Source organism: Elephas maximus, chromosome 3 (genome assembly GCF_024166365.1).
Source record: "Elephas maximus indicus isolate mEleMax1 chromosome 3, mEleMax1 primary haplotype, whole genome shotgun sequence".
NCBI classification, from domain to species: domain Eukaryota; kingdom Metazoa; phylum Chordata; class Mammalia; order Proboscidea; family Elephantidae; genus Elephas; species Elephas maximus.
Genome location: NC_064821.1, coordinates 27351038 through 27423126, shown reverse-complemented (window position 1 = coordinate 27423126; position 72089 = coordinate 27351038). Strand labels below are relative to the sequence as shown.

The 72089-nt window shown below is 40.1% G+C and overlaps 2 protein-coding genes and 1 long non-coding RNA gene across 3 annotated transcripts; all 3 read left to right on the top strand.

Annotated features, from left to right (window-relative positions):
• Nucleotides 1-25194: 25194 nt before the first annotated feature.
• Nucleotides 25195-40956, top strand: LOC126072124 (uncharacterized). Its single transcript, XR_007516460.1, has 4 exons — nucleotides 25195-25447; nucleotides 26831-26970; nucleotides 36938-37148; nucleotides 40493-40956. It is a non-coding gene; the product is annotated as an uncharacterized LOC126072124 (long non-coding RNA).
• On the top strand, nucleotides 31059-32340 carry LOC126072117 (olfactory receptor 18-like). The gene has a single exon (XM_049876802.1). The coding sequence runs from the start codon at nucleotides 31352-31354 to the stop codon at nucleotides 32279-32281; it is 930 nt and encodes a 309-aa protein (XP_049732759.1). The 5' UTR covers nucleotides 31059-31351; the 3' UTR covers nucleotides 32282-32340.
• A 14115-nt stretch (nucleotides 40957-55071) lies between the features above and the next one.
• On the top strand, nucleotides 55072-56609 carry LOC126072119 (olfactory receptor 18-like). The gene has a single exon (XM_049876805.1). The coding sequence runs from the start codon at nucleotides 55717-55719 to the stop codon at nucleotides 56293-56295; it is 579 nt and encodes a 192-aa protein (XP_049732762.1). The 5' UTR covers nucleotides 55072-55716; the 3' UTR covers nucleotides 56296-56609.
• Nucleotides 56610-72089: the final 15480 nt, after the last annotated feature.

Genomic DNA, 72089 nt, shown 5'->3' with positions numbered 1-72089 from the left:
ACCAAACAATTTCCTTTAGTATTTCTTGTAGCTTTGGTTTTGGTTTTTGCAAATTCTCTAAGCTTGTGTTTATCTGTAAATATCTTAATTTCGCCTTCATATTTCAGAGAGAGTTTTGCTGGATATATGATCCTTGGCTGGCAGTTTTTCTCCTTCAGTGCTCTGGATATGTCATCCCATTGCCTTCTTGCCTGCATGGTTTCTGCTGAGTAGTCTGAACTTATTGATTCTCCCTTGAAGGAGACCTTTCTTTTATCCCTGGCTGCTTTTAAAATTGTCTCTTTATCTTTGGTTTTGGCAAGTTTGATGATAATATGTCTTGGTGTTTTTCTTTTTGGATCAGTCTTAAATGGGGTTCGATGAGCATCTTGGATAGATATCCTTTCGTCTTTCATGATGTCAGGGAAGTTTTCTGTCAGCAGATCTTCAACTATTCTCTCTGTGTTTTCTGTCCTCCCTCCCTGTTCTGGGACTCCAATCACACGCAAGTTATCCTTCTTGATAGAGTCCCACACGATTCTTAGGGTTTCTTCATTTTTTTTAATTCTTTTATCTGATTTTTTTTCAGCTATGTTGGTGTTAATTCCCTGGTCCTCAAGATTTCCCACTCTGCATTCTAATTGCTCGAGTCTGCTCCTCTGACTTCCTATTGCGTTGTCTAATTCTGTAATTTTATTGTTAACCTTTTGGATTTCTGAATGCTGTCTCTCTATGGATTCTTGCAACTTATTAATTTTTCCACTATGTTCTTGAATTACCTTTTTGAGTTCTTCAACTGTTTTATCAGTGTGTTCCTTGGGTTTTCTGCAGTTTGCCTTATTTCATTTCTGAGGTCATCCCTGATGTCTTGAAGCATTCTGTAAATTAGTTTTTTATATTCTGTATCTGATAATTCCAGGATTGTATCTTCATTTGGGAAAGATTTTGATTCTTTTTCTGGGGGGTTGTAGAAGCATTCATGGTCTGCTTCTTTATGTGGTTTGATATCGACTGCTATCTCCCAGCCATCACTAAGATATTGTAGTGATTTATTCTATATTTGCTCACTGAGTCTTATCTTGTTTTGTTTTCTTTCACTATACGTGGATGGGCTACTAGATTGTGCTGTCTTGTTTGTTGTAGCCCTTGACTTACTTATGACCTATTACCAGTTGTTTTGGGCTGTTGCCAGATATATATGCCTGAGTCTATTCACTCTTCTTGAGTAGAATCTGATTTTGGGTCATCAACTGTATGCTGCACCCTAACACCTATCCACCTCGAGAAGTAGTGGTGATAGTTGTGTGCACCAGATTCTATTAGCAGCTGGGGTTCACACTCCAGGGGGGGCAGGATGCTGACAGGCTTCCCCCAAGTGTCAGTGAGGTAGGTGTGTCTCTATTCCTAAAGCACCTTGGTGGGAGGGCTCTGCAGCTGTACCTTAGGCCTCCAATGCAAGTACCTCTACAGATTGGTAGGTGTCACCCTCCTTAGACCCCTAAGGCAAGAGGCTAGGTGGTCTGGGGGGAGCTTCAGCCCTCAGTTCCCTGTTGTGGGTCAGTGAGGGCTCTGTTGAATAAGCAGAGATATCAGACCTGGGAAACTTGTTTCTCCAGTAAATCTGCTAAAGAAAAATGCAGTCAGCTCCCTATCAGAAATGCGTTTGCATTATAATAGCCACCTTGTTCCCTGTAGGGATGAAAGCCCGAGATATGCATCATATATGCTTGGCTGGAGCTGGTTCTGAATTTTTAGTCCAATTAGGGAAGGATTTTTGGTCCGTGGGTTTTTTGTGGTTGCTTCTCTCAGGCTGGAAAAATGGAGCCCGAGCCGTTCTCCCTCTGGCTCAGGAAATTCCAATGTTAATGAAGCCGCCTGGGAAGGGGAGGGGCGGGTTCAGAAAAGGAGGAGAGAGTAGCACCCCAGAATATAGCCAAAGTTGCTTATCTTGCTTGGGATGACTATTTTATCTGAGATTGCCAAGGGGCGTGTCGCCTATGTGTGCTGGCTGTGTAGAGATTGCCCCCGAGGGTCTGGCCCGCTGAAGCCGTGGTCAGATCCTTCGCTGCCAGCCCAAAGCCCAGCGTCAAGGTTCCCCTGCTGGCACGCTGCACTCCCGGCTCCAGAATCAGTTGCTGCCTCCCGGGGACTTCTCCTCCCACCAGCCGTGTTGCCGTCCTGCCTACGTGGACCGGCTGGCCCCCTCCCAGGGTCAGTTCAGGGGGGTAGGTCTGTGCCCGTGTTTGCACCTTGACAGGATGCCGTGCTAAGCTTCCCTGTGCCCAGCCCAAAGCCCAGCGCCAAGGTTCCCCGGCTGGGATGCTGTACTCCCGGCTCCAAAACCGGTCACTGCCTCCCGGGGACTTCTCCCACCAGCCGTGTCACCACGCCGCCCGTACAGACTGGCTGGACCCCCTTCTGGGGTCAGTTCTGGGGGGTAGGGCTGCGCCCCGTGTTTGCGCCGTCACAAGATGTTGTGTTCAGCTCCCCTGCGCCCAGTCCTAAGCCCGGCGCCAAGGTGACCTGACTGGGACGCTGGCTCCAGGCTCCGAAAACAGTTGCTGCTTCCCCATAGTTGTTTGTTCTCCATCTCTGTCACTCAGGTCAACTCTTTAAATCTGTGTTTGTTGCTCAGGGTTTGTAGATTGTCATGTATGTGATCGGTTCACTTGTTTTTCTGAGTCTTTGTTGCAAGAGGGATCCGAGGTAGCGTCTACCTAGTCAGCCATCTTGGCCCCCCTCCTCTGTCTTTGTTTTTAGTGTGTGTGATTATGATATGCTTTTGTGATTTTCTCTTGGGGTCTGTCGTATATGTGGTTTGTTGAGCTTCTTGGGTGTTCAGCTGTGATAGTAGGGAAGTTTTCTGTCATCGATTCTTCAATGATCTCTGTGTTTTCCGTTTTCTCCCCCTGTTCTGGAACTCTGATCACTTGCAAAGTTTTGATTTTGATTGTATCCGACATAATTTTCTGAGTTTCTTCATTTTTCTTTGCTTTTTTTTTCTGATTTTCTTCAAACAATGTGGCATCCAAGTATTTGTCTTATATTTCCCTGATCATGTCCTCCATTGTTCCTAACCCGCTTCTCTGATGTTCTATGTCGTTGTCCATTTCTGAACACTCATTGTTTATCTCTTGGATTTGTAATTGTTGTTTTTGTATGATTTCTAGTTGAGAATTATTTGACAATTTGTTCTTGTATTATTTTCCCGAATTCTTCCATTTTTTGGTCTATTTTCCATGAATTTTTCTGCCTTTTCATGAATATATCTATTTTTTCTCATTTTTGTCTGCTTTTTGCTTCAACTCTTAGACACCTATGAATATAGAGATTTGAATTCCCTATCAGGTAGTTCCAGTACCTTTTCTTCTACTGAAAAATTATCTGGTGATTTATTTTGGATGTCTACTGGAACCATCCTGTCCTTTTTTTTTTTTTTTTATGTGTTTTGTTATTTTCTGCTGTCATCGGAACATCCAGTAGTTATTTTATTTGTTATTGATTGCAGATTTGTTAGTTTTGCCCTGCTTTTTCTTTTTTTTTATTTGGTTACGTCTGAGGAGGAAGGCTATGTGTTATTTGTTTTGCTCATGTGTGGGCATGATATTTTTCATGTCCTTGTCCAATGGGCATGGCCAGTTGCTCAGCTATAGTGCAACAGGGCAGGTCTAGCTGAAGGGGAGTATCTGGGAAGGGTTGTTTGTGGAACATACTGGGACCAACAAGATGGGCTGGAGCTCAGTGCAGGGCAGGCTCTGGTAGTCTGTGCCTGTGTTGATCACAGGTGCGATGTTCAGCACATGGTGAAAATAGGCTGGATGGGGGGCGAGGGTGTGATGTGTGGAACTAGGTTAGGTAGGGGAAAGAAGAGATACTGTAGCCAAAAAAGAAAAAAAGTGCTGAGGTAGACTTGCATTGGTGCGGAGAGAGGAGAAACTGAGACATGAAGAAAAAAATAAATGGAAAACAGAGAAAAAAAAATGTCTCCAGGGATCCCACCAACTTGGTGGAGCAGATCGGGAAAGAAGTACCCCAGCAGAGTGGCATTTCACAGCCTTTCAAGAAGAAACAAAGATGGCACATGGAGTCAGGTGTTTGAGAGACAGGAGAGGCCGGAGGTGAGAGGCAGTGAAGAAACCAGAAGAAGCTGAAAAAAGCAACAGGAGCAACAAAGAAATGGCACTGATGGAGCTGGCTGGTGTGGGTGGAGCGAATACTCAAGGCGTGGAGGCGACACCTCCCAGACCTTGGTTGCTCTGCCCCCTGGGTTGCGGTGGATCGACCCTCTGGGAAGCGGCAGATTGGCCCACTTGGAAGTGGGGGAGGCCGAGTAGGGGGAGGAAAGGTAGGGGGTGGGAAAGCATGCATGGCTGGTTACCATATACTCTGACTCCTACTGGGAGCTCTGTGAATCTGCTTTCCCTTACTCCCTGTCTGCTGACCTCCGACAGGAATCCAAGATGGGGAATCTGTTCTGTGTTAGCTGATAGGGCATCTCCACTTGTATCGCTCCTCCCACTCTTTTCTCTGTCAGTTTGTTATTTCATTCAGTGCTTGGTTTAGTTATCTCTTCATTTGATGCTTAGGGTTCCAGGATTGACATTTGTCTCTGTTTTACTTAGTTTTTTGGGTCTTTGCTGTGGAGGGATGGAGTGATTCTGTCTATAGCCCCATGTTGGCTCTGCCTCCAGGTTTTTTTTTAACTTTTTTATGTGGTTACCTTGAAATTTACCCCATCGTCCCAAGACTAAACTAGTTTTTATTACTTGATAATGCCTAGTTTCCCCTTCATTTGCAAGTTCTATTCCTACACCATTTTTTCCCCCTTTTATTGTTCTAACGTTGTTGTTATTTACTGATTGATCTCTCTGTTGTAAATTTTTTAGTTTTCTGTTTTTTCCTTCAGATTTTATTATGTAGGTTGGTCTAGCGATGCTGTCTTATTTGCTAGATTCAGGTTTTTGTCTGATGTTGTTGTTCTCTAACTGAAGAACTCCTTTTAATGATTCTTTTAAGTTTGGTATGATTTTTATGTATTCCCTTATCTTCTGTTTATCTGGAAATGTCCTAATTTCACCATCATATCTGAGTTAGAGTTTTTCAGGATATGTTATTCTTGACTGGCAATTTTTTTTTCTTTGAAGATTTTACATATGTCTTTCCACTACTTTCTTGCCTGCCTGGTTTCTGTCAAATAATCAGAGTTTAGTTTTATTGTTTTCCCTCTGTATGTGGCTTTTCATTTTTCTGGAGCTAGTCTCAGGATTATTTTTTTTGTCTTTGGTTTTAGTGAGCGTGATTATGATATGTCTTTGTATTTTTCCTTTTGAGTCTATCCTATATGGGGTTTGCTGAGCTTTTCAGATAGTTGACTTCTCGTCTTTCATGATATTAATCAAATTTTCTTTCAGCAATTCTTCAGTGATTCTCTTTATGTTTTCTGTTTTATCCCTCTGTTTTGGACTTTTATCACATAGAAATTTTTGCTTTTGATTGTATCCTGCATCGTTCTTAGGGGTTTTTCATTTTTATTTGTTCTCTTCTTAGATTTTTCCTCAAACAAAGTGGTCCTGCTTTTTTGTTTTATTTGCTTATGTCTGGGCAGGTGGGCTGGGTGTGTTTTGTTACTTGGGCTACAGTTACCAAAGAACTCAGAGAGAGAGTACAGGAAGGCTAGATGTGGGATGATTTAAAAGTAGAAATTAATAACAGGAAGAGCATGGAAAAAAAATCTTTAATGTTTTTAGGGATATTTTCTGTCAGTAAATCTTCAGTAATCCTCTGTATTTTTCATTTTCTTCTGTTCAGGAACGCCTATCACAGTCAAATTTTGCTTTGCATTGTATCCCACAATGTTCTTAGGGTTTCTTCATTTTTTCTTTATTCTTTTCTCTAATTTTTCCTGAATTAAATTGGCATCCAAGGATTTGTCTTCGATTTTGGTGATCCTGTCTTCCATTGTTTCAAATTTGCTCCTAAAACCTGCTATTGCACTGCCCATTTCTGAAATCTTGTTGTTTATCTTTTGTATTTCTAATAACTGTTTTTGTGTGGCTTGATATTCTGTTACTGTTTTATTTTCTTGAATCCTTCCATTGTTTTGTCTGTGTTTTCCATGATTTTGTCTATTTTTTCTTTATTTTTGTTTTGTGTTTTCCTTCATCTGTTGGAGGACCATGGGTATTAGAGTTTCGAATTCCCCGTCAAGTATTTTCAGTGTCTTTTCTTGTACCAGAAAGTCACCTGGTTTTTTATTTTGGATGCTATCTTGGGCTATCCTGACCTGTTTTTATATGTTTTGATATTGTCTGCAGTCTTTAGGATATTCAGGAATTATTTTCTTCATTTATTTGTTGTAGATTTGTTTGTTTTCTCTTGCTTTTTTGCTTAATTTGGTTATGTGTGATCTGGTGGTCTAGACCTTCTTTGCTGTTTGCTTGTCTGTGGGCATGATACTTCCCACCACTTTTCCAGGTGGGAAGGGCCAGTCCCTCAGCTATGGTGCAGCAGGTCAGGTCCATTGGAGGGGGAGAGGCCAGCATGAATTATTTGCATCACATACTTGGGCTGGCAGGGTGGGACAAGGCAGCAGTGCAGGACGAGGGCTGGTGGCCGGCACCTGTGCCACTCAAGTGAGAGCGCCCAGTGCATGGTGCAGTTAGGTAGGAGGGAGGTGGAAGGATGTGATGTGTGGAGCTAAGTGGGTGTGGGAGAAAAGAGAGAGAAGAGGGTGAAACAAGTAAAAAAAAAAAATGGTGTTGATGGAGCCTGCTGGTGAAATGACGTGGACCCAGGGAACCCGTGTACTTGTTTTCTAGCTGGGTAGTGTTGCACAGCCCATCAAGAAGGGGCAGAGACTGCACATGTGGCTAGGTGTGGAGAGCAAAGGAAAGGTAGCAAGGGAGAGAGAGATAAGAACCTGAAAGAAAACAAAAAAAAAAATAAAAGAAAAAGGGCACATGTGGTCAGGTTACTGAGAGTAAGAAAAAGAAGGAATGTAAAGAGAGAAGAAACTGGGAAAAAAAAAAAGATGCCCTGAGGGAGCCCACTGTGTGGTAGCCCAGACTGTGGTGACACTATGTGCTGGCAGCTCCCAAACTGAGAGGTGTGGCATAGCCCATTAAAAAGTGATGGGGAAGGCACTTGGAGTAAAGTGATCAGGAGAAAGGAAAAGAAGAAGCATAAAGAGAGACAAGTAATTGAGAAAGAAAAAAAATATATTCCAAGGGAGTTCATCGGCATGTTGGCATGGACTGATGAAGCCGTTTGCTGTGGGCACAGCCTGTCAAAAAGCCATGAAGACGGCACAGATGGCCATGTGGTCAGGAAAAGGGAAGGAAGGAAGGTAGAGTGAGATAAGAAACTGAGAAAAAAAAAAAAAGAAAGGAAAGAAAACACCCCGAGGGTGCCCACAAGCATGGTGGTGCACACTGGTGAAGCTAAGTGCCTGGGGCTTCCCAGCCAAACAGTGTAGAAAAGCTTGTCAAAAAGCTTCAGAGATGGCACACTTGGCCAGGCTACAAGGGTTTTTATAGAATACTTAACCCTCACTAAGTTACATGGTTTATTCAGTGGGTTTGAGGATATTAAACTATACACTGATGTTTTAAATTGAAAAATTGAAAAAAAAAGTGTCAATTTTTGTGTTAATATCTGTGGCACTTTGAAGTTAGAGGTGAGAAATACAGGCAAATTTCCTCCTTATAATGGAAGGGGTCAGATGCCATGGATAAACACTTTCTCCCCCTCTTGTTACATTAAAATTACAAGTCTACAGAGATTGGAATAACTTGATCCAATTTGGCTAATTGTGTACTCTGGGCATTGATCTTCAAGACCGTATAGCTGTAAATAACATGTCTGTGCTGTCTGTCCAGTGAGCTCCATACCCAAGTTTATCCTCTAGAGTGGTTGTCTGCCTAAGGACATCCAAGCCTGGTTCTCTCTTCCTCTCAGTCCTGAGACAGGAGCCTTAGATATGAAGCCCATCAGGGAGGATATGTGTGTTGGACCCACACTCCTTGGTCATGCCCCAGCAGAGACCCCGTGCAATCCAGTGAGTGCCATGGGAGTTAGTGGACACAGAGGGGTGGAAGAGCATTGTATCCTCCTCATCAAGACAAGCAGCACGCTTGGGATGGCCAGATGGGAAGCTCAGTAATGCTGAGTTTCACCTCTGAAGTTTCTGTTCCTAGTTATAGTACAGGTCCAAGAAAACTCATTTAATGTTTTAATTTCCTCTACGTTGGTTCTGTGATCAGGAACAGATGGTACTGAAGGAAGAAGTCCAAGCTGCTCTGAAGGCATTGGTGAAAAACAAGGCTCCAGGAATTGATGGCATATCAATTGAGATGTTTCAACAAACAGATGCAGTGCTGGAGGTGCTCACTTGTCTATGCCAAGAAATACGGAAGACAGTTTCCTCGCCAACTGACTGGAGAAGATCCATAGTTGTGCCTATTCCCAAGAAAGGTGATCCAACCGAATGTGGAAATTATAGAACAATATCATTAATATCACACGCAAGCAAAATTTTGCTGAAGATCATTCAAAAACAGCTGCAGCAGTATATTGACAGGGAACTGCCAGAAATTCAGGCTGGTTTCAGAAGAGGATGTGGAACTAGGGATATCATTGCTGATGTCAGATGGATCCTGGCTGAAAGCAGAGAATACCAGAAGGATGTTTACCTGTGTTTTATTGACTATGCAAAGGCATTCGACTGTGTGGATCATACCAAATTATGCATAACATTGCCAAGAATGGGAATTCCAGAACACTTAGTTGTGCTCATGAGGAACCTTTACATAGATCAAGAGGCAGTTGTTCGGATAGAACAAGGGGATACTGATAGGTTTAAGGTCAGGAAAGGTGTGCGTCAGGGTTGTATTCTTTCACCATACCTATTCAACCTGTATGCTGAGCAAATAATACGAGAAGCTGGACTATATGAGGAAGAATGGGACATCAGGATTGGAGCAAGACTCATTAACAACGTGCATTATGCAGATGACACAACCTTGCTTGTTGAAAGTGAAGAGGACTCGAAGCACTTACTAATGAAGATCAAAGACCACAGCCTTCGGTATGGATTGCACCTCAACATAAAGAATACAAAAATCCTCACAACTGGACCAATGAGCAACATCATGATAAACAGAGAAAAGATTGAATTTGCAAGGATTTGATTTTACTTGGATCCACAGTCAACAGCCATGGAAGCAGCAGTCAAGAAATCAAAAGACACATTGCATTGGGTAATCTGCTGCAAAGAACCTCTTTAAAGTGTTGAAGAACAAAGATATCACCTTGAAGACTAAGGTGCACCTGACCCAAGCCATTTCAATCGCATCATATGCATGTGAAAGCTGGACAGTGAATAAGGAAGACTGAAGAAGGGTTGATGCCTTTGAATCGTGGTGTTGGCGAAGAATATTGAATATACCATGGACTGCCAAAAGAATGAACAAATCTGTCTTGGAAGAAGTACAACCAGAATGCCCCTTAGAAGCAAGGATGGCGAGACTGTGTCTTACACACTTTGGACATGTTGTCAGGAGGGATCAGTCCCTGGAGAAGGACATCATGCTTGGCAAAGTACAGGGTCAGCAGAAAGAGGAAGACCCTCAATGAGGAGGATCGACACAGTGGCTGCAACAATGAGCTCAAGCCTAACAACAATTTTAAGGATGGCTCAGGAGTGGGCAGTGTTTCGTTCTGTTGTACATAGGGTTGCTATGAGTCGGAACTGACTCTGCAGCACGTAACAACAACAACAACACGTTGGTTTTAGCTCCCATAGGCACTTTCCCACCAGAGCAGGAAATGGGTCCCTCTCACCTGTCTCCAAACACTTCAACATGTGCTTGTAGGTGAGGATGATAAAGACAATGATTAGAATGACGACAGTAATCACAGTATCATGAACGTTTATCAAGGACTGCCTAGTGCGAGGATCTGAACAACTATGTTTTCTATGTAACTTGTTTCATCTTTGTGCAGAATCACATCCAGAAAAGAGCAACACAGAATTATTGTCATTTCAGAGAAAGAAAAGGGGCATAGTTTTTTTTTGTTGTTGTTGTTGTTACTTATACCAGATCGTGGGCCAAAAAGGTTGAAGCCAGGTTTGAATCTGGGCAGTGTGACACCAGACATGAGGCATTTGGCTATATTGTCCCCTGCCCACCTGCCCTGCCATCTCACTTCATTGATCTCTCCACACAGAGGCCCCCTGCTCACTGTGCTCTTTTGTGGGGAGTTTCTTCTAGACCAAAGTAGAGAGCGCTGGGTGTCTTTTGGTGGGTTAACTATCAGAAGGATAATTGTGAATACACAAGGGGATCACATCAGTTGTTGGAATGTGATAATTCAGGACACATCTCTCTTGCCCCTTTTCCCGGATTTTTTCTCAGCTGCCCACTCCCTCCTTCATTCTTGTAACTTAGTGCATCTCAGTCTCAGAGATATAAAGACAGGATTTGGGTTCATTTCCTCCCCAGGAAGCTGTAATGAGTTAAAAGGTGTAACTTAGATGTATCTTTGTTTAAGTTCCCTGGACTTCTGCTTTAAAGATTTTGAAATATGAGGAAACAGAGTTAAGATGGTTAATGTATGGGCCTCAGCGATTTACTTTAATTGTGAATTCTGTCTGCTCTACTTATGATCTTTGTGTTCGGGGCAAGTTCTTAGTATCTCTCAGGATCTACATTGCCATCTGAGTTGATCCACAGTTGATAAAGAGATCGTATTGCTGTAAGGACTGAAAAAATAATGGATATTACGTTATGTGATTAATTCTTCATGTTGTTGTTGTTACATGCCTTCGAGTCAGTTCCAACTTATAGTGATCCTGTGCACAACAGAATGAAACACGGCCCAGTCCTGCCCCATCCTCACAATAGTTACTATGCTTGAACCCTTTATTGTAGCCACCGTGTCAACCCATCTCATTGAGGGTCTTCCTCCTTTTTGCTGATCCTCTACTTTACCAAGCATTATGTCCTTGTCCAGGGACTGATCCCTTCTGATAACATATTCAGAGTATGTGACATGCAGTCTTGCCATCCTTCTAAGGAGCATTCTGGTTGTATTTCTTCTAAGACAGATTTGTTCGTTTTTTGGCAACACCACAATTCAAAGGCGTCAGTTTTCCTTCTGTCTTTCTTTTTCATTGTCCAGCTTTCACATGCATATGAGGCGATTGAAAACACCATGGTTTGGGTCAGGCACACCTTAGTCCTCAAGGTGACATCCTTGCTTTTCAAGACACTAAATTCTTTTCAGCTTTTTTGCCCAATGCAGTACGTCTTTTGATCTCTTGACTGCTCCTTCCATGGGTGTTGATTGTGGATCAAAGTGAAATAAAATCCTTAACAACCTGAATCTCCTCTCCATTTATCATGATGTTGCTTTGGTCCAGTTGTGAGGATTTTTGTTCCCTTTATGTTGAGATTTGATCCGTAGTGAAGGCTGTGGTCTTTGATCTTCATCAGTAAGTGCTTAAAGTTTTCTTCACTTTCAAGAAGCTAGGTAGTGTCATCCACATAACTCAGTTTGTTAGTCTACCTCCAATCCTGATGCCCTGTTCTTCTTCATATAGTCCAGCTTCTCAAATTATTTGCTTAGTGGACAGATTGAATAGGTATGGTGAAAGGATACAACCCTGATGCACACCTTTCCCGATTTTCAACCACTCACTATCTCCTTGTTCTGTTCAAAGAACTGCCTCTTGATTCATGCACAGATTCCCCATGAGCACAATTAAGTCTTCTGGAATTCCCATTCTCCACTCTCCACAGTGTTATCCATAATTTGGTATGATCCACACAGTCAAATGATTTAGTATAGTCAATAAAACACAGGTAAACATCTTTCTGGTGTTTTCTGCTTTCAGCCAGGATCCATCTGCCATCAGCAATGATATCCATGGTTCCACAACCTTTTCTAAATGTTCCTTGAATTTCTGGCAGTTCCCTGTCAATAAACTGCTGCAGCTGCTTTTGAATGATCTTCAGTAAAATTTTGCTTGCGTATTTGTATGCTATTAATGATATCGTTCAATAATTTCCACATTCAGTTGGATCTCCTTTCTCTGGAATAGGCATAAATATTGATCTCTTCCTGTCAGCTGGCCAGATAGCTGTCTTCTTAATTTCTTGGCATATTCGAGTGAGCACTTGCAGCACTGCATCCTTTTGTTGAAACCTCTCAGTTGGTATTCCATGAATTCCTGGAGCCTTGTTTTTCACCAATGCCTCCAGTGCAGCTTGGACTTCTTCCTTCACTACCATTGGTTCCTGATCATATGTTACCTCCTGAAATGGTTGAATGTCTATCAGTTCTTTTTGGTATAGTGACTTTGTATATCCCTTCTGTCTTCTTTTGATGCTTCCTGTGTTGTGTAGCAGTTTGCCCATAGAATCCTTCAGTATTGCAACTGAAGGCTTGAATTTTTTCTTCAGTTCTTTCAGCTTGAGAAATGCTGATTGTGTTCTTCCTTTTTTGTTTTCTATCTCCAGGTCTCTGCACATGTCATCATAATACTTTACTTTGTCTCCTGGAGCTGGTGTTTGAAATCTTCTGTTCAGCTCTTTTACTTCATCATTTCTTCCTTTTGCTTTATCTACTAAACCTCAAGAGCAAGTTTCAGAGTCTCTTCTGACATCACTTTTGGTTCTTTCTTTCTGTCCTGTCTTTTCAATGACCTATTGCTTTCTTCATGGCTGATGCCCTTGATGTCATTCCACAACTTGTCTGGTCTTTGATCAATAATGTTCAATGAATCAAATCTGTTCTTGAGATGGTTTCTAAATTCAGGCAGGATATACTTGAGGTCATAGTTTGGCTCTCATGGATTTGTTCTAATTTTCTTCAGTTTCAGTTTGAACTTGCGTAGAGGTAATTGATGGTCTGATCCACAGTTGGCCCCTGGCCTTGCTCTGACTGATGATATTGAGCCTTTGCTTTGTCTCTTTCCCACAGACGTAGTCGATTTCATTTCTGGATATTCTATCTTTCGATGTCCATGTGTATAGTCACCATCTATGTTGGTGAAAAAACGTATTTGCAATAAAGGTGTTGTTGGTCTTGTAAAATTCTATTATATGATGTCTGTCATCATTTCCATAACCAAGGCCATGTTTTCCAACTACTGATCCTTCTTCTTTGTTTCCAACTTTCAAATTCCAATCGCCAGTAATTATCAATGCATCTCGTTTGCACGTTTGATCAATTTCAGACTGCAGAAGTTGGTGAAAATCTTCAATTTCTTTATATTTGACCTTAGTGGTTGATGTGTAAATTTGAATAATAATTTGTATTAACTGGTCTTCCTTGTAGATGTATGGATATTATCCTATCACTGATGGTGTTGTACTGCAGGATAGATCTTGAAATGTTCTTTTTGATGATGAATACAAGGCCGTTCCTCTTCAAGTTGTCATTCCCAGCATAGTAGACCCTATGATTATCTGATTCAAAATGATGAATACCAGTCCATTTCAGCTCACTAATGCCTAAGATATTGATCTTTATGTGTTCCATTTCATTTTTGTTGATTTCCAATTTTCCTAGATTCATACTTCATGCATTCCAGGTTCCAGTTATTCATGGATGTTTGCAGCTATGTCTTCTCATTTTGAGTCATGCCATATCTGCAAATGAAGTTCAGAAAGCTTGATTCCATACAAGTCCTTAATGCCGATTCTACTTTGTGGAGACAGCTCTCCCCCAATTGTATTTTGAGTGCCTTCCAACCTGAGGGGCCTATCTTCTGGCACTGTATCAGACAGTGTTCTGCTGCTATTCATAAGGTTTTCATTGGCTAATTCTTTTCTGAAGTAGACCGCTGGGCCCTTCTTCCTAGTCTATCTTAGTCTGGAAGCTCAGCAGAAACCTGTCTGCCGTGGGTGACCCTGCTAGTATTTGAATACTGATGGCATAGCTCCCAGCATCACAGCAACACAGAAGGCCCCACAGTAAGAGAAACTGACAGATGTTTGTCATCTGAGTTGGTGCACAGTTCATAGAGAAAGAGATCTTCATTGCTGTAAGGATTGAACAGATAATGGATATGACATATGTGATTAATTCTATAAATTTTTTATCATTAATATAAATTAGACTAAGCTTCATACCACTCAACTAAAGTATCCAGTGATTTGAAGGTTTTCTTTCGTTTGGATCCCTGTAAGCGCTTTTTATTTTTATTCTTTATACTAGGAGGTATCAGAATGCTTGGAAGGAAACAACTGAGTGTCATTAATTTCTTTCTCCAGAGTCTTTCCCGTGCTTGGCACAGTAAGCTACAACCACCATTACCACATCAAATCTGTATTAAATATGAAATAGACCCTTGGTTCCATCATTCCTTGGTTCAGAGGATCAGAGTGTAGGCTATATTGTATACACTGATTGCTTTCCTTCCTGTGCTGCCCTCTTTCCAAGGATGTCCCATAGGAACAGAGACAAGATAAAATAGGGCATGAGTATGTCTATATCATGGGTTCTCAATGGGATCTATTTAATTAATATAGTGTAAAACATTCAATTATTTTTTAAAAATTGTGAAGATTTTCATAAAAATGAAAATCTAAAAGGAAAAACAGAGAAAGAGAAAGGGGAAAATAAATCTTATTGTGTGACTCTAGGCACAGTGTATAATTTCAATACATTCTATGCTCGAATTTCCTGTCACATATTGTTGTTGTTATTTATTAGGTTCCATCGAGTAGGTTCTGACTCATAGTGACCCTGTGCACAACAGAACAAAACAGTGCCCAGTCCTGTGCCATCCGTATAATCGTTGTTATGCTTTGTCACATTTCAGGTTTCTATATTTCTCACATAATCAAATAAAACAGTGATTGTATTTAAAAAATAAAACAACTACTCTCATAGTGATTCAAATTGTGATTTAAAAAAAAAGTCAAGTATTTACTAAGTGCCAAACCTTTGTTAGCTGCCACATGATCTTTAAACCGCTCTTCTGATTTCTCATCTGGCTTTATTGTTAGGTTTTTCCAATAATTTTCAGTAAAAGTCACCGCACCCTGATAAGCCTGGCACTTTCCTTGTACCTGTTTCCTTATTCATTGGTCAGGTAGCTTCTTTCTGTGGTTACTGTGTATTGCCGCATTGCATTTCAGTACTTGCATAGCTATTTTATTAGTTTCCTGTATGAAATACTTGGTGTTTTCACTTTTCTTTATTGAATATTGACTGATAAATTGTATTTGGGGAATAAAGGTATTTGTCAAGTGTCTAAAATTGGAATGTACAAAGAAAATGTCTTAGGCTGGGTTCCCTAGAGAAGCAAACTAGTAATGGGTATAAATATATATATATATGTATACAAAAATATAGAGAGGTTTATATTAAGGAGAAAGCTCATGCGATTGTAGGGGTTGGTACATCCCAAGTCCTTGGATCAAGAAAGAGCCCTTTCCCAATTCACAGAGCCAGAGAAGCTGGTGGTCCCAACATGAGCAGGTTGGAGAGCAGGGATCCTGCTCACAGGTTGTGACGGTCAAGGGATCCCCAAGGTCAGCAGGCAAGACCACAGGGTTTCTCCTGAGTCAGCTGCAGGGGCTGGTGAATCCAAGGTAGGCTGGTGGGCGAGCAGAACTCTTGCTTGAAGGATGTGAAGATTGGTGAATGCCGAGATGGACAGGTAACTGCTAGCTCAAGTCCAAAGAACCAGAGGTCAGACGAGAGACAGCTGCTGGATCCAGAACAAGCCAACAACCTTTGCAAGGCCAGCAGGAAAAGGAAGTAGACGGTGGAAGGCGGCAGATGAAGGCTGAGTGGGTGGAGTGCCGCCACAGGCCCCACGCTGCTGGTACCACTCAGCAGATTCCATCATGGGGGTGATCACATATGGAATTTCAACAGGAACGTAATCACAACATTATACAACTGCCAAAATACTGAGAATCATGACCCAGCCAAGTTGACACACAATTTTAACCATCAGAGAACACGTATGAAAAGAAGGTGGATGTAAATCGCATATCTTAGTCAAGGTTGTACATTTGAGAATTAAGGTGTTGGTGCCATATTTCCAATTGTTGTGGCTCTATTGGTACTCTAAGATCATTCATTATGAATAAATTAAATTTTATTTTTCATTAGGATAGCAAAAGGCCATGTCTTCCCCAGAGGGCAGCCCTTGCCCTTTGCATGTAAGATCTTGATGAAGGCTTACTGTTACTGTTTCCTTGTCTTTAGGCTTTTTCTCTGTTCTAGTATATGGGTATGCATATGTCCTTTATGTTTACTCACATAATTTCTGAGGGAGCAATTTGGATGTTCTGATAACCTGCCCAATCAATACATTTACTGTCTTTTACCACTGAGTTAAATCCCCTAGAAATCTTCCTGACGAGAAATTTTGATAATAGGGAATGGAATGCACTTGACAGAGGATGAGGCCATACCAGTTTGTGGGAAGAGATGTCGTTGTTGTTGTTGTTAGGCACTCTTGAGTTGGTTCCGAGTCATAGCGACCCTATGTACAACAGAACAAAACGCTGCCCGGTCCTGCACCATCCTCACCATCATTGTTATGCTTGAGCCTGTTGTTTCAACCACTGTCAATCTATCTCCTTAAGGTCTTCCTCTTTTTCAGTGACCCTCTATTTTATCAAGCATGATATCATCTGCAGGGACTGATTTCTACTGATTATATGTCTGAAGTATGTGAGATATAGTCTCATCATCTTTGCTTCTAAGCAGCATTCTAGTGGTAATTCTTCCAAGGCATATTTGTTCGTTCTTTTGGCAGTCCATGGTATATTCAATATTCTTCTCCAACACCACAATTCAAAGATATCAATTCTTCTTTAGTCTTTCTTATTCATTGTCCATTTTTACATGCATATGAAGTGATTGAAAACACCATGGCTTGGGTCTTTGCTTTTTAACACTTGAAAGAGGGCCTTTGCAGCAGATTTTTCCAATGCAATGCATCTTTTGATTTCTTGACTGCCATTTCCATGGGTGTGTTGATTCTGGATCCAAGTGAAAAGAAATCCTTGACAACCTCAATCTTTTCTCCATTTATCATGATTTTGCTTATTGGTCCATGTGTTAGGATTTGTGTTTCCTTTATGTTGAGGTATAATCCATACTGAAGCCTATGGTCTTTGATTTTCATCAGAAAGTACTTCAAGTCCTTGTCACTTTCAGCAAACAAGGTTATGTCATCTGCATAATAAAGGTTGTTGATGAATCTTCCTCTAATCTGTGCGAATAGATAGAACTCATTAAAAATTTGGAAAGTAGTGTTCTGATTCTCTAGTCATGGCTCACTGAAAAATCAGTTCCATCTGTCACAGAACTAAGTTCCACGTGCTTTTCTGCAAACCTAGGGATGACTCAAACAAACAACAAACAAACAAACAGATGTATCCAAGGTTTTGTTTCCTTTCGATTTCTCTTGGTAGAGTCTCCTCAAAGGTAACATTGTCTTCTTCCTCTTTAAACTTCAAGACTTAGAGTGAGTAATACTAGTTGATTATGAATGAGGAAAAGACTGAAAGGAAGTATGCCAGAGTTTCATAATGGCTATCATAAAATGGTGTAGTTATCTTTCATATGGAATTGGAACCATAGATAATAGAAAGGGTGGTGATTTTGTGACACATTTCCAACGAGATCTTGGCTTGTAAACTGGTCACTTTTGCCAACTCAGTACACCTCGTTGATCCTCAGAGCCCTCTTCATCAAATTGTGATTAATACTCGTAATGTTCCAAGGCCATTGTAATGACTAAATGTAATGTTGTCAGAACCAAACCAAACCAAACCTGTTGCTGTTGAGTTGATTCTGACTCATAGCGATCCTATGGGACAGAGTAGGGCTGCCTCATAGTGTTTCCAAGGAGCACCTGGTGGATTTGAACTGCTGCCCTTTTGGTTAGCAGCCATAGATCTTAACCACTATGCCACCAGGGTTACTGTAATGTTGTCATGGTTGGATCAAATAATAGTTTCCCATCTAATGGTAGCCCTTTGTATGACTTTAATGAAGTTCATTTTAAGTGTGCATTCCAAGAATTTAAAAAGGGCTTAATATTACAAACTAATTTTAAGCATAATATAAAACATCAAGAACATCATACATGAAGAAAGCAAGAGGTCATTGATAAGACAGGAAAGAAAAAGACCAAAGTGAATGTCAGAGGAGACTCTAAAACTTGGTCTCAAATGTTGAGCAGCTAAAGCAAAAGGAAGAATTGATGAAGTAAAAGAACTGAACAGAAGATTTCAAAGGGCATCTCGAGAAGACAAAGTAAAGTATTATAATGACATGTGCAAAGAGCTGGAGATAAAAGACCAAAAGGCAAGAACACTCTGGGCATTTCTCAGGCTGAAAGAACTGAAGAAAAAAATTCAAGCCTCAAGTTGCAATAGTGAAGGATTTTATGGGGAAAATATTAAACAAAGCAGGAAGCATCAAAAGAAGATGGAAGGAATATACAGAGTCATTATACCAAAAAGAATTAGTCAATCTTGAACCATTGCAAGAGGTGGCATATGATCAGGAACTGATGGTACTGAAGGAAGAAGTCTAAGTTGCACTGAAGGCACTGGCAAAAAACAAGGCTTCAGGAATTCATGGAATACAAATTGAGATGTTTCAATAGACAGATGCAGTGCTGAAAGTGCTCACTCGTCTATGCCAATATATTTGGAAGACAGCTACCTGGCCAAAGAGTAGAAGAGATCTATATTTATGTCTATTCCCAAGAAAGGTGATCCCACTGAATGTGGAAATTATCGAACAATATCATTAATGTCACATGCAAGCAAAATTTTGCTGAAGATCATTCAAAAGTGGCTTCAGTAGTGTTTTGACAGGGAACTGCCAGAATTCAGGTCAGATTCAGAAGAGGACGTGGAACCGGGGATATCATTGCTGATGTCAGATAGATTCTGGCTGAACGCAGAGAATACCAGAAGGCTATTTACCTGTGTTTTATTGACTATGCAAAGGCATTTGACTGTGTTGATCATAACAAATTATGCATAACATTGCGAAGAATGGAAATTCCAGAACACTTAATTATGCTCATGAGGAACCTTTACATAGATCAAGAGGCAGTTGTTCAGACAGTACAAGGGGATACTGATAGGTTTAAATTCAGGAAAGGTGTGAGTCAGGGTTGTATTCTTTCACCACTCCTATTAAATTTGTATGCTGAGCAAATAATCTGAGAAGCTGGACTACATGAAGAAGAACAGGCCATCAGAATTGGAGGAAAACTCATTAACAACCTGCATTATGCAGATGATACAACCTTGCTGGCTGAAAGTGAAGAGATCTTGAAGCACTTAGTGATGAAGATCAAAGACCACAGCCTTTAGTATGGATTGCACCTCAACATAAAGAAAACAAAAATCCTCACAACTGGACCAATAAGCCACATCACGGTAAATGGAGAAAAGTTTGAAGTTGTCAAGAATTTCATTTTACTTGGATCCAAAATCAACACCCATGGAAGCAGCAGTCAAGAAATCAAAAGATGCATTGTATTGGGCAAATCTGCTGCAAAGGACCTCTTTCACGTGTTCAAAAGGAAAGATGTCACCTTGAAGACTAAGGTGCACCTGGTCCATTCCATGGTATTTTCAATTGCATCATATGCATGTGAAAGCAGGACAATGAATAAGGAAGACGGAAGAAGAATTTATGCTTTGAATTTTGGTATTGGCAAAGAATATTGAATATACCATGTACTGCCAACAGAATGAACAATTCCGTCTTGGAAGAAATACAGCTAGAATCCTCCTTAGAAGCAAGGATGACTAGACTGCGTCTTATGTACTTTGGACATGTTGTCAGGAGGGATCAGTCCCTGCAGAAGGACACCATGCTTGGTAAAGGGGAGGGTCAGCGAAAAAGAGGAAGACCTTCAATGGGATTGATTGACACAGTGGGTTCAGCAGTGGGCTCAAGGATAACAAGGATTGTAAACATGGCGCAGGACTGGGCAGTGTTTAGTTCTGTGGTACACAGGGTCGCTATGAGTTGGAACCAACTGGATGGCACCTAAAAAGAACAACAACATAAAGCATGTTTCTATTTAACTTCTTCATCTCTACAGTTGTGGAAAGAAAGGCACTCATCTGAAAGAGTGGTTAAGAGGAGGTGAATGAAAAGTACTGAGTAGAACAGTGTTTAGTACTGAATAATGGATCAATAAGTGGACACTAACATAATAATCATATGGATAGGCCATGTAATTGGTTTTCCAGGGAAACTGATTTTCAACATTAGCTTTTCTAACTCATTAGCTTTGTGGACACGGACTTGTTATTTAACTCTTGAAGCATCTGATTATTCATTTTCTATACTGTTTACCTTACAGGACTGTAAAGATTAAGAAGATAATGCATATCTTGCATGATAAGAATTCAGTCAATATAGATATCATTGTTGTTGTCTACTATAATACAGATGCCATTCGAATAAATTATTGAAACTCCATGTGTGCTTTTCCCTGGGTGCCTGATGATCATTACATTTTATCTTCATACAACAAGATCTTGAGCTGTTCAGGGGAGGACTTGAATATAATTTATCTTTATAATAAAAATCTACTGCATTAAGACGAGGGATTCATCACATCTCTACTGTGTATAATGTTGAATAAATTATTCATTATCTGATAAAAAAATGGTGAAGAAAATTTGACATGCATACATCCATTATTTTTTTCCTCCCTGGGGCCTCATACTTTCCCCAGAGATCTTTAAGATCTCTTGAAAGAAGAAATGTATGCTTCGTTTGTGTTTAATTATTATGGAGATTTGTTGGAATCTATTATTCACCATTTATTTTTAATTGTATGTGCAAGAATAATAGTTGTAAGCGTAGGGTTTGGTAAGGTTTATAAATATCTGTAAATAAGGGTAAAAAGTTGAGAGTAGACTTCCCTCATTTGGACATCTATAAAGGACTGTGGTATATTTCTTTTTCCTTTAAGGATACTCATCCAGAGAGAAAAGTGGGAAAAGGACAATGCAAATCTCACTTTTTACCAGAAGAACACAACTCTCTTTGGTTTTCATACACCTGTCCTCTACACTAGCTTTGTCAATGACTTTAGAAACTGATTCCATCTTTCCATTATGTTTAATATTAAATATTTGCCACTGTCCAAGGACAGTGCTTATCATCTACATCTACAATTCACCTGTACACATTTTCCATTTGGCCTCCCCAAAATTATTCCGAGCCATTTATCCTAACATAGCATCCATTTGTCCATGTTCAATTTTACTTGGTGTATGTTCAAAATTTCCACATATCAGTTAATGACAAGTTATTCTCCTAGTTCTTCAGAACAGAGAAGGCTTAGTCAGGTACCTACAGGGATAGGATGTAAAAGGTCAAATACATCATCATTCCACATTATCTACTAGGGAAAAACAAACAAGAAAAAAAATACATAATCATAAAGCACATTTTATTAAAGATTTCAAGAGTTCTGAACATAAGGAAATCTAAGGAAAATTGCATTCTGGAGTGAAGTGAGCCCTTTCTAGTGAAGCAAAAATCAGAAGCTACTGGGAATGATTTTTGAATTTGTTCATGGAATGGTTGTGACTGGCCTAATATTGGTGGAAGGATTCTGCTGGTGTTAGAGAAGCAGAAGGGGCTTCTGACTGCAAGACCAGGAGTACAAGGTGGATTATGTAGGAATTCAACTCTGTGTCCTTTTTTTCTCCAGGGTATGGTTGCTGAGAGCATGGTGGTGCAATGGATTGTGACTATACTGGAAAGCAGAGGGACCTCTCTAGCTTCTGGTGGTGCTTAGAAACACTGTCCTTATAGAGAGTGAAGCTCTTGTAGTGTGTAGCTTCTACGATTCTCCCAAGAACCCTCACTGACCTCTTGTATTCATGTTCTTGTTGATAACCATCTCCCTGAGTGTGTACTGAACTCAGTTAATTGCTTCCATTAAAGAGAATTTGGAAAACTACTGGAATATCACTTCCAACAATGGGGTGTAAAAAAGAATCTGAGTTTCATCTTGCCAGCCCTCTCCTGCTCTCTGGCCAGCCTACTCTTATGAAAACCAGCTTTCATGTTTTCAGCTGCCTGATGGAGAGGCCCATGTGGTCAGAAGTGAAAGGAAGCCTCTGGCCAACTGCCTGTGAGGAACAAATCCTGCTGACTGACATCTGAGTGATCTTGGAATTGAATAAGCATCCAGTCAAACCTTGAGGTGACTGGAGCCCTTGCTGACATTGTGAATGCAGTCTTCCCTGAGGCCCATAGAGGTATTTGGGTGAAGGATTAAGTTACCAAATAAGTACAACAAAATAAATAGTTTTCTAAAGTGCCAACATATATAAACCACAGAAAAATTAGAATTGGCAAAATATGAACAAGTAAAAAATATAAAATGCCAACACATAAAACTCCAAACCTCATGCAATGGCTACAGAAAGAAGGTAGGATGTTCTCCTTCATGACACGAGTATTACTTCAGAAACTGAAAATAGTTTCAGATTCTTGGTGTAAAAGATCTGTTGTTGTCATTGTTGTTAGGTACTTTCAAGTATTTCTTCTCTTAATAACCCCGTGTGAGGGAGCAGAACCGCCCCATAGAGTTTTCTATGCTGTAATCTTTATGGGAGCAAATCTCCAGCTCTTTCTCCTGTGGCATTTCTAAGTGGCTTCCAACTGCCAAATTTTCTGTTAGCAACCGAGCACTTAAGCCAACAGGGCTTTTATAGAATATTTAATCCTCTTAAAACTACTTGATTCATTTAATGGGTTCGAGGATATTAAATCACACATTGTTTAGATTGAAAAATTGAAAAAAAAGTGTCTGATTTTTATGTGAAGATCTGTACAACTTGGTAGTTAGAGGTGAGGAATGTAGGTGAGCTTCCTCCTTAGAATGGCAGGGCCCAGAAACCAGGGACATTCACTTTCTACTTTTCCTGCTTCATTAGTACTAACAAGTCTTCAGAGATTGGAAAAACATGAACCAATTTGGCTAATTGTGAGCTCTGGGCATTGAGCTCCCAAAGCCATACAACTGTAAATATCCCACCCGTGCACTCAAGGCCTTCAGTTTGCTTTCCCAGTACAGCAAGCTCCATCACTACGTCTCTCCTCTACGGTGGTCCTTTGAATCAGGAGGCCCACACCTGCACCTCTCTTCTTGTGAGTCCTGAGGAAGGAGCCTCGACCATCATCGCTTATTAGGCAAGACAGTGGTGGTGGACCCACACTGCTTGGTCATGCCCCGGCAGAGACCTGGCACAATCCATTAAGTGCCGTGGAAGTCAGTGGACATAGTGGGGCTGGAAAGAAGGTTCCTCCTCATCAGGACAGCTAACACAATTGGGATGACCATATGGAAGGCCCTGAAATGCTAAATTTCAGATCAGAGGCCTGTTAGGTTTCTGTGCCTGGTTTTGGTAGATGTCTGAGCATGCATCTTCAGATTTTTAATTTCTTCTACATTGGTTCTAGCTCCCACAGGCACTTCCTTACCGAACAAGAAATGAGTGCCTCTCACTTGTCCCCTAACGTTTCAACTTGATTTAGTTGATGATGAAGATAGCCATAATGATGAGGATGATGGTAGTAACCATAGTATTGTGAAAGTTTACCGAAGTTTGCCTAGTTCCGGGATCTGAACTAAGTTTTCTGTGTAACTTGTTTCCTTTTTCTGCACAATCATACCTAGAGAAGAGAATACACTTTATGTCATTTCATAGAAGAGAAAATGAGCAGTCTTTTTTCATAACTTGTTTCAGGTCTTGGGCCAGAAAAGGTTGAAGCCAGGTTTGAATGCAGGCAGTGTGACACCAGACACAGGGCACCTGCCCATATTCTCCCCTGCTATCCACCATGTCATTTTCCCTCCTTGGTCTCTCCACACAAAGACCCCCTGTCAACTGTTCTCTTTAGTGGGGGGTTCTGCTCTACCACAGTGGACAGTGGTGGGTGCCTCTTGGTGTCTCCCCTATTAGAAAGCTAGTTAAGAACACAGGAGAAGATCACATCATGAGTTGGCAGATGGTAATTAGACGGAACTCTCTCTTGCCCCTTCTCTCTGAATTTAAGTCTGCTGTCCACTTCCTTTCATCACTGTAATTTTACATATCTGAATCTTGGAGTTACAAAGACTGAATCTTGAGTTTCATTCCCAGTCAGGACGCCGGAATGAGTTTAAAGGTGTAACTTAGGACGTATCTTTTGTTAAGTCCCCTGGACTTTTCCTTTAAACATTTTAAAATCTTAGGAAAGAGAGTGAAGGTGGTCAGTGCATGGGCCTCAGTGACTTACAATTTAAAGTGAATCCTGTCTGCTCTACTTATGATCTGTGTGCCATGGGGCAAGTTTTTAGTGTCTCTCTGACTCTACATTGCCATCTAGTTGATCCACAGCGGATAGATATGCATTACTGTATGTATTGAACAGATAATGCATATTATATATGTGATGGATATAGTCAGGGCACATTAATTTTTCATATTATTATTATTAATATAAATTAGATGAAGCTTCATACAGTTCAACTAATCCTGTGATCTGATGGTTTTGTTTGTCTGTATCCCTATAAGAGCATTTTATTCGCATTTTTATACAAGTAGATATTGAATACATGGAAGTGAACACTGAGTCGCATTCCTTTCTGATTCCCCAGAGCCTATCCCGTGCTTGGCACAGAGTAGACTACAACCACCAGGACAATAACAAATTTGTGTTAAATATGGCCTTGGTTCCTTTGTGCCTTGTTTCACAGCATCAGAGCATTAGGCTGCATTGCTTCCAAGTTGAGTGCTTTCCTGACTATGCTTTCATCCCTCCAAGCATGTCTCACTAGTTGTGAACTAGAGATAAGAAAAAACAGGACACGATTATGTCTATATCATGGAGTATCCAGGGGACATACTTATTTAATAGAGTGTACAACTTTCAATGCTTTTTCAAAAACTTGTGGAGATATTCATAAAGATGAAAACTAAAAAGGAAAAACTGAGAAAGGGAAAGTACATCTTACTATGTGAACCTAGATATATTTTATGATTTCAATACATTTTATGTTTGAATTTCTGGGACTTTCTAGGCTTCTATCTTCCCCATACGATCAAACAAAAAAAAACTGGGATTATATTTCAACAATAAACCCACTACTGTTATATTAATTCAAATTCTGCTTAAAAATCAATGTCCAAGTATTTATGAAGTGCCAAACCTTTGTTAGCTGCAACATGCATCCTAATGATGGGTATGATTCCGCCTATTTCCAGGTAAGAGAGCCTGAGAGATTTACCTGCATTCCACATTTAGTGTGTGACAGATATGGGATTAGGACCTTGCCCTCCTGATTCCTATCCCAGCGCTCTGTCTCCTGAAGCAGACCTGAATGATTCTGTTTCTTGTCAAATGAGCAAATGAAGACTGAACCATTGATTCTTCCTCTTACAACTCGGTGAGTTGATCTGTGAATTAAGAGAATGGGCCAAATGGTTTACAAGGAACTTTATAGCGTGAATCTTGTGGATTGTAGGGTTTTCTATGAATAGTAATGCATTTTATTGCATACTCAGGAAATCTGAACTATGGGAATATTATTTCCTATATTTAAAAAACAAAAAAATGTTAGTCGTCAAGTCGATTCTGACTCATAGTTAGGCTATACGATAGAGTAGAACTGCCCCGCAGTGTTTCCAAGGAGCATCTGGTTGATTTGAAGTGGTGCCATTTTGGTTAGCAGCCAAACACTTAACCACTGTGCCTCCAGGGTGCCATTATTCCCTTAATTTTCATGTAGCTCTATCATGGAATGACCATTACCAGACAACTTTCATGGATATTTGATTCCATACCTTGAAATAAGAGCATGTATTTGTGTCTGACTTTCTATTGGTAAACAACTGTTGGCAATTAATAGTAAATTTGAACATGCATTAATTTTACACCTTGAACAACTATGCTCCATGCACATAAAGTATAGAAATTCTCAATTGTGACAAATAAATTAATACATCATTAATGATATGTAAATAAATAAGAAATTCTCAATTGTGAATAATATGTACATTGGAGGAAGAATTTTACTATGATGGTCTTAATAAGAAATTGACATAAAATGATCCTCTGCTTAGTAATACCATGCACCATTTAAAGTGTTTGAAATAGATGTATGTACTTTCCCAGAGACAGTTAAAACACAATGGTGTGGTAAATGAGAACTTCCATGGGACAATATGTGTAGGATTACACTATTTAGGTAGATTTTCAAGAAAACTGGTTATGGATACATAAATTAATATTATAAAATTATTGAGAAGAAAATGTACCCACAAAATTTATGACAGAGATTGCTTTTGGGGACCAGGTGTGTGGAGAAATAGGGTTATATACTGAGAGCAAGAAAACCCAAGTTTTAATGGTAATATTTTAAATCTCTGAAATAGGAGTTATGAAGTAAATATTATTAAATGTTTATATAATTAATGTTGGGAGTAGATACTAATGATAAAAATAGTTCACATTGAAGAAGCACTTACAAAAATCTGACAGTAATGTAAAGCAGTTGTTCTCAACCCTGGCTGTACTTCGGGATGACCGAGGGACTCAGGTGTAGAGTCTGCCTTAATGAGTTCTAGATTGTGGCCAGCTGGTCAGTGTATTTTAAAAGATCCGTAGACAATTATAATGATCCACTAGCATTGAAACCACTGGTGTAAGGACTTTATATGTATTATTTAATCTAATTTCTTTCTACAACTCTAAATGTTAGGTTTAATTAGTACATATATTTCAGCAAATTACCAATGTGTTATTTCATATTGTCCTCTGTTCTTTTCAGTTTTATGGTTTCCCAAATGAAGTCATATTGGACCTACTAATAGAAATGAAGTGAGTTGCCATCAGGGAGCTGAAATGAGGAGAATTTCGATACCCCCAATAAGGAAGGATTGACTTGGAAAGCTCTTAAGTAGGCCTAAGGTGATTGGGTTTCAAATCTGGCTCTTTGGTTACGAATATTTCATTTTAATTTAGAATCCAGCTAATGAGGTCCCTGGGTGAAGCAAACAGTTTGAGGTCGACTACTAACCTAATGGTTGGTGGTTCAAACACACCCTTCAGCTCCATGAAAGAAAGGTCTGGTGATCTGCTTGTGTAAAGATTGTTGTTGGTGTCGGGTGCCATCAAGTCTGTTTCAACTCATAGAGACCTTATGTACTACAGAATGAAACACTGCTCAGCCCTGCGCCATCCTCACAATCATTGTTACACTTGGCTCACTGTTACAGCCACTATGTCAATCCATCTCTTTGAGGGCCTTCCTCTTTTTCGCTGACCCTCTACCAAGCATGGTGTCATTCTCCAGGGACTGATCCCTCCTGATAACATGTCCAGGTATGTAAGTCACAGTCTCACCATCCTTGCTTCCAAGGAGCATTCTGATTGTACATCCTCCAAGACATATTTGTTCGTTCTTTGGCAGTCCATGGTATATTCAATATTCTTTGTCAACACCACAATTCAAAGGAGTCAATTCTTATTTGATCTTCCTTACTCATTGTCCAGCTTTCACATTCATATGAGGTGATTGAAAATACCATGGATTGGGTCAGGCACGCCGTAGTCTTCAAGGTGATCTTTGCTTTTCAACACATTAAAGAAGTCTTTTGCAACAGATTTGCCCAATGCAATGCGTCTTTTGATTTCTTGACTGCCATTTCCATGGGTGTTGATTGTGGATCCAAGTAAAATGAAATCCTTTACAACTTTAGTCCTTTCTCTGTTTATCATGATGTTGCTTATTGATCCCGTTGTGAGGGTTTTTGTTTTCTTTATGTTGAGGTGTAATCCATACTGAATGAAGGCAGTGGTCTTTGATCTTCATCACTAAGTGCTTCAAGTCCTCTTCACTTTCAGCAAGCAAGGCTGTGTCCTCTGCATAATGCAGGTTGTTAATGAGTCTTCCTCCAATCTTGATGTTCTGTTGTTCTTCATAGAGTCCAGCTTCTCGGATTATTTGCTCAGCATACAGACTGAATAAACCAAAACCCATTGCCATCAAGTCAATTCTGACTCATAACGACCCTATAGGGCAGAGTAGAACTGCCCCATACAGTTTCCAAGGAGTGCTTGATAGATTCAAATTGCCAGACTTTTGGTTAGCAGACATAGGTCCTAACCACTATACCACCAGGGTTTCCACAGATTGAATAGGTATGGTGAAATGACATAACCCTGATTCACACCTTCCTGACTTTAAACCGTGCGATATCCCCTTGTTCTGTTCCAACAACTGCCTCTTGATGTGTGTACAGATTCCTCAGGAACACAACTAAGTATTCAGGAATTCCCATTCTTCCAAACATTATCCATAATTTGTTATGATGCACAGAGTTGAATGCCTTTGCATAGTTAACAAAACACAGGTAAACTTCTTTCTGGTATTTCCTGCTTTCAGCCAGGATCCATCTGACATCATCAATGATATCCCTGGTCCCAAGACCTCTCCTGAATCCAGCCTGAATTTCTGGCAGTTCCTGTTGATATACTGCTGCAGCTGCTTCTGAATGATCTTCAGCAAAATTTTGCTTGCATGTGGTATTAATGATATTGTTCCATAATTTCTGCATTTGGTTGGATCATCTTTCTTGGGAATAGGCACAAATATGGATCTCTTCCAGTAAGTTGGCCTGGTAACTGTCTTCCAAATTTCTTGGCATAGACAAGTGAGCACTGCTAGCACTACATCCGTTTGTTGAAACATCTCAATTGATATTTCATTAATTCCTGGAGCCCTGTTTTTCGCCAGTGCCTTCATTGTAGCTTGTTATTCCTTCATTACCATTGTTTCCTGATCATATGCTACTTCCTGAAATGGTTGAATGTCAACCAATTCTTTTTGGTGTAGTGACTCTGTGTATTCTTTCCATCTTCTTTTGATGGTTTCTGCATCATTTAATATTTTCCCCATAGAATTTTTCACTATTTCAACTTGAAGCTTGAATATTTTCTTCAGTTGTTTAAGCTTGAGAAATGCCCAGCATGTCTTTCCCTTTTGTTTTTCTATCTCCAGCTCTTTGTGCATTTCATTATAATACTTTACTTTTTCTTCTCTATCCGCCATTTGAAATCTTCTGTTCAGTTCTTTTAGTTTAGCATTTCTTCCTTTTGCTTTAGCTATTTGGCATTCAAGGCCAAGTGTCAGAGTCTTTTCTGACATGTAGTTTTGTCTTTTCTGTCTTTTTAATGACCTCTAGCTTTCTTTATGGATGGTGTCCTTGATGTCATTCCACAACTTATCTGGCCTTTGGTCATTAGTGTGCAACTCATGAAATCTATTCCTGAGACGGTCTCTAAATTCAGGTGGGATGTACTCAAGGTTGTACTTTGACTCTTATTGACTTGTTCATATTTTCCTCAGTTTCAACTTTAACTTGCATATGAGCAATTGATGGTCTGTTCTGCAGCCGGCCCCTAACCTTTTACGGCAGATGATATTGAGTTTTCCTGTTGTGTTTTTTCACAGATGTAGTCGATTTGATTCCTGTGTATTCCATCTGGCAATGTCCATATGTATAGTCACCTTTTATGTTGGTGAAAAAAGGTATTTGCAATGAAGAAGTCCTTGGTGTTGCAAAATTCTGTGATGCAGTCTCCAGTATTGTTTCTGTCACCAAGGCCATATTGTCCAACTACCTATCCTTCTTCTTTGTTTCCAGCTTTTGCATTCCAATCACCAGTAATTATCAATGCATCCTGATTGCATTTTTCGATCCATTTCAGACTGCAGAAGCTGGTGAAAATCTGCAATTTCTTTGTCTTTGGCCTTTGTGGTTGGTGTGTAAATTGAATGATAGCCATATGAACTGGCGTTCCTTGTAGGCGTAGGGATATTATTCTATCACCGATGGCATTGTACTTCAGGATAGTTCTTGAAATGTTCTTTTTGAAAATGCGTGCAGTGCCATTCCTCTTCAAGTTGTCATTCTTGGCATGGTAGACCATAGGATTGTCCAGTTCAAAATGGCCAATACTAGTTCATTTCAGCTCACTAATGCCTGGGATATCGATGTTTATGTGTTCCATATCAGTTTTGATGATTTCCAGTTTCCCAAGATTCATACTTTGTACATACCACCTTCTGGTTATTAATGGATGTTTGCAGCTGTTTTTTCTCATTTTGAGCAAAAGCATGACTTCATCCACATCGTTAAGGTCGACTCTACTTTGAGGAGGCAGCTCTGCCCCAGTGGTATTCTGAGTGCCTTCCAATCTGGGGGGCTCATCTTCTGGCACTGTATCAGACAGTATTGCCCTGCTACTCATAAGGTTTTCCACTGGCTAATTCTTTTTAGAAGTAGACTGCTGAGTCCTTCTTCCTAGTCAGTCCTAGTCTGGAAGCTCAGCTGAAACCTGTCGGCCATGGATGACCCTGCTGGTATTTGAATACTGGTGGCATGGCTTCCCCCACATGTCTGTCCGTTTGTGATATTGTGGGAGCTTGTGTGTTGCTATAATGCTGGAAGCTATGCCACCTGTATTCTGTAAAGATTAAGGTCAAGAAAATCTTGTGGAGCAGCTCTGTTCTGTAACACATGGGATTGCCATGAGTCAGAATCCACATAATGGCATTTTTAAAAATGTGTTCCTATCACTTAATTGTTGTTTTTTAAATATTCCAGATCAAGGAAATTCATTGCACAGTACTTGGATAAAATAAAATACATTTGACTAGTTTTAAAAAGTAGTTGCTGTTAAGTGGATTCTGATACATAGCGACACTGTGTGTCAGAGTAGAACTGTGCTCCATGGGGTTTTCAAAGAGTGGTTTTTCAGAAGTAGATCATAAGGCCTTTCTTTTGAGGTGCCTCTGGGTGGGCTCCCACCCTGTGCTTAGCAGCCAAGTGTGTTAACTGCTTGCCTACCCTGGGACTGCAAGTGTTTCCTAGTGTCCTTTAATTGAAATAATTTTTTTTATTAAAAGAAAGAGATTTCTTATTGCATATGTTTCCCTCATAGAGGGGTCTGATATATTGCTCCATCTATAAATTTGTTATTTTCCAAGGTCCTTGCCGTCCTAATATTCTTTAGGCCAACATCTCTAAAGTTGGGTTGAGTACAGAAACAGAAGAAAAAGAAAGCAAGGAAGTAGTTCTGAGAAGTACAGTAGAGGGGCTTGCTAGTACAGAGTAATTTTGCTGCAGTAATTAGAATTTGAGGTCCATAATGTGAACGCTTGTGAATTTGTCTACTTTACGTGTGCATTTCTTGAATTTGAAATACAGACACAGTGCTGGGTATCTGTTTACTTGTTTCCTTTTAACAATCCTCTTTTTCTTTTTCCAGAAGCTGTCTCAGGTATATGGAGCCACAGAATATAACAGATGTCTCAGAATTCTTCCTCTTGGGCCTCTCTGAGGACCCAGAACTGCAGCCCCTCCTCTTTGGGCTGTTCCTGTCCATGTACCTGATCACTGTGACTGGGAACCTACTCCTCATCCTGGCTGTCACCTCTGACTCCCATCTCCACACCCCCATGTACTTCTTCCTCTCCAACTTGTCCTTGACTGATATCAGTGTCATTTCCACCACACTCCTAAAGATGCTAGTGAACATCCAGACACACAGCAAATCCATCATCTATGCAGGCTGCCTGACACAAGTGTCCTTTTTCTATCTCTTTATATGCCTGGACAGTGTGCTCCTCAGTGTGATGGCTTATGACCGGTTTGTGGCCATTTGTCACCCCCTGCACTACACAGTTATCATGAATCCCCGCCTCTGTGTCTTGCTAGTTTTGGTATCTTTTTTCATCAGCCTTTTGGACTCCCTGCTGCACATTTCTGTGATGTCACAACTTACCTTCTGCACACCTGTGAAAATTCCTCATTTCTTCTGTAACCCTCCTCAACTCTTTCAATTTGCATGTTCTGACACCTCCATCCATATCTTATTAGTATATTGTAGTGGTGCCATCTTTGGTGGTGTTCCAGTCTCAGGGATCCTTTTCTCTTACACTCGAATTGTTTCTTCCATCCTGAGAATCTCATCTTTAGGTGGGAAGTATAAAGCCTTTTCCACCTGTAGCTCTCACCTTACAGTTGTTTGCTTATTTTATGGAACAGGCCTTGGAGTCTACTTCAGTTCAGCTGCCACATCTTCCCCCAGGATGTGTGCAGTGTCCTCAGTGATGTACACCGTGGTGACCCCCATGCTGAACCCCTTCATCTACAGTCTGAGAAACAGGGACATCAAGAAGGCCCTCTGGAGGCTCCTCAGCAGAGAAGTCTAATATTAAAACTTGTGCCATCTTTTTTGACATGTGGATTGGAAAAGATGACAAAACCTAACATCTGCAATCATAAATCTTGCCTGTTAGTTACATAAGTTTTGTAGCTCTCAGAGGTTTCAGTATGGAGATTTCATATATGAACGTTGCTTCCCTTGTCACATGCTTACTGGGATAGTGGGAGTATTCTGGGATATGTCAATCAGCTTGGTGGATCAAATCCCGTTGTAGTTATGGAGCCTTCTGTAGCTTCTCATCTATGACCCAGGATTCCTGGTATAATGCACAACTCTATTTTTATGTACTTAGAATCTTCAGCCTTTACTTTGTATCTAACAGAACAGTATATGCAGGTTATGTGTGAGAATCCATGTCACTGGTCCTAAGCCTTGACTTCATAAAGGAATTGTCTAGGAAACTAAAAAATTTTGATGTTTTGGCCTCAACCACTATGATTCTGGTTTAATTGGAACACAATTTTTAATGCATCACAGGTGGTTTTGATATTTAGCCAACGTGAGAACTCCTTAAGTTTTCAGACTTGTCTTCAAAGATGACTAGTTTGTAGTCGGTTTTTTTACTCTCCTGAGCAAATGGTGAAGATCTCAAAGTGATCAGAGTTCACAGTGGAAACGATATGAGAGAACTTAACCTAACAACCAGTAAGAGATTTTCCTCAGTATTCGTGATATTTTTTCTCATATTTTCTTCTTCTACATCATGTTGTTGTTAGCTGCTCTTGAGTTGCCTCCCTGACACATGGTGACCACATGCACAACAGGAGAAAACACTACCCAGTCCTGCACCATCTGCATGATCCATTGTGGATCAGACCATTGTGATCCACAGGGTTTTCATTAACTGATTTTTGTAAGTAGATCACCAGGCCTTTTTTACTAGTCCGTCTTAGCATGGAATCTCTGCGGAAACCTAGTCAACATTTTAGCAGGATGTGTGCCTCTGTTGACAGGTGGTTGGTGCACAAAACGTACATTGGTTGGGAATCAAACCTGGTCTTCCACATGGAAGGTGAGAATTCTACCAATGAACCACCACCGCTTTTGCCCTGCACACAATAAAGTTGGTCATGTGTGCTTATTGATAAGCTATTGTCTCCCTTCTCCAGGTTCACCCTTCTTTATTCTGTGATGCTGGGGCCGGAGAGAGAAGGATCCGTAAACCACTGTTCTGATTTCCCATCTGGCTTTATTGTTAGGTTCTTCCAATAAAGATCAGCAAATATTACCACACCCTAATTAATAAGCTCAACACTTTCATTATACCTCTTCCCTTAGACCATGATATGGTAGCTGCTTTCCGCAGTAACTACTTCTGTATTGCCACATTGCTCCTTTTTGTCTTTCAGTCCTTGTTTAACTATTTTACCAGTTTCCTGTATGAAATGCTCTTCATGGTGTTTTCAATTTTCTTTATTGAATCCTGACTGATAAATTGTATTTGAGGAATAAAGTAATGTGTGAAGTGTCTAAAACTGGAATATTACAAAACATGCTCAGGAAAAAAAGGTAGGTGTAAATGGCATACCTTGGTCAAGGTTGTATAGCTGAGAATTAAGGTGGTGATATATTTCCAGTTATTGTGGCTTTATTAGTGCACTCATCAATTCATGAAGTCATTATGAATAAATTAAATTTTATCTTATTTTTCATTAGTCTAGAATAGCAGAGGATTATGTTTTCAGGAAATGGGAGCCTTTGTCCTTCACTTGTAAGAGACTGATGAAGACATGACTATGTTGGCAGCTTTCCTAGTCTTTGGGCACTTTCTATGTTCTACTACATGGGTGTGCCATGTCCTTTAGACATATTGGCATAATTTCTGAGGGAGAAATTTTGGATGCTCAGAAAACCTGCCTAACCAATAACCTAATTTACTCTGTCTTTTACCACTGAGTTAAATCCCCTACAAACTTTCCTGATGAGGAACTTTGGTAATGGAGAAACGGAGTGCACTTGCCAGAGGATGAGACCATACCAGTTTGTGGCAAGTGATAGTCCTCATTAAAAAACAGGAAAGTAGTGTTGGGATTCTATGGGTATGCCTAACTACAAGGAGACTTAGGAGTCCCATCTACCCTGGAACTAAGTTGTATATTCATTTCTGCAAACTGAGGAATGGTGAAAAAAATCGATGAACTCAAGGTAATTTCATTTTGATATCTCATGTACTCTCTCCTCAAAGGCAGCATTTTCCTCTTTATATTCAAACATCAAGACTTAGAATGAGTGATACTATTAAATTAATGCTATAAACGGGGAAGTGCCTGGAAGGAAATATGTCAGAGTTTCCTAATGACAGAAAGGGGTGTACTTATCTTTGATATGGATGAGGAACTGCAGGTTGTGGAAAGGGTGTGGGATTTGGTAACATACTTCCAATAAGACTTTGGCTTTTTAAACTGGGCAATTTTGGTAACTCAGTGCACCTCGTTGATCCTTAGAGTCCTCATCATCAAATTGCAGTTAATAGTAGTAACCATCCAAGGGCATTGTAACAACTACATGTAATTTTGTCAAGGTTGGATTAAACAGTAGTTTGCCATCGAATGGTGGTCCTTAATACCACTTTAGAGAAGTTCATTTTAAGTGTGGAGTTCAAGAATTCAAAAAGAACTTGATATTACAAACTGTGACATTAGGCATAATATAAAACATGATTCTGTTTAACTTCTTCATCTGTGTAGTTGTGATACGAAAGCACCCATCTGAGAGAGCAGTTAAGAGGAGACAATCAAAAGTGCTAATTACAACCCTGTTTAGCACCTATAATGGATCAGTAAGTGGAAACTAATGTAGTCACTGTATGGTTAGGCCAATACAGTAGCTCAGCTAATGGGATTTGCAGGGAAACTGTCTGATTTTCCACATTAGTCTTCTAACTCATTAGCTTTGTGGAAATGGACTTGGTACTTAAATCTCAAGGCTGTTGATTCTCCATTTTCTATATTATTTAGCTGATGGCATTGTAAGGATTAAGCAGATAATACACATCATGCTTGGTGAGAATTCAGTAAATATAGACATTATTGTTGTCATCTACTGTAACGCAGAAGCCATTCAAATAAATTGTTTGAAGTCCATATGTTCTTTACCTTGGATGCCTGATGACCACTACAATTTATCTTTACACGACAAGACCCTGAGAAGTTCAAGGGCAGGGACTGGATATCATTTATATATATGTTACAAATCTATTGTATTAAGACTGGAGTTTAGTCCCATCTCTGATTTTTATAATGTTGAATAAATTATTCACTGTCTTATAAAATAAAGGTGAGGATTATGTGATATCCTTATACCCAGTATCTTTCATCCTCCTTGGAACATTATATCTTCCATGGAGACCTTTAAGAACTCCTGAAGGAAGAAATGTATGGTTTGTTTGTTTTTGTTATCATGGGCATTTGATGGGATCTGTTATTCACCATTTAATTGTATGTGCAAGAATAAGAGTCGTAGAATGAAGGGTAGGGTTTGATATGTTCTATAAATTACACAGTGATAAAAAATTGAGGGTAGATGTTCCTCAATTGGACAACTAAGAAGAGAATGCAGGAATGTAATGTCTTTCCTTTTTCTTTAAGGATATTCACCCAGAGAGAGAAGTGGGAAAAGCACAAAGCAAATCTCTCTTTTTACCACAAGAACAGAACTCTCGTTGGTTTTCATACACCTGTCCTCTACACTCGGCTTTGACAATGACTCTAGGATTCTAATCCCCTCTTTCCATATGTTTAATATTAAAATTTTGCCACTGTCCAAGGATGCTGAAAGCTCTCAATGCTTATCCTCTACTTCTCCATCTGCCTCTACTCACCTGCCATTTGATCTCCCCAAAATTATCCTCAGCCATTTACCCACACATACGTAAATAGCATCCTTTTGTCCATGTTCAATGTCATTGGGTATATATTCCAGTTTTCTTCGTATTGACTAATGACAAACCATTCTCTGAGTCCTTCAGAACAGAGAAGCCTCACCCAGGAGGCCACATGGACAAAATGTAGAAGGTGCAACACACCATTATTCCACTTTATCTACTAGAGAAACAAACTAGATAAGCCATAAGCACATTTTATTAAAGATTTGAAAAGTTCTGAACACAAAGAAACCTAAGGAAAATTACATTCCGGAGTGAAGTGAGCCCTTTGTAGTTAAGCAAATATCAGTTGTTGTTGGGGAAATGTGTTGAATTTGTGCATGGAAAGGCTGAGACTGGCCTAATGGAAGGACCCTGTTCCTCCTAGAGAAACCAGAGGACTTTCTGACTTCAAGTTCAGCAGCATCATGGTGGGGTTCGTAGGAATTCTACCATGTGGCCGTTTCTCCTCAGGGAATGTTTGCTGCGTGCATGGTGGTGCTATGGATTGGGACTATGCTGGAAAGCAGAGGGACCTCTGTAGAGTGTAGTTGTGCTTAGAGCCACCATCCTTATAGTGAGTGAAGCCTGCATAGTGTGTCGGTTCTAAGATTCATCCAGCGACTCCCACGTCCTGTATTCACAATCTTATGGATAACCATCCGCTTGAGTGTGTGCTTGACTCTGTTAATTGCTTCCATCAAATAGAATTTGGGAAAACTCTTGGGATATTACTTCCAACACTGGGATGTTAAAAGAATTTAGCTTTCATCTTGCCAGCCCTCTCCAGCTTCCATGTTGCCAGCTGCCTGATACAGAAGCCCATGTGGTCAGAAGTTAAGGGAGGCCTCTGGCCAACATCCTGTGAGAAACGAATCCTGCTAACTGATGCCTGAGTGACCTTGGAATGGGATCCACTTCCAGTCAAGCCTTGAGATGACTACAGCCCTAGTCCACATTTTGAATGCAGTCATATGTGAGGCTCACAAAGGTATTTAGGGGAGGGATTAAGTTACCAAATAAGTATGACAAAAATAAACCATTTTCTAATGTACCACCCCACATTAACTACACAGAAAAATTAGAACTGTTGCTGTTATTCAAATTAAACCCTGTGCCGTCGAGTCAATTCCGACTCAGCAAACAAAATATAAATTGCCAATGCATAAAACCCCAACCATATGCAAGGGCTATAGAAAGGAAGATTGGAAGTTTAAAGTTTCCCTTCATGACACAAAAAGTAATTTAAAAAATGAAAATAATGTATAGAAGACATACTGTTGTTAGGTGCTGTCGAGTTGCTTTCAACTCATATTGACACCTATGGCAAAGCTGAACTGCCCCTTACAGTTTTCTAGACTATAATCTTTATGAACGCACATTGCCAGGTCCTTCTCCTGCAGAGCGGCTAGGTGAATTTCAACCACCATCTTTTCGGTTAGCAGCCAAGCAATTTAACCACTGTGCCCTAGGTTTTTTTTTTTTCTGTATTTTAGATGTGGGTTTACAGAACAAATCAGTTTCTCATTAAACGATTAATACACATATTTTTTGTGACATTGGTTGGCACTCCCACGGCATGTGAACCTTCAACTCTTCTCTATCTTGAGTTCTCAGTTACCAGGTTTCCTCTCCTGACTTCTCATCCTTGTCCCTGGGCTGGTGTGCCCATTTAGTTTCGTTTGTTTTATGGACCTGTCTAATCTTTGGCTGAAGGGTGAACCTCAGAAGTGAATCCAGTACTGAGTTAAAAAGGAGTCCAGGGGTCATACTCTTGGGTTTCCTGCAGTCTCAGACCAGTAAATCTGTTCCTTTTTGTGTGTGTGTGTGTGAGGTAGATTCAACAGCACTGGGTTTTTGGAGGTAGATTTTGTCCTACATTTTTCTCTAGCTCCTTCTGGGATTCTCTATTATGATCCTTGTCGGAGCAGCCAGTGGCGATAGCTGGGCATTGTCTAGTTGTGCTGGACTCAGTCTGGTGGAGGCTGTGGTAGTTGTGGTCCATTATTCCTTTGGACTAATCTTTCCTCTGTGTCTTTGGTTTTCTCCATTCTCGCTTGCTCCGGACAGGGTGAGTCCAGTGGAGTATCTTAGATGGCTGCTCACAAGATTTTAAGACCCCAGATGCTACTCAGCAAAGTAAATTATAATTTTTTTTTTCTGGAGGAAGTTTATTTTATTTTAAAATAGCCACAATATTTCTGATGGGATTTGTGTACCTATTGGGCACTGCACAATTTCTCAGGCCTTGGAATCATACTAGACACCCTCATTTCCAGATTTCCCATTTTATTTGCTGTTTTTCATGGCAACCTCCAAAAATTCAGCTTTGCAAAAATATGATGTCATCAGAGAGAATGCATTATGATGCGAATCACTGTTGAAACCGTGAACTCTCTCAAGCAAATAGTTGACTTGGTGCCCAACAGATGCCACTGTGCTTCCCTCAAAAATGTAAAATACTTCATGGCACCCCTGTGATTTCACTAGGACACTGAAGGGTGACTTGATGTACAGTTTGTAAACCACAGCCACATGGAAAAATTATCTTTTAAAAAAACATTTTTTTTATTGTACTGTAAATGAAGGTTTACAGAGCAAACTAGCTTCTCATTAAACAATTAATACACGTATTGTTTTGTGACATTGGTTGCCACCCCCATGACATGTCGGCACTCTCCTTAACTTGGTTCCCCCATTACCGGCTTTCCTGTTCCCCTCCTGACTTCTCATCCTTGCCCGTGGGCTGGTGTGCCCATTTAGTCTTATTTTGTTTTATGGGCCTGTATAATCTTTGGCTGACAGGTGAACCTCAGGAGTGACTTCATTACTGAGCTATAAGGGTATCTGGGAGCCTTAATCTCAGGGTTTCTCCAGTCTGTCAGATCAGTAAGTCTGCTTCTTTTTTTATTTTTATTTTTTTGTGGATTAGTATTTTGTTCTACATTTTTTTCCAGCTCTATCTGGGACCCTCTATTCTGATCCCTGCCAGAAGAGTCAGTGGTGGTAGCTGGGCACTGTCTAGTTGTGCTGGACTCAGTCAGATGCAGGCTGTGCAAACTGTGGTCTATTAGTCCTTTGGACTAATTATTCCTTTGTGTCCTTGGTTTTCTTCATTCTTTCTTGCTCCAGACAGGGTGAGGCCGGTGTAGTACCTTAGATGGCTGCTCACAAGCTTTAAGATGCCAGATGCTACTCTTCAAAGTTGACTGTAAAACATTTTCTTTGTAAACTATGCCAGTCGAGCTAAATGTTTCCTAAGACAGTGGTCCCCACAGCCTCAGCTGAGTAATTTGTTTCCTCAGGGAATTTGGATGTGTCCATGGAGCTTCCATGACCTTGCCTTGGATAACATGTTCTGGCTTCTCAAGTATTATGTACTGTCTTACCCTTCCCCAAATTTACCACGTATCTATTGTCATTTAGTGTTTTTCCTTCCTACTCCTCCCCTCTGTCTTAATCGTCAAAGTTGGTTTGTGTTTTTGTATAAACTTTTTAATGAGTTTTTATAGTAGTGGTCACATACAATATTTGTTCTTTTCTGACTGACTTATTTCACTCAGCATAATGCCCACCAGATTCAGCCATTTCGTGAGATGCTTCCCAGGGTCTTCGTTATTCTTTATTGTGTAGTATTCCATTGTGTGTACGTACCGTAGTTTTTTTATTCATTCATGTATTGAAGGGTGCCTAAGTTGTTTCCATCTTTTTGCTATTGCTAACAGTGCTGCAATCTCTTCTCTTGTTATGTGTGTGTTCAGGGTTTCAACTTCAATTTGTGTTAATCTGGGTAAGTAGTGTGTTTTTAGAAATTTATCTATTTCATTTCTAGGTTTTCAAATTTGTTGGAGTATAATTTTTCATAGTAGTCTGTTATAAATCTTTTCGTTTCAGTTGGGTTTGTTATAATGTCCCCCATTTCATTTCTTATTTGGGTTATTTGTGTCCTCTCCTGTTTTTCTTTTTTTTTTCAGTTTTGCCAGTGGTTTGTCAATTCTGTTGATTCTTTCAAAGAACCAACTTTTGGTTTTGTTGATTCTTTCCATTGTTTTTCTATTCTCTGTTTCATGTATTTCTGCTCTGATCTTTTTTATTTCCTATCTTCTTGTGTCTCTGGGCTTCTATTGCTGTTCTCTTTCTATTTGTCTGAGTTTCCTGGCTAATGTTTTGATTTTGTCCTTTTCTTCTTTTTTGAAATGTACATCCAATGCCCTAAATTGACCTCTGAGTACTTTCTTTGTTGTGTGCCAAAAGTTTTGGTATGATGTGTTTTCATTCCCATGTAATTCTACGGATTTTTTGATTCTATCTTTGATTTCTTCTATTTCCCAACAGCATTATATGCATGTGAAAGCTTGAGAATGAATAAGGAAGACTGAAGAACTGATGCCTTTAAATTGCGGTGTTGGCAAGAACGTTGAATATGCCATGGACTGCCAAAAGAATGAACATATCTGTCTTGGAAGAAGTGCAGCCTGAATGCTCCTTAGAAGCAAGAATGGCGAAGACTGTGTCTTACACACTTTGGACATGTTGTCAGATGGAATCCATCTCCTGAGAGGGACATCATGCTTGGTAAAGTACAGGGTCAGTGGAAAAGAGGAAGACCCCCAAAGAGGTGGATTGATGCAGTGGCTACAACAATAGGCTCAAACATAACGATTGTGAGCATGGTGCAGGACCAGGCAGTGTTTTGTTCTATGGTACATAGGGCCACTACGAGTCGGAACCAACTTCACAGCACCTCACAACAACAGCAACAGCATTTCCCAGTGGTTTTTAAGCAGGGTGATATTCACTTTTCATGTATTTGATTTTTTTCCCTTGCTCTTCTTGTTATTAATTTCTACTTTTATGGCACTGTGATCAGAGAAGATACTTTGTGTTATCTCAATGTTTTGGATTTTGCTGAGGATTGCTTTGTGACCTAAGATATGGTCTATTCTGGAGAATGTTCCATGTGCATTGGAAAAGAATGTGTACTTTGCAGTAGTTGGGTGGAGTGTTATATATATGTCTATGAGTTCAGGTTGGCTGATTGTGGCCTTCAGGTCTTCTGTATATTTGATGAGTTTCTTTCCAGATGTTCTGTCCTTTACCAAGAATGGTGTGTTGAATCCTCCTACTATTAATGTGGAACTGTCAATTTCTCTTTCCAGTGCTGTTAGAGTTTATGTATTTTGGAGCCCTGTCATTGGGTGTCTTGATATTTGTTACGGTTATGTCTTCAGGATGGGTTGTCCCTTTAATCACTTAATAGTGCCCTTCTTTGTCTTTTCTAGTGGATTTTGTTTTAAAGTCTATTTAGTATGCCACTCCTGCCTTTTTTTTTTTTTGATAGCTGTTTGCATGATATATTTTTTTTCCCTCCTTTGATTTTCAATATATTTGTGTCTTTGTTTCTAAAGAGTGTCTCTTGTAGACAGAATATTGATGGATCCTGTTTTTTAACCCATGCTGTCACTTCTTTCAAGCTGCTCTCAGGATTCTTTCTTTGTCTTTGGTTTTAGCAACCGTGGTTATCATATGCCTTTGTGATTGTCTTTTGATGTTTGTCCTATATGGGGTTCATTGAGCTTCTTCGATGGTCATCTCTGATACTAAGGAAGTTTTCAGTCATCAATTCTTCAGTGATCTTCTCTGTGTTTTCTGTTTTCTCCCTGTGTTCTGGAACTCCGATCACTGGCATATTTTTGCTTTTGATTGTATCCCACATCTTTCTCTGGTTTTCTTCATTTTCTTCACTGTTTTTTTTTTTTTTTTTGGATTTTTCCTCAAAGTGTTATCCAAGTATTTGTCTTAAATTTCCCTGATCCTGTCTTCCATTGTTCAAACCTCCTTCTCTGACCTTCTATGTCATTGTCCTTTCTGAAATCTTGTTTTTTCTTGGATTTCTAATCACTTTTTTAAAGATTTCTAGTTGTGAACTTATTTTACAATTTGTTCCTGTATTAATTTTTGAATTCTTCTGTTTTTTGTCTGTATTTTCCATGAGTTTTTCTGTGTTTTCCATGAATATGTCTATTTTTCCCTCATCTTTTCCTGCTTTATGCTTCAAGTCTTGGATAGCTCTGAATATTAGAGATTTGAATTCCCTTTCAGATAGTTCCAGTATCTTTTCTTCTACTGGAAAGTTATCTGGTGTTTTATTTTCGACGTCTACTGGAACCATCCTGTCCTGTTTTAAAATAAGTTTTGATATCTTCTGCTGTCTTCAAGAGATTCAGTAGTTATTTTGTTTATTGATTTTAGATTTTTTTGCTTTGTCCTGCTTTTTTGTTTTATTTGGTAATGTCTGAGCAGGAGGGCTATGCTTTCTTTGCTCCTCTGTTGGCATGATATTTTTCACCTTTTTGTCCAATAGGTGGGGCCAGTTGCTCAGCTATGGTGCCTTAGGGCAGGTCCAGCTGAAGGGGGGGGCTGGTATGGATTGTTTGTAGAACCTACTGGGACTGACGAGATGGGGTGTAGGTGAGTGCAGGGCAGGTTCTTGTAGGCTGTGATTGTGTTGCTCAGTGGTGAGATGTTCAGCACATGGTGTAGATAGGCGGGGGGGCATGTGGTGTGTAGAACTAGGTTGGATAGGGGAAAGAAGAGAGAGGAGTGAGAAACAGGAACCAAAAAAAATTGCTGAGGGAGCCTTTCTTTGGAGTGGAGTGATGACAAACAGAAATGAGGAAAAATAAATGGAAAACAGAAAAAAAAAAATTACCTCCAGGGATCCCAGCAACTTGGTGGATCAGACTGGTAAAGCAGTTCTCCAGCTGAGCAGTGCATCACACCCTGTCAAGAAGAAGCAAAGATGGCACATGGAGTCAGGTATTTGAGATAGAGTAGGGGGAGGAGGTGAGAGGCAGGGAAGAAATCAGATGAAGCAGAAAAAAGCCACATTAGCAAGAAAGAAAGGGCACTGAAGGGGCTGCCTGGTGTGGGTTTGCCAAATTTTCATGGCACAGAGTTGGCATCTCCTGGGCCTGTGTTGCTCGGCCCCCCTGGGTTGCAGTGGATCGACCCCCTGTGTAGTGACAGATCAGCCTGCGGGGGAGTGGTAGAGGGCAAGCGGGGGGGGAAAGGCAGGCGTAGTAAAGCATGTATCGCTGGTTACTGGGTGTTCTGTCTCCTGGTGGGAGGCCTGTGAATCTGCTTTTCCTTATTCCCTGTCTGCTGATCTCTGACAGGAATCCAAGATGGCGATTCTGTGCTGTGTTAGCCGATAGGGGACCTCCAATTTTAACTCTCCTAGCTCTCCGTTCTCTGTCAGTTTCTTTTTCCATTCAGTGCTTGGTTTAGTTCTTTTTCTCTTCATTTGATGCTGAAGGTTCCAGGACTGAAGTTTGTGTCTGTTTTACTTAGTTTTTTGGGTCTTTGTTGTGGAGGGATGGCATGGTGCTTCTGTGTATAGCCCCATGTTGGCTCCGCCTCCAGGTTTGTTAACTTGCTTTGTGGTTACCTTGAAATTTACCCATCTTCCCAAGATTAAACCAGTTTGTATTACTTGATAAAGCCTTGAATTCCCCTCCATTTGAAAGTTCTATACCTACACCTTTTATTCCCTCTTTTACTGTTCTAACGTTGTTGTCATTTTACCGATTGATCTCTTTGGTTCTTTGTTGTAAATTTTTAAATTTTGTTTTTCCCTTGAGAGTTCATTATGTAGGTTGGTCCAGCTCATGCTGTCTTATGTACTAGATTCAGGTTTTTGTCCGATGTTGTTTGTTCTCTAACTGAAGGACTCCTTTTAATGATTCTTGTATGGTTGGTATGGTTTTTATGTATTCCCTTAATTTCTGTTTATCTGGAAATGTCGTAATTTCACTATCATATTTGAGTTAGAGTTTTGCAGGATATGTTATTCTTGACTGGCAGTTTTTTTCTTTCAAAACTTTGTATATGTCATTCCATTACTGTCCTGCCTGCATTGCTTCTGTCAAATAATCAGAGTTCAGTCTTATTGTTTTCCCTCTGTGACTTTTCATTTTCTCAAGCTGGTCTCAGGATTCTTTCTTTGTCTTTGGTTTTGGTGAGTTCGATTATGATATGTCTTTGTATTTTTATTTTGGGGGTCTGTCCTATATGGGGTTTGTTGAGCTTCTTGGATAGTCGACTTTTTGTGTGGGCTGACAGGCTGGATGTTCTTTGTTGCTTTCTTATCTGGGGGTATGATACTTCTCACCATCTTTTCTAGTTGGGCAAGGCTGGTCCCTCAGCTGCAGTACAGCAGGTCAGGTCTGTTGGAGGGGGAGGGGCCATGATGAGGTATTTATGGTACATACTGGGGCTGACAGGGTGGGGCAGGGCAGCAGTGCAGCATGTGGACTGGTGGTTGGCACCTTTGCTATTCAAGGGTGAGCACCCAGTGCATGGTGCAATTATTTAGGAGTGAAGGGAGGATGTGATGAGTGGAGCTAAGTGGGTATGGGAGAAAAGAGAGAGAAGAGAATGAAACAGGAGTAGAAAAAATGGTGCTGATGGAGCCTGCTGGCTTTTTATAGACTACTTAATCCTCCCTAAATTACATGAATCATTCAATGGGTTTGAAGATATTAAATTATACCCTGAGGTTTTAAATTGAAAAAAAGTGTCTGATTTTTATGTTAAGACCTGTACAGCTTTGAAGTTAGAGGTGAGAAATAAAGGTGAGTTTCCTTCTTATAATGGGATGGCCCAGATACCATGGACATTCACTTTCTCCCCCTTCTGTTACATTAATATTTACAACTCTTCAGACATTGGAATAACATGACCCAATTTGGCTAATCGTGTACTCTGGGCATTGAGCTTCAAGGCCACATAGCTGTAAATACCATGCCTGTTCCCATTTGTCCAGTCAGCTCCATACACATGTCTCTCTTCTAGAGTGGTGGTCTGCCTAATGACATCCAAGTCTGATTCTCTCTTCCTGTCAGTCCTGAGGAAGGAGCTTCAGACATCAACACCATCAGGTAGGATAGGAGCGCTGGACCCATACTCCTTGGTCATGCCCCAGCAGAGACCCAGTGCAATCCAGTGAGTGCCATGGGAGACAGTGGACAGAGGGGAGTGGGGAGCATTGTTTCCTCCTTATCAAGACAAGCAGCAAAGTTGAGATGGCCAGATAAGGAGCTCTGAAAAGCTAAGTTTCACCTCAGAGTTCTGTGAACTTTCTGTTTCTGGTTATGGTACAGGTCTAAGAAAACTCATTTAGTGTTCTAATTTCTTCTGTGTTGGTTCTAGCTCCCATGGACCCTTCCCCACCAGAGCAGAAAATGGGCCCCTCTCACCTGTTGCCAAACACTTCATCATGAACTTATAGATGGGGATGATAAGGACCATGAGTGGGATGATGACAGTACTCACAGTATCATGACTGTTTATTGAAGCCTGCCCAGTGCCAGGATCTGAACTAAGTTTTCTATGCAACTTGTTTTGATTTTGTGCACAGCCACTCCCAGAAAAGAGCAACATGGAGTTATTGTCATTTCACAGAAGGAAAGGAGCACAGAATTTTTTTTTTTTTAACCCACCTGGTGGTGTCGAGTCAGTTCCAACTCATAGCGACCCTTAGCACATCTAAATCTCAGAGACATAAAGATAGGATCTTGGGTTTCATTCCTTGTCAGGAAGCTATAAGATTTAAAAGTGTAACTTAGATGTATCTTTGGTTAAGTTCCCTGGAGTTCTGCTTTAAATATTTTGAAATATGAGGAAACAGAGTTAAGATGGTTAGTGTATGAGCCTTAGTGACTTACAATTTAATTGTGAATCCTGTCTGCTCTACTTATGATCTGTGTCATGGGGCAAGTTCTGAGTATCTCTCAGACTCTACATTACCATGCAAATTGATCCACAGTTGATAGAGAAAGAGATTTGTATTGCTGTAAGGATTGAAGAGATAATAGATATTACATTATGTGATTAATTCTTCATGTTTTGTTGTGAGGTGCCTTTGAGTCAGTTCCAACTCATAGCTACACTATACAGAACAGAAGGAAACACTGCCTGGTCTTGCTCCATCCTCACAGTAGTTGCTATCCTTGAACCCATTGTTGTAGCCACTGTATCAGCCCATCTCATTGAGGGTCTTCCTCTTTTTTTGATGACCCTCTACTTTACCAAGCATGATGTCCCTGTCCAGGGACTGATCCCTCCTAATAACATGTTCAAAGTATGTGACATGTAGTCTTGCCATCCTTGCTTCTAAGAAGCGTTCTGGTTGAATTTCCTCCAAGATAGATTTGTTTGTTCTTTTGGCAGTCCATGGTATATTCAATATTTTTTTCCAACACCACAATTGAAAGGCATCAATTCTTCTTCGTTCTTCCGTATTCATTGTCCAGCTTTCACATGGATATGAGGCAATTCAAAACACTGTGGCTTGCATCAGGTTCACCTTAGTCCTCAAGGTGACATCCTTCCCTTTCAACACTTGTAAGGGGTCTTTGCAGCAGATTTCCCCAATGAAACACATCTTTTGATTTCTCGACTGCTGCTTTATGGGTGTTGATTGTGGATCCAAGTAAAATAAAATCCTTAACAACCTCAATCTCCTCTCTGTTTATTATGATGTTGCTTATTTGTCCAGTTGTGAGGATTTTGTTTCCTTTATGTTGATGTGTAATCCAAACTAAGGCTGAAGTCTTCAATCTTCATCAGTAAGTGCTTCAAATCCTCTTCCCTTTCAGAAAGCAATGTTGTGTCACCTGCATAACGCAGTTTGTTAGTGAGTCTTGCTCCAATCCTGATGCCCTGTTCTTTTTCATATAGTCCAGCTTCTGAAATTATTTGCTCAGCACACAGATTGAATAGATATGATGAAAGGATGCAATCCTGACAGATACCTCTCCTGACTTTAAACCATGCAGTATCCCCTTGTTCTGTTCCAATGACTGCCTCATGATCAGTTTACAGATTTCTCATGCGCACAATTAAGCGTTCTGGAATTGCCGTTCTCTATGGTGGTATCTATAATTTGGTATGATCCACACAGTCGAATGCCTTAGCATAGTCAATAAAAAACGGGTAAATGTCTTTCTGACATTCTCTGCTTTCAGCCAGTATCCATGTGCCATCAGCAATGATATCCCTTCTTCCACATTTTTTTCTAAATTCGGCTTGAATTTCTGGCAATTACGTGTCAATATACTGCTGAAGCTGCTTTTGAATGATTTTCAGCAAAATTTTGCTTGCACGTCATATTAATGATATTGTTTGTTCATTTCCACATTCAGTTGAATCACCTTTCTTGGGAGTAGGCATAATATGGATGTCTTCCAGTTGGCTGGCTGTAGCTGTCTTCCAAATTTCTTGGCATATTTGAGTGAGCACTTCCAGTGCTGCATCCTTGTCTTGAAATGTCTCAATTGGTATTCCATGAATTCCTTCAGTGTTGTTTTTCACCAGTGCAGCTTGGACTTCTTCCTTCAGTAGCATCGGTTCCTGATCATATTTTACCTCTTAAAACAGTTGAATGTCAACCAATTCTTTTTGTATAGTGACTCTGTGTATTCCTTCGGTCTTCTTTTAATGCTTCCTGCATTGTGTAATAGTTTCCCCATAGAATCCTTCAATATTGCAAATCAAGGCTTGAATTTTTCTTCAGTTCTTTCAGCTTGAGAAATGCTAAGCATGTTCTTCCTTTTTGGTTTTCTATCTCCAGGTCTCTGCACATATCATCATAACACTTTACTTTGTCTTCTCAAGATGCCCTTTGAAATCTTCTGTTCAGGTCTTTTACTTCGTCACTTTTTCCTTTTATCTACTCAGCCATGAAGAGCAATTTTCAGAGTCTCTTCTGACATCTGTTTTTGGTCTTTTCTTTCCTCCTGTGTTTTCAATGACCTCTGGCTTTTTTCATGTCTGATGTCCTTGATGCCTTTCAACAACTTTTCTGGTCTTTGGTCATTAGTGTTTGATTCGTCAAATCTATTCTTGAGATGGTGTCTAAATTCAGGTGGGATATACTTGAGGTTGTACTTTCACTCTCAAGGACTTTTTCTAATTTTCTTCAGTTTCAATTTGAACTTGCGTATGAGCAATTGATCAGCTGATCCACAGTCAGCCCCTGGCCTTCTTCTGACTGATGATATTGAGCTTTTCCATCTTCTCTTTCCACAGATGTAGTCGATTTGATTCCTGTGTATTTTGTCTGGCCATGTCCATGTGTATAGTCACCATTTATGTTGGTGACAAAAGATGTTTGGAATGAAGGAGTTGTTGTTCCTGCAAAATTCAATTACACGATCTCCAGCATCATTTCTATCACCAAGGCCATATTTTCCAACTACTGATCCTTCTTCTTTGTTTCCAACTTTCAAATTCCAATCACCAGTAATTATTAATGTACCACAATTGCAAGTTTGATAAATTTCAGACTGCAGAAGTTGGTGAAAATCTTTGATTTCTTCTTCTTTGACATGGACATGTTATTTAACTCTCAAGGCCTTGATTATTCATTTTCTATATTATTTAGCTGACAGTAGTGTAAGGATTAAGGAGATAATGCATATCTTGCATGGTAAGAATTTAGCAAATATAGATACCATTGTTGTTGTTGTCTGCTACAACACAGATGCCATTCAAGTAAATTATTTAAACTCATGTGTGTTTTTCCCTGGGTGCCTGATGACCATTACATTTTATCTTCATACAAGATCTTAAGCTGTTCAGGGCAGGACTTGAATATCATTTATCTTTATAATCAAAATCTACTAAATTAAAACCAGAGATTCTTCCAAACTGTACTTTGTATAATGAATAAATTATTCATTATCTTATTAAAAAATGGTGAAGACGTTTCCACATCCATATATCCAGTATTCTTCTTCCTCCCTGGAGCATTGTACCTCCCACAGAGATCTTTAAGAACTCCTGAAGGAAGAAATGTACGCTTAGTTTGTTTTTATTATTATGGAGATTTGTTGGAATCTATTATTCGCCGTTTAATTGTATGTGTAAGAATAAGACTCGTAAGTGGAACGCTGGATAAGTTGTATAAATAACACAAGGATGAAAATTTGGGTGTAGCTTTTCCTCATTTGGACATCTAAAAAGGAAATGTGGTATGTTTCTTTTTCCTGTAAGGATACTCCTTCGGAGAGAGAAGAGGGAAAAGCACAAAGCTGATCTCTGATTTTACCACAAGAACACAACTCTCTTTGGTTTTCATACATGCGTCCTCTACGTTAGCTATGTCAATGACTTTGGAAATTGATCTCCTCTTTCCACTGTGCTTAATGTTAAATATTAGCCATTGTCCAAGGACAGTCCTTATCATCTACCTCTCCAATTCACCTCTACAAACCTGCCATTTGGCTTCCCCAAAATTATTCTCGGCCATTTATCCTAACATAGGTAAATAGCATCCTTTTGTCCATATTCAGTTTCACTTGGTGTATGTTCCAAATTTCCTCATATCAGTTAATGACAAGTTTTTCTCTTAGTTATTCAGAACAGGAAGCCTTACCCAGGTGGCCACATGGATAGGATATAAAAGGTGCACTATATCATCATTCCACATATGTGGTTTTGGGTTATATCATCATTCCACATTATCTTCTAGGAGGAAAACAACAAAACCAGAAAACAAACCTATATAAGCATAAAGCACATATTATTAGAGGTATCAAGAGTTCTAAAACAAAGAAATCTAAGGAAAATTGCATTCTGCGTTGAAGTGAGCCCTTTCTAGTCCAGCAGAAATCAGAAGCTGCTGGGGATAGTTTTTGAATTTGTGCATGGAATGGCTGTGACTGGCCTAATATTGATGGAAGGACTCTGCTGGTGTTAGAGAAACTGGAGTGGCTTCTGACTGCAAGACCAGGAGCAGTGTGGTGGAGTTAGTAGGAATTCTACTATGTGTCTGTGTTTCTCCAGGGAATGTGTGCTGAGAGCATAGTGGTACAAGGGATTGAGACTATGCTGGAAAACAGAGGGACTTGTCTAGAGTTTGGTGGTGCTTAGAGCCACCGTCCTTATACAGAGCGAAGCTTGTGTAGTGTGTAGCTTCTAAGATTCTCCCAATGCATTCATGTTCTTGTTGATAACCATCCCATTGAGTGCGTGCTGGACTCAATTAATTGCTTCCATCAAAGAGAATTTGGAAAACTATTGGACTATCACTTCCAACAATGGGGTGTAAAAAAGAATCTGACTCTTCATCTTGCCAGCCGTCTCCTGCTCTCTGGCCAGCCTACTGTGATGAAAACCAGCTTCCATGTTGTCAGCTGCCTGATGGAGAGGCCCATGTGGTCCGAAGTTAAGGGAGGTCTCTTGCCAACAGCCCCTGAGGAACAAATCCTGCCCACTGACACCTGAGTGACCTTGGAATCAAATCTTCTTCCAGTCAAATCTTAAGGTGACTGCAGCCCTTGCCAACACTGTGAATGCAATCTTCTCTGAGGCCCACAGAGGTATTTGGGTGAAGGATCAAGTTACCAAAGAGGTATGACAAAATAAATAGTTTTCTAAAGTACCAATAGACATTAACTACACAGAAAATTTAGAACTGGTGCTGTCATTCAAATAGGAAAAAAATATAAATTGCCAACGCATAAAACTCCAAACCACGTGCAAGGGCTACAGAAAGAAGATAGGACAGTCCACTTCCTGACACAAATATTAATTCAGAAAATGAAAATAGTATCAAATTCTTGGTATAGAAGATCTGTTGTTGTTGCTAGGTGCTGTCAAGTTGATTTTGACTCTCACGAACCCCATGTGACCGAGTAGAACTGCCCCGTAGAGTTTTCTAGGCTGTAAACTTTATGGGAGCAGAAAGTCTCCAACTGCCAAACTTTCAATTAGCAACTGAGTGCTTTAAGACTGTGCCACCAGGACTTTTATAGAATACTTAATCCTCCCTAGAATACATGGTTCATTCAATGGGTTTGAGGATATTCAATCACACATTGATTGTTTAGATTGAAAAATTGAAAGAAAAAAAGGGTGATTTTTATTTTAAGATCTGTACAACTGGGAAGTTAAAGGTGAGGAATACAAGGGGGCTTCTTCCTTAGAATGAGAAGGCCCAGATAACACAGACATCCAATATTTTCTCTTCCTGTTTCATGCACACGAACAAGTCTTCAGAGACTGTAATAACATGAACCAATTTGGCTAATTGTGAGCTCTGGGCATTGAGCTACCAAAACGATAGAACTGTAAAATCCCGCCTGTGACCTCAGGGTCTTCAGTTTGCTCTTCGCAGTCCAGTGAACTCCATAACTGCATCTCCCCTTTACAGTGGTCATTTGAATCAGGAGGCCTATGCCTGAATCTCTCTTCCTGCCAGTCCTGAGGAAGGAGCCTCAACCCTCCCTCAACCCTTATTGCCCACCAGGCAGGGGGTGTCGGTGGAGTCATACTCCTTGGTTATACTTCGGCAGAGACCCAGCAGAATCCAGTGAGTGCCTTGAGAGACAGTGGACACAGAGGGGCTTGGGAGCATTGTTTCTTCCTCATCAGAACAAGCTGTACACTTGGGATGGCCAGATGGGAGGCCCTGAAATGCTAGGTTTTAGCTTAGAGGCATGTGACCTTTCTGTTCCTGGTTCTCGTAGAGGTCTAAGAAGACTCATTTAGATTTTTAATTTGTTTCTTGCTCTCATAGGCACATCCCCACCAGAATGAGAAATTTGTCCCTTCACCTGTCTTCTGTACAGTTCAACAAGATCTAGCAGATGATGATGATAACGATAATGATGAAAATGATGGCAGTAACCATAGTATTGTGAAAATTTACTGAAGGCTGCCCAGTGCCGGGATCTGAACTAAGTTTTCTATGTAATTTGCTTCTTTTTTCTACACAACCACACCTAGAAAAGAGCAACACATGTTATGTCATTTCATAGAAGGGAAAATTAGCAGTCTTATTTGGTAACTTGTTCCACGTCATGAGCCAGAAAAGGTTGAAGCCAGGCTTGAATCTGGGCAGTGTGACACCAGACACAGGGCACCTGGCCATATTCTCCCCTGCCGTCCACCGTGCCGTTCCACTTCTTTGGTCTCTCCACACAGAGACCCCGTGCTCACTGTGCTCCTTTGTGGGGGTTCTGCTAGACCACAGTGGAGAGCAGTGAGTGCCTTTTGGTGTCTCCACTCTCAGAAGGATAATTGTGAACACAGGAAAAGAACACATCAGGAATTGGCAGATGATAATTAGGACAGGTCTCTCTCTTGCCCCTTCTGGAATTTAACTCAGGTGTCCACTTGCTTTCATCACTGTAATTCAGCCTATCTCAATGTTGGAGACATAAAGACAGGATCTTGAGTTCCATTCCTGGTCAGGAAGCCGGAATGAGTTTAAAGGTGTAACTTAGATGTGTCTTTGGTTAGGTCCCTTGGACTTTTTCATCAAACTTTTCTTGGAATGTGAGGAAATAGAGTGAAGATGGTTGATGCATGGGGCTCAGTGACTTACAGTTTAATTGTAAATCCTGTCTGTGCTACTTATGGTTTGTATTCCATTTGGGTCAATTCTTAGGATCTTTCAGCCTCTACGTTGCCATTTGAGTTGATCCACAGCTGATAGGCTGGAGATCTGCATTGCTGTAAGGACTGAACAGTAATACATATTATATATGTGATTAAATATGTGATGGATGCATATAGTCAGGGCACATTAGTTTTACGTGTTATCATTATTATTAATTCCATAAAGCTTCATACTATTCAACTAATGTATCCTGTAACCTGATTGGTTTATTTTGTCTGGATCCCTGTAAGATCCTTTTACTTCCATCCTTATCCAAGTAGATATTGAATACTTGGAAGGAAGTCATTGAGGCTCATGAATTCCTGACCCCTCAGAGAATATCTTGTACTTAGCACAGAGTAGGCTACAACCACAATGAAACAACAAATCTTTATTAAATATGGAATAGACCCTTGGTTCCTTCGTTCCTTAGTTCACAGGATCAGATCATAAGCTGTACTGCTTCTGTGCTGAGTGCTTTCCTGCCTGTAGTTTCATCCCTCTAAGGATGTCCCATAGGACTAGAGACAAGATAAAATGGGGCATGAATATATCTATATCATGAGCTTTCTATGGGACCTATTTAGTTAAGTAGGGTGTAAAACATCAATTATTTAAAAAAAATTGTGGCAGTTTTCATAAAACTGAAAACTAAAAAGGAAAAACAGAGAAAGAGATGGAGAAAGTAAGTCTTACTGTGTGAACCTAGGCACATTTTATGATTTCAATACATTCTATGCTTGACTTTCTTAGGACATGTTAGGCTTCTATCTTTCCCAGATAATTAGATAAAGCCATGATTATATTTCAACAATAAACCCACTACTCTCATATTGATTCAAATTCTGACTAAAAAACATAGTCCAAGTATTTATTAAGTGCCAAACCTTTGTTAGCTGCTGTACACATCCTAGTGGTGGGTATTATTCTGCGCTATTTCCACATAAGAGAAGATGAAATATTCACAAGCACTCCAAATTCATTGTGTGACAGATTTCTGATTTGGACCTTGCCCTTCTGACTCCTATTTCAGGATTCTGTCTCCTCGACCACAGCTGAATGATCGTGTTTCTTTTCAGATGAGCAAATGGAGACTGAACCATTGATTCTTCATCCCAAAACTCAGTGAGTTGAACTGTGAATTAATAGGCCAAATGAAATCATGTTAGATCTACCAATAGAAATGAAGAAATGAGTTGCCACCGGGGAGCTAAAAGAGGAAAATTCAAATCTCCCACTGAGGAATGGTTGTCTTGAAAAGCTGTTAAGTTGGCCTAAGATAGCTGAGTTTCAAACCTGGCTTTCGAATGTCCCTGGTCCTATTTTCCAGAATTTACAAATAAGGGTGTTGACCTGATAGGGAAACAATGCTTTCTAAACATTTAGGATGAAAAACTTATTTCAGCACTTTATGAAGGCAATAGAGAATGGAAATAAATAAAGGAAGATGTCAGCGGAACACCAGGCATTTCCCTGAGATGGCGTAGCATTGATGGAAATATCAATATCTACACAGTGAAAAATAGGCACAGGGTGTTTCTGAAAAGTAAATCATTGCTTAGTCATTGGTGCATTTTACACTAATGCCATCTTTGGAATTGGCAATGTTGTATGATTTGAACATTTATCAAACACTTAGTTATCAAAGTTTGATGTCCAATAAGCCAAGGGAGAGGATATATACTTTAAAACTTTTTAAAAATTGACCCACATATTTGCATGGCCACGTATGTCCATATAAGATGGATGTCAGAAAACCAAAGAATGATGAAAACCTGTGAAGATAATTGGCGTATAAGCACGCTCCCTGTTGATGAACATTTTAATGTAATTTAGAATCTAGCTAATGAGGTCCTTGGGTGAAGCAAATGGTTTGAACTCAACTATTTACCTCCAGATTGGTGGCTGGTATGCACTCTTCATTGCCATGAAAGAAAGACCTGGAGATCCACTTTTGTAAAGATTAAGGCTAAGAAAACTCTATGGAGGGGTTCTATTCTTTAACACATGGAGTCAGCATGTTGTACTTAACTCAGTGGTGATTTTTTTTTTTTTTAAATCTGTTCCTATCCTATATGTTGTTTTATCAATACTCCAAATCAAGGGAATTTATACACTGTACTTGTATAAAATAAAGTATATTTGACTGCTCCTTAAAAAGGACATCCAGTTTCCATTGAGTAGGTTCTGATTCATGGTCACACTATGTGTGTCAGAGTAGAACTATGATCCATTGGGTTTCAATGACCTTATTTTTGAGGTATATCTGGGTGGAATCCAACCTTTCTGCTTAGAAGCCAAGTGTGTTAATGGTTTGCACACTCTGGAACTGCAAGTGCTTCTCAGTGTTCTTTAACTGAATCGAATTTTTCTCAAAAGGGTATTTCTTATTGTATGTGTTTCTCTCATAGAGGGGGGGATAGTTTGCTCTTTCTATGAACTTGTTATCATAAAATGTCCTTGCCATTTTAACATTCTTTAGCATAGCATCTCTAAAGTGGTTGGGTACAGAAAAAAGTGAATAGCACAGAAAACAATGAGGGGAAAAAAAAAGTTGAGAAATACAGTGGTTGGGTTTGCTGCAACTGAGTAATATTGCTGAAAAGTACTGGGGTATTAGATCCTTAAGTGTGAACACATGAGTTTGTGGGCTTTACTTCTGAGTTTCTTGAATTTAAAATACAGATACAATACCGGGTGGCTGTTTACCTGTTTCCTTTTTTACAATATTCTTTTTCCAAAAGCTGTCGTAAGTACATGGAGCCACAGAATCTAACAGATGTCTCAGAATTCCTCCTCTTGGGCTTCTCTGATGATCCAGGACTGCAGCCCCTCCTCTTTGGGCTGTTCCTGTCCATGTACCTGATCACTGTGACTGGGAACCTACTCCTCATCCTGGCTGTCACCTCTGACTCCCATCTCCACACCCCCATGTACTTCTTCCTCTCCAACCTGTCCTTGGCTGGCATTGGTTTAATTTCCACCACAGTCCCAAAGATGCTAGTGAACATCAAGACTCAGAGCAAATCCATCACCTATGAGGGCTGCCTGATACAAATGACCTTTTTTTTAACTCTTTGGATGTCTGGATGATCTGCTCCTCACTGTGATGTCTTATGACCGGTTTGTGGCCATCTGTCACCCACTGCACTACACAGTCATCATGAGCCCCCGCCACTGTGGCTTGCTAGTTTTGGTGTCTTTTTTCATCAGCCTTTTTGACTTCCAGGTGCACATTTCAGTGGTGTCACAACTTACCTTCTGCACAGATGTGGAAATCCCTCATTTCTTCTGTGACCCTACTCAACTCTTTAGCCTTGCATGTTCTGACACCTCCATCAATATCATATTAGTGTATTGTATTGGTGTCATCTTTGGTGATGTTCCATTCTCAGGGATCCTTTTCTCTTACAGTCGAATTGTTTCCTCCATTCTGAGAGTCTCATCTTCAGGTGGGAAGTATAAAGCCTTTTCCACCTCTGCCTCTCACCTGTCAGTCATTTCCTTATTTTATGGAACAGGTTTTGCCGTGTACCTCAGTTCAGGTGTCTCATCTTCTCCCAGGATGTGTGCAGTGTCTTCAGTGTTATACAGTGTGGTGACCCCCATGCTGAACCCCTTCATCTACAGCCTGAGGAACAGGGACATCAAGAGGGCCCTGTTGAGGCTCCTTAGCAGAACAGCCTAATATCAACACTTGTGCTATCTTTTTGGCGTGTGGGTTGGAAAAATGGTAAAACCTGACATCTGCAACCATCAATCTTGCCTCTTGGTTATGTATTTTTTGTAGCTATCAGATGTTTCTGTCTCTAGATATCATATCTGAGCATTGCTTCCTTTGTAACATGCTTATTGGGATAGTGGAATTATTCTGGGATATGTCAGTCTGCATGATCAAATCCCATTGCAGCTATAGAGCCATCTGTAGCTTCTCTTCTATGACCCAGGATTTCTGGTATAATGCACAAATCTGTTTTTATGTACTTAGAATCTTCATCCTTTACCATAATTCATATGTATTACCCAGACTACTTTATATCTATCAGAACCGTATATGCAGGTTTTGTGTGAGAATGCATGTCACTGGTTGTAAACCTTGACTTCATATTGGAATCATCTAAAAAAAAAAAAAATTAGGAAGCTAAAAAATATCAATGCTTTGGTCCTACCACTATGGATTCTGATTTAATTGTAATTGCGTGTGGCTTCAGCATAAGATTTTTAAAGCACCACAGGCAGTTTTCATGTTCAGCCAATGTGAAAACTACTGATCTTTCAGACTTTCCTTCAAATATGACTAGTTCGTTGTGGATCTTTTCCTTCTCCTGAGCAGGTGCTGAAGATCTCAAAGTGATCAGAGCTCACAATGGGAAAGATATGAGAGAACGTACCCTAGCACGTGGTAAGTGATTTTTCACGATATTGCTGATGATGTTTCTTCTCATATCTTCTCCCTGTACATCATGTTGCTGTTGGCGGCTCCTCTATTGTGACTCCACGGACTATAGAGGACAACACTACCCAGTCCTGTACCATCTCTGTGGTACATTGTGGATCAGACCTTTGTGATGCACAGCGTTTTCACTGACTGATTTTTTGAAGTAGACCACCAGGCCTTTCAAATGAGTCCATCTTGGTCTGGAATCTCTGCAGAAACCTGTTTAACATTTTTCTATATTGTATGCCTCTAACCACAGGTGGTTGCTGCACATGAGGTACATTGGTTGTGAATCAAAGCTGGTCTTCCACAGGGAAGGGTAGAATTTTGCCAGTGAACCACCACTGATTCTGCCCTGCACACCATGAAGTTGGTTATATGTGCTTGTTGATAAGCTATTGTCTCCCTTCTCCAGATTCAGCCTTCTATGCTTTACTCTATGATGCTGGGACCAGAGAGGGGAGGATCCTAAACTACTCTTCTGAATTCCCATCTGACTTTATTGTTAGGTTTTCCCAGTAATGATCAGTAAAATTTACTACACCTTAATAAGCTCAACATTTTCGTCATACCTGTTTTCTTAGACCTTGGTGTGGTAGCTTCTATCCCCAGTTACTATCTCTGTATTGCCACATTGCTCCTTTTTGTCTTTCAGTCCTTATTTAAGTATTTTACCAGTTTCCTTTTTGAAATGCTCTTCATGGTGTTTTCAATTTTCTTTGTTGAATCCTGATTGATAAATTGTATTTGAGGAATAAATCTATGTGTGAAGTGTCTAAAACTGGAACAATACACAGCATGCTGAGGTAAAAAAGGTGGCTGTAAATTACATATCTTGGACAAGGTTGTACAGCTGAGGATTAAGGTGGGGGTATCAAATTTCCAAACACCGTGGCTCTTTTGGTGCTCTAGGATGATCAGTTCACCAAGGCATTAGGAATAAATGTAGTTTTATCTTATTTTTCTTTAGTCTAGGATAGCAGAGTGTCATGTCTTCAGAAAAGCAGAACCATTGCCTTTCACTTGTAAGAGACTGATGGAGACTTGACTGTGTTACCACGTTTCCTTGTCTTTGGCTCTTTCTGTGTTCTACTACATGGGTGCGCAACGTCCTTCAGACATACTGGAATAATTTCTAAGGCACATTTGGATGCTCAGAAAACCTGCCTAACCGATAGCTTAGTTTACTCTGCCCTTTACCACTGAGTTAAATCCCCCACAGACTTTCCTGATAAGAAACTTTGACAACGGAGAATGGAGTGCGTTTGCCAGAGGGTGAGGCCACACCAGTTTGTGGGAAGAAATAGCTCTCATTAAAAACCATGAAAGTAGTGTTGTGATTCTGTGGTTATGGCTAACTGCAATGAGACTGTACTAGTCCCATTTACCCTAGAACTAAGTTGCATACTCATTTCTGTAAACCTAGGAATGGAAGAAAATAATTGATATATTCAGGGCATTTCCCTTTTGATATGTCATGATAACCTTTCCTGAAAGGTAACATTTTCTTCTTCCTCTTCAAACATCAAGACTTAGAATGAGTGATACTACTAGATTAATTCTATGAATGGAGAAAAGGCTGGAAGGAAATATGTCAGAGGTTCCTAATGGCAGTTAGAAAGTAGTATACTTACCTTTGATAGTGAAAAGGATCTGCAGATTATGGGAAGGGAGAGGGATTTGATGACATACCTCTGACCAGATATTGGCTTATAACCTGGAGAATTTTGGCAACTCAGCATACCTCGTTGATCCTCAGAGTCCTCATTATCAAATTGTGATTAACAGTGCTAATCTTCCAAGGCCATTTTAATGACTACATGTAATGTTGTCAAGGTTGGATTAAACAGTAGTTTCCCATCAAATGGCAGTCCTTAATACCACTTTGGAGAAGTTCATTTTAAGTGTGCATTCCAAGAATTCAAAAAGAACTTGATACTACAAACTTTGATTTTAGGCATAATATAAAACGTGTTTCTGTTTACCTTCTTCATCTGTGTAGTTGTGATAACAGAAGCACTCATCTAAGAGAGTAGTTAAGAGGAAGCAATAAAAAGTACTGAATAGAACCCTGTTTAGAACCTAGTAATGATCAATAAGTGGAAACTAATGTAATCGGCATATGATTAGGCCAACAGAGTAGCTCAAATAATGGGATTTGCAGGGAAACTGATTATCAGCATTCGGTCCTCTAACTCATTATCTTTGTGGACATGAATTTGTTATTGAACTCTCAAGTCTGTTGTTTCTTCCTTTTCAGTATTATTTAGCTTACAGCTTTGTAAGGATTAAGCAGATAATGCATGTAATGCATGGTAAGAATTCCATAAATGTAGATATTACTGTTGTTGTCATCTACTCTAACGCAAAAGCCATTCAAATAAATCCTTTGAAGTCCACATGTTCCTTAACTTTGGATGCCTGATGATCATTACAATTTATCTTTACATGACAAGACCCTGAGAAGTTCACGGTCAGGGATTGGATATCATTGGTATATGTACTACAAGTCTAATGTATTAAGACCATACATTTTTATAATATTGAATAAATTATTCCTTATGTTATAAAATAAAGGTGAAGAGAATTTGACATCCCTACACCCAGTATTTTTCTTCCTCCTCGGGACATAATATCTTCCATAGAGACTTTAAGAACTCCCAAAGACAAATGTAAGGTGTTTTATTTTTATTATTAGGAATACTTGATAGGATCTATTATTCATCATTTCATTGTATGTGAAAGAATAAGAGTCATAGAATAAAGGGTAGAGTTTGATAAGCTGTATAAATAACATGGTGATAAAAAACTGAGCATAGACATTCCTCAACTGGATACCTGAGAAGAGAATGCCAGAATGTAGTATGTTTCCTTTTCCTTTAAGGATACTCATTCAGAGAGAGAAATGGGAAAAGCACAAAGCACGTCTCTCTTTTTACCATAAGAACACAACTGTCTTTGTTTTTTATACACCTGTCCTCTACACTCAGCTTTGGCAGTGATCCTAGAATCTGATCCCCTCCTTCCATTATGTTTAATATGAAAATTTTGCCACTATCCAAGGGTGCTGAAAGCTCTCAACGCTTATCCTCTACCTCTCCAATTCACCTCAACACACGTGCCATTTGTTCTCCCCAAAATTACTCTCAGCCATTTATCCATATATAGGTAAATAGCCTCCTTTTGTCCATGTTCAATGTCATTGGGTATATATTCCAGTTTTCTTCATATCAGCTAATGAGAAGCCGTTCTCTGAGTCCTTCAGAACAGAGAAGCCTCACCCAGGTGGCCACGTGGATAGAATGTAAAAGGTGCGAAACACCATTATTCCACTTTATCTACTAGGGAAACAAACTAGATAAAACATAAACACATTTTATTAAAGATTTCAAGAGTTGTGAAGACAAAGAAATCTAAGGAAAATTACATTCTGGAGTGAAGTGAGCCTTTTGTAGTTAAGCAGATATCAGTTTTTGTTGGGGATATATGTTGGTTGAATTTGTGCATGGAAAGGGTGCAACTGGCCTAATGGAAGGACTCTGCTGCTGCTAGAGAAACCAGAGAGCCTTCTGACTTCAAGTTTAGCAGCATCATGGTGGGGTTTGTAGAAATTCTACCATGTTTCTGTTTTTCTTCAAGGAATGTTCGCTACGTGCACAGTGGTGCTATGGATTGGGATTATGCTGGAAAGCAGAGGGAACTCTCTTGCGTCTAGTGGTGCTTAGAGATACCATCCTTATAGTGAGTGAAGCCTGTGTAGTGCGTAGCTTCTAAGATTCTTCCAAAAACCCCCACCTCCTGTATTCACACTCTTGTGGCTAAGCATCCTCTTGAGTGTGTGCTGGACTAAGTAAGTTGCTTCCATCACATAGAGTTTGGAAAACTCTTGGGTTATCACTTCCAACACTGGGGTATAAAAAGAATCTGGCTCTAATTTTGCCAGCCCTAATAAAAAAAAAAAAATTATTTTTTATTTACTCCTGCTCTCTAGCCAGCACACTCTGATGAAAGCCTGCTTCCATTTCTCCAGCTACCTGATGCAGAGGCCCATGTGTTCAGAAGTTAAGGTAGGCCTCTGGCCAATAGCCTTTGAGGTACAAATCCTGCTAATGGATGTGTGAGTAACCTTGGAATCAGATCCACTTCCATGCAAGCCTTGAGATGACTGCAGCCCTGGTCAACATTTTGAATGCAGTCATTTGAAAGGCCTATGGTGGTATTTAGGGGAAGGACCAAGTTACCAAATATGACAAAAATAAGGAATGTTTTAAAGTACCACCGCACATTAACTACACAGAAAAATGGGAACTGTTTGTCATTCAAATTAGCAAAAAATATAAGTTGCCAATGTATAACACCCCAACCATATGCAAGGGCTATAGAATGGAAGATTGAAAGTTGGAAATTTTCCTTCATGAGAGAAATATTAATTCAGATAATGAAAATAGCATCAGATTCTTGGTATAGAAGACATGCTGTTGTTGTTAAGTGCTGTTGAGTCACTTTCAATTCATATGGACCCCATATGTCAAAGCAGAACTGCCCCTTAGAATTTTCTACCGTATAGTCTTTATGAGAGCACATCACCAGTTCCTTCTCCTGTGGAGTGGCTAGGTGAATTTCACCCATCAACTTTTCGTTAGCAACCAAGCACTTTAATTGCTGTGTCACCACGTTTTTGTTTTTGTATATTTAGGTGGGGGGTTACAGAACAAATCATTTTCTCACTATAAAATTAATCGACATTTTTTTGTGTGTGTATTGGTATCCGTTGCCACTCCCACGACATGTCAACCCTCACCCCTTCTCTACCTTGGGTTCCCCGTTACCAGCTTTCCTGTCCCCTCCTACCTTCTCATCCTTACTCCTGAGCTGGTGTACCCATTTAGTCTCATTTTGTTTTATGGGCCTGTCTAATCTTTGGCTGAAGGGTAAACCTCAGGAGTAACTGCAGTACTGAGTTAAAAGGGAAGGGGCAGTTTCTCAGCTGTGGTGCATCAGGGCAGGTCCAGCTGAAGGCAATGGTCTCGGATGGTTGTTTGTGGAACATACTGAGGCCCACAAGATGGGCCAGAGGTTAGTGCAGGGTAGGTTCCGGTAGGCCGTGCCTGTGTTGCTCCCGGGGTGCGATATTCGGCACATGGTGCAGATGGGCGGGGGGGAGATGAGTTCGTAATGTGTGGAACTAGGTTGGGTATGGGAAAGAAGTGAGAGAGGAGAGAGACAGGAGCTAAAAAAAAAAAAAAAAAAAGAAAATTGCTGAGTGAGTCTTCCATCGGAGTGGAGAGAGAAGAAAACCGGAAATGAAGAAAAAGAAACAGGAAAAAAAAAAAAAAAAACAAAAAACCTTCAGAGAGTGGAACGAGAAATCAGTTCCCCAGCCAAGCGGCACTTCACAGCCTGTCCAGAGGAAATAAAGAGGGCACATGGAGTCAGGTGTTTGAGAGATAGGAGGGGGAGGAAGTGAGAGGCAGGGAACAAACCAAAAGAAGCCCAAAACACAACAGGAGCAACAAAGAAATGGCACTGAAAGGGGTGGCTGGTGTGGGCGGGGCAAAAACGGCACGGGGTTGGGATCCCTTGGGCCTGGATTGGTCGCCTCGTGGTTGCGGTGGAACAACCACCTGGGAAAGGGCGGAGGCTTAGCAGGTGGAGGAAAGTTATGGGGTGGGGAATCATGTATCGCTGGTTACTGGGTGCTCTGTCTCCTGCTGGGAGCTCCGTGAATTTGCTTTTTCTTACTCCCCGCCCACTGATCTCCAAGAGGATTCCACGATGGTGAATTCCTGCTGCGTTAGCTGAAAGGTACCTCCACTTGTATCTCTTCTCACTCTCTGTTTTCTGTCAGTTACTTATTCCATTCAGTGCTTGGTTTAGTTCTTCACCTCTTCATTTGATGCTTACAGTTCCAGGATTGGCATTTGTCTCTGTTTTACTTAGTTTTTCAGGTCTTTGCTGTGGAGGGTCCGCGTGGTGCTTCAGTCTATAATGCCATGTTGGCTCTGCCTCCGGGTTTGTTTACTTTCTTTGTAGTTACCTTGAAATTTACCCCATCTTCCCAGGATTAAACCAGTTTTTATTACTTGATAAGCCTTGACTTCGCCTCCATTTGAAAGCTCTATACCTAGATCATTAATTCCTTCTTTTATTGTTTTAACGTTGTCCTCCTTTACTGATCGATCTCTCTGGCTCTCTAAGTTCTTTTTAGCGATCCCTCAGCTATGGTGTAGCAGGACAGGTGCTTTGGAGGGGGAGGGGGAGGGATGGGTCATTTGCAGCACATACTGAGGTTGAGAGGGCAAGGCAGGGCAGCAGTGCAGGGCGGGGACTGGTGGTCGGAGCCTGTGCTGCTTGAGGGTGAGTGCCCAGTGCATGGTGTAATTAGGTAGGAGGGAAGGGGGAGGATGTGACATGTGGAGCTAGTGGATGTGGGAGAAAAGAGAGGGAAGGGAATGAAACAGTAAAAAAAGAAAATGGTGCTGAAAGAGTCTGCTGGTGGAGTGAAGTGGACCCAGGGAAGATGTGTGCTTGTGCTATCTAGCCGGGTGGTGTTGCACAGCTCATCAAGAAGGGGCAGAGACTGCACATGTGGCTAGCTGTGCAGAAGGAAGGAAATGGAGAAAGAGAGATAGTGATAAGAATCTGAAAGACATTGACTGTGTGGATCATAACAAATTATGGATAACTTTGTGAAGAATGGGAATTCTAGGTCCCTTAATTGTGCTTATGAGGAACCTCTACACATGTCAAGAGGCAGTTGTTCGGACAGAACAAACAGATATTGAGTGGTTTAAAATCAGGCAAGGTGTGTGTCAGGGCTGTATTCTTTCACCACTCCTATTCAATTTGTATGCTGAGCAAATAATCTGAGAAGCTGGACTACATGAAGAAGAACAGGCCATCAGAATTGGAGGAAGACTCATTAACAACCTGCATTATGCAGATGACACAACCTTGCTTGCTGAAAGTGAAGAGGACTTGAAGCACTTAGTGATGAAGATCAAAGACCACAGCCTTCAGTATGGATTGCACCTCAACACAAAGAAAACAAAAATCCTCACAACTGGACCAATAAGCCACATCATGGTAAATGCAGAAAAGATTGAAGTTGTCAAGGATTTCATTTTCCTTGGATCCACAATCAACATCCATAGAAGCAGCAGTCAAGAAATCAAAAGACGCATTGTATTGGGCAAATCTGTTGCAAAGAACCACTTTCAAGTGTTCAAAAGGAAAGATGTCACCTTGAGGACTAAGGTGCGACTGATCCAATCCATGATATTTTCAATCACATCATATGCATGTGAAAGCAGGACAATGAATAAGGAAGACGGAAGAAGAATTTATGCTTTGAATTTTGGTATTGGCAAAGAATATTGAATATACCATGTACTGCCAACAGAATGAACAATTCTGTCTTGGAAGAAATACAACTAGAATCCTCCTTAGAAGCAAGGGTGATGAGACTGCGTCTTACATACTTTGGACATGTTGTCAGGAGGGATCAGTCCCTGCAGAAGGACATCATGCTTGGTAAAGGAGAGGGTTAGCGAAGAAGAGGAAGACTTTCAATGGGATTGATTGACACAGTGGGTGCAACAATGACCTCAAGGATAACAGGGATTGTAAACATGGCGCAGGACTGAGCAGCATTTAGTTGTGTGGTACATAGGGTCGCTATGAGTTGGAACTGACTGGATGGCACCTAAAAAGAACAACAACATGAAACATGTTTCTATTTAACTTCTTCATCTGTATAGTTGTGAAAAGAAAGGCACTCATCTGAAAGAGTGGTTAAGAGGAGGTGAATGAAAAGTACTGAGTAGAACAGTGTTTAGTACCTAATAATGGATCAATAAGTGGACACTAACATAATAATCATATGGATAGGCCATGTAATTGGTTTTCCAGGGAAACTGATTTTCAACATTAGCTTTTCTAACTCATTAGCTTTGTGGACACGGACTTGTTATTTAACTCTTAAAGCATCTGATTATTCATTTTCTGTACTGTTTACCTTACAGCACTGTAAATATTAAGAAGATAATGCATATCTTGCATGAAACAAATTCAGTTAATATAGATATCATTGTTGTTGTTGTCTACTATAACACAGATGCCATTCAAATAAATTATTAAAACTCCATGTGTGCTTTTCCCTGGATGCCTGATGACCATTACATTTTATCTTCATACAACAAGATCTTGAGTTGTTCAGGGGAGGACTTGAATATAATTTATCTTTATAATAAAAATCTACTGCATTAAGACCAGAGATTCGTTACATCTCTACTGTGTATAATGCTGAATAAATTATTCATTATCTGATAAAAAAAAAAGGTGAAGAAAATTTGACCTCCATACCTCCATTATTTTTCTTCCTCCCTGGAGCATTACACTTTCCACAGAGATCTTTAAGAACTCCTGAGAGAAGAAATGTATGCTTCGTTTGTTTTTATTAATATAGAGATTTGTTGGAATCTATTATGCACCATTTAATTGTATGTGCAAGAATAAGAGTTGTAAGCGTAGGGTTTGATAAGGTTTATGAATATAAATAAGGGTAAAAAGTTGAGAGTAGACTTTCCTCATTTGGACATCTATAAGGAATGTGGTATATTTCTTTTTCCTTAAAGGATACTCATCCAGAGAGAGAAGTGGGAAAAGCACAATGCAAATCTCACTTTTTACCAGAACACAACTCTCTTTGGTTTTCATACACCTGTCCTCTACACTAGGTTTGTCAATGACTTTGGAAACTGATCCCATCTTTCCATGATGTTTAATATTAAATATTTGCCACTGTCCAAGGACAGTGCTTATCATCTACATCTACAATTCACCTGTACACATTTTCCATTTGGTCTCCCCAAAATTATTCTCAGCCATTTATCCTAACATAGGTAAATAGCATCCATTTGTCCATATTCAATTTTACTTGGTGTATGTTCAAAATTTCCACATATCAGTTAATGACAAGTTATTCTCCTAGTTCTTCAGAACAGAGAAGGCTTAGTCAGGTACCTACAGGGATAGGATGTAAAAGGTCAAATACATCATCATTCCACATTATCTACTAGGGAAAAACAAACAAGAAAAAAAATACATAATCATAAAGCACATTTTATTAAAGATTTCAAGAGTTCTGAACATAAGGAAATCTAAGGAAAATTGCATTCTGGAGTAAAGTGAGTCTTTTGTAGTGAAGCAAAAATCAGAAGCTACTGGGAATAATTTTTGAATTTGTTCATGGAATGGTTGTGACTGGCCTAATATTGGTGGATTGATTCTGCTGGTGTTAGAGAAACAGGAGGGGCTTCTGACTGCAAGACCAGGAGTACAAGGTGGATTATGTAGGAATTCAACTATGTGTCCTTTTTTTCTCCAGGGTATGGTTGCTGAGAGCATGGTGGTGCAATGGATTGTGACTATACTGGAAAGCAGAGGGACCTCTCTAGCTTCTGGTGGTGCTTAGAAACACTGTGCTTATAGAGAGTGAAGCTCTTGTAGTGTGTAGCTTCTACGATTCTCCCAAGAACCCTCACTGACCTCTTGTATTCATGTTCTTGTTGATAACCATCCGCTTGAGTGTGTCCTGAACTCAGTTAATTGCTTCCATCAAAGAGAATTTGGAAAACTACTGGAATATCACTTCCAACAATGGGGTGTAAAAAAGAATCTGGCTCTCATCTTGCCAGCCCTCTCCTGCTCTCTGGCCAGCCTACTCTTGTGAAAACCGGCTTTCATGTTTTCAGCTGCCTGTTGGAGAGGCCCATGTGGTCAGAAGTGAAAGGAAGCCTCTGGCCAACTGCCTGTGAGGAGCAAATCCTGCCAACTGACATCTGAGTGATCTTGGAATTGAATACTCCTCCAGTCGAACCTTGAGGTGACTAGAGCCCTTGCCAACATTGTGCATGCAGTCTTCCTGGAGGCCCATAGAGGTATTTGGGTGAAGGATCAAGTTACCAAATAAGTACAACAAAATAAATAGTTTTCTAAAGTACCAACATATATAAACCACAGAAAAATTAGAACTGGCAAAATTTGAACTAGCAAAAAATATGAAATGCCAACACATAAAACTCCAAACCTCATGCAATGGCTGCAAGAAAGAAGATAGGATGTTTCCTTCAAGACGTGAATATTACTTCAGAAACTGAAAATAGTTTCAGATTCCTGGTGTAAAAGATCTGTTGTCATCATTGTTATGTACTTTCAAGTACTTCTTCTCTTAATGACCCCGTGTGACGGAGCAGAACGGCCCCACAGAGTTTTCTACGGTGTAATCTTTATGGGAGCAAATCTCCAGCTCTTTCTCCTGTGGCATTTCTAAGTGGCGTCCAAATGACAAAGTTTCTGTTAGCAGCCAAGCACTTAAGCGCTATGCCAACAGGGCTTTTATAGAATATTTAATCCTCTCTAAACTACATGATTCATTTAATGGGTTTGAGGATATTAAATCACACATTGATTGTTTAGATTGAACAAAAAAGTGATTTTTATGTGAAGATGTGTACAACTTGGTAATTAGAGGTGAGGAATATATTTTCTGTACTGTTTACCTTACAGCACTGTAAAGAAGAGTAGAAAGTGAACGTCCCTAGTATCTGGGCCCTGCCATTCTAAGGAGGAAGCTCATGAGCTTCCTCCTTAGAATGGCAGGGCCCAGATACTAGGGACGTTCACTTTCTACTCTTCCTGCTTCATTAGTACTAACAAATCTCCAGAGATTGGAAAAACATGAACCAATTTGGCTAATTGTGAGCTCTGGGCATTGAGCTCCCAAAGCCATACAACTGTAAATATCCCACCTGTGCACTCAGGGCCTTCAGTTTGCTTTCCCAGTACAGCAAGCTCCATAACTGTGTTTCTCCTCTACGACAGTCCTTTGAATCAGGAGGCCCACACCTGCACCTCTCTTCTTGTGAGTCCTGAGGAAGGAGCCTCGACCATCATCGCTTATTAGGCAAGACAGTGGTGGTGGACCCACACTCCTCGGTCATGCCCTGGCAGAGAACTGGCACAATCCATTAAGTGCCGTGGAAGCCAGTGGACATAGTGGGGCTGGAAAGCAGTTTCCTCCTAATCAGGACAGCTAACACAATTGGGATGACCATATGGAAGGCCTTGAAATGCTAAGTTTCAGATGAGAGGCCAGTCAGGTTTCTGTTCCTGGTTTTGGTAGAGGTCTGAGAAGACATCTTCAGATTTTTAACTTCTTCTACATTGGTTCTAGCTCCCACAGGCACTGCCTTACCGAACAAGAAATGAGTGCCTCTCTCATGTCCCCTAACACTTCAACTTGATTTAGTTGGTGATGATGATAGCCATAATGATGAGGATGATGGTAGTAACCATAGTATTGTGAAAGTTTACTGAAGTTTGCCTAGTTCCGGGATCTGAACTAAGTTTTCTGTGTAACTTGTTTCCTTTTTCTGCACAACTCATTTCACAGAAGAGAAAATGAGCAGTCTTTTTTCATAACTTCTTTCAGGTCTTGGGCCAGAAAAGGTTGAAGCCAGGTTTGAATGCAGGCAGAGTGACACCAGACACAGGGCACCTGGCCATATTCTCCCCTGCTATCACCATGTCATTTTGCCTCCTTGGTCTCTCCACACAAAGACCCCCTGTTCACTGTTCTCTTTAGCGGGGGGTTCTGCTCTACCACAGTGGACAGTGGTGGGTGCCTCTTGGTGTCTCCCCTATTAGAAAGCTAGTTAAGAACACAGGAGAAGATCACATCATGAGGTGGCAGATGGTAATTAGGACGGAACTCTCTCTTGCCCTTTCTGTCTGAATTTAAGTCCGCTGTCCACTTCCTATCATCATTGTAATTTTACGTATCTCAATCTTGAAGTCACGAAGACTGAATGTTGAGTTTCATTCCTGAGTCAGGACGCTGGAATAAGTTTAAAGGTGTAACTTAGCATGTACCTTTTGTTAAGTCCCCTGGACTTTTCCTTTAAACATTTTAAAATCTTAGGAAAGAGAGTGAAGGTGGTCAGTGCATGGGCCTCAGTGACTTACAATTTCATGTGAATCCTGTCTGCTGTACTGATGATCTCAGTGCCGTGGGGCAAGTTCTTAGTGTGTCTCTGCCTCCGCATTGCCATCTAGTTGATCCACAGCTGATAGAGAGATATGCATTACTGTATGTACAGAACAGATAATGTATATTACATATGTGATTAAATATGTGATGGATATAGTCAGGGCACATTAATTTTACATATTATTATTATTAATATAAATTAGATGAGGCTTCATACCATTCAAGTAACATATCCTGTGACCTGATGATTTTGTTTGGATCCCTACGACAGCATTTTATTTGCATTTTTATACAAGTAGATATTGAATACATGGAAGTAAACAGGTCGAGCACTTTCCTGCCTATGCTTTCATCCCTCTCATAGAACTAGAGACAAGAAAATATAGGACATGATTATGTCTATATCATGGAGTATCCAGGGGACGTATTTCTTTAATAGAGTGTACAACATTCATTGATTTTTCAAAAAATTGTGGGGATATTCATAAAGATGAAAACTAAGAAGGAAAAACAGAAAAGGGAAAGTACATCTCACTATGTGAACCTAGGTATATTTTATGATTTCAATACATTATATGTTTGAATTTCCTGGGACATATTAAACTTCTATCTTCCCCATATAATCAAACAAAAAAACTGGGATTATATTTCAACAATAAACCCACTACTGTTATATTAATTCAAATTCTGCTTAAAAATCAATGTCCAAGTATTTATTAAGTGCCAAACCTTTGTTAGCTGCAACATGCCTCCTAATGATGGGTATGATTCCACCTTTTTCCAGGTAAGAGAGGCTGAGAGATTTACCCACACACCACATTTAGTGTGTGACAGATATGGGATTAGGACCTTGCCCTCCTGATTCCTATCCCAGGGCTCTGTCTCCTCAAGCAGACCTGAATGATTGTGTTTCTTGTCAAATGAGCAAATGGAGACTGAACCATTGATTCTTCCTCTTACAACTCGGTGAGCTGCTCTGTGAATTAAGAGAATGGACCAGATGGTCTACAGGGAACTTTATAGCATGAATCTTGTGGATTGTAGGGTTTTCTATGAATAGTAATGCATTTTATTGCATACCCAGGAAATCTGAACTATGGGAATATTATGTCCTATATTAAAAAAACAAAGAATGTTTGTCGTCGAGTTGATTCTGACTCATAGTTAGACTATACGATAGAGTAGAACTGCCCCGCAGTGTTTCCAAGGAGCATCTGGTTGATTTGAAGTGGTGCCATTTTGGTTAGCAGCCAAACACTTAACCACTGTGCCTCCAGGGTGCCATTATTCCCTTAATTTTCATGTAGCTCTATCATGGAATGACCATTACCAGACAACTTTCATGGATATTTGATTCCATACCTTGAAATAAGAGCATGTATTTGTGTCTGACTTTCTATTGGTAAACAACTGTTGGCAATTAATAGTAAATTTGAACATGCATTAATTTTACACCTTGAACAACTATGCTCCATGCACATAAAGTATAGAAATTCTCAATTGTGACAAATAAATTAATACATCATTAATGATATGTAAATAAATAAGAAATTCTCAATTGTGAATAATATGTACGTTGCAGGAAGAGTTTTACTATGATGGTCTTAATAAGAAATTGACATAAAATGATCATCTGCTTAGTAATACCATGCACCATTTAAAGTGTTTGAAATAGATGTATGTACTTTCCCAGAGACAGTTAAAACACAGTGTTGTGGTAAATGAGAACTTCCATGGGCCAATATGTGTAGGATTATACTATTTAGGTAGATTTTCAAGAAAACTGGTTATGGATACATAAATTAACACTAATATTATAAAATTATTGAGAAGAAAATTTACCCACAAAATTTATGACAGAGATTGCTTTTGGGACCAGGTGTGTGGAGAAATAGGATCATACACTGAGAGCAAGAAAACCCAAGTTTTAACGGTAATATTTTAAATCTCTGAAATAGGAGTTATGAAGTAAATATTATTAAATGTTTATATAATTAATGTTAGGAGTAGATATTCATGATAAAAATAGTTCACATTGATGAAGCACTTACAAAAGTCTGACAATAATGTAAAGCAGTTGTTCTCAACCCTGGCTGTACTTCAGGATGACCGAGGGACTCACATGTAGAGTCTGATTTAATGAGTTCTGGATTGTGGCCAGCTGGTCAGTATATTTTAAAAGATCCATAGACTAGCATTGAAACCACTGGTGTAAGGACTTTATATGTATTATTTAATCTAATTTCTTTCTACAACTCTAAATGTCAGGTTTAATTAGTACATATATTTCAACAAATTACCAATGTGAAAAAAAAATTTTTTTAATTTCATATTATCCTCTGTTCTTTTCACTTTTATGGTTTCCCAAATGAAGTCATATTGCACCTACTAATAGAAATGAAGAAGTGAGTTGCCATCAGGGAGCTGAAATGAGGAGAATTTCAATCCCCCCAATAAGGAAGGATTGACTTAGAAAGCTCTTAAGAAGGCCTAAGATGACTGGGTTTCAAATCTGGCCCTTTGGTTATGACTATTTCATTTTAATTTAGAACCCAGCTAATGAGGTCCCTGGGTGAAGCAAACAGTTTGAGGTCGACTACTAACCTAATGGTTGGTGGTTCAAACACACCCTTCAGCTCCATGAAAGAAAGGTCTGGTGATCTGCTTGTGTAAAGATTGTTGTTGGTGTCGGGTGCCATCGAGTCTGTTTCAACTCATGGAGACCTTATGTACTACAGAATGAAACACTGCTCAGCCCTGCGCCATCCTCACAATCATTGTTACACTTGGCTCACTGTTACAGCCACTATGTCAATCCATCTCTTTGAGGGCCTTCCTCTTTTTCGCTGACCCTCTACCAAGCATGGTGTCATTCTCCAGGGACCGATCCCTCCTGATAACATGTCCAAAGTATGTAAGACAAAGTCTTACCATCCTTGCTTCCAAGGAGCATTCTGATTGTACATCTTCCAAGACAGATTTGTTCGTTCTT

Bases quoted from the DNA above. Each gene is read 5' to 3' on its own strand.
- LOC126072117 (XM_049876802.1), top strand. From the start codon at position 31,352: ATGGAGCCACAGAATATAACAGATGTCTCAGAATTCTTCCTCTTGGGC.
- LOC126072119 (XM_049876805.1), top strand. From the start codon at position 55,717: ATGTCTTATGACCGGTTTGTGGCCATCTGTCACCCACTGCACTACACA.